Genomic DNA, 72,089 nt, shown 5'->3' with positions numbered 1-72,089 from the left:
GAGTGCTAGGAACAATTGATTTTTGTATGATGAATCTGTATCCTAAAAACTTACTAAACATGTTATTTCTACTGTGTGGTTTTGTTTTTTGTAGTTTCTTTTTTATCTTATATAAGCGTATCGTTTGTAAAGAAAGATAGTTCTATTTATTTCTTGTTCAAACTAGACGTCTTTTATTTAATTTTCTTGCTTATTTAATTCTTTAAAAGTTTCAATGTTGAAGCCCTGGCTGGCATAGCTCAGTGGATTGAGCATGGGCTGCGAACCAAAGTGTCTCAGGTTTGATTCCCAGCCAGGCCACATACCTGAGTTGCAGGCCATGGCCCCCAGCAACCCCACATTGATGTTTCTCTCGCTCTCTCTTTCTCCCTCCCTTCCCTCTCTAAAAATAAATAAATAAAATCTTTAAAAAAAAGTTTCAATGTTGAATATAAGGACCATGCATCCTTTTCTCATTACTAATTTTGGAGGAGGAATAATGACTCTCCCCTAGTAAATGTGATATTAATTATAGCTTTCTCATGGATTCCTTTATTAGGCTGATAGCTGACAGTTTTTATTATAAATAGATGGTGGATTTTGTCAACTTTTTTGTGTAAGTTGAGACAACAACATGGTTTCTGCATTTCAGCGGGTAAATATGATAAATTAAACTAACTGGGTTTCTAATGTATTTTGAAACTAACCAACTGCTAGTTCAAGGCTGGGTACCTTGTGCTTCAGGTTTCTTCAGATAAATTCCCAGAAGTGGAATCACTGGGTCATAAGGCAATTTCATTTTTAATTTTTTTTGTGGTAACTCCATACTGCTTTCCATAGTGGCTGCACCAGTCTGCATCCCCACCAACATTGCAGAAGGGTCTAACTTTGTTGAACGGACTAGAAAAAACAATAAACAGAGCCCAAAGTGAGTAGAAGAGAAATTATAAAGACCGGAGCAGAAATAAATCAAATAGAGTCTAAAAAAATACAAAAGATCAATGAATCCAAGAGCTGGTTCTTTAAAAAGAGAAACAAGATTGACAAACCTTCAACAAAACTTATCAAGAAAAAAACAAACAAACAAAAAAAACAGGACTCAAATAAGTAAAACCAGAAACAAAACAGGAGAAGTAACAACTGAAACCAAAGAAATACAAAGGATTATAGACAAGTGTTGGAAGCAACCTAGGTGCCCATCAGTAAATCAATGGATCAAAAAACTATGGTACATTTACACAATGGAATTCTATGCAGCAGAAAGAAAGGAGCTCCTACCCTTTGCAACAGCATGGATGGAACTGGAGAGCATTATGCTAAGCGAAACAAGCCAGGCAGTGAAAGACAAATACCATATGATCTCACCTTTAACAGGAACCTAATGAACAAAATAAACAAACAAGCAAAATATAACCAAAGACACTGAAATAGAGAATAGGCTGACCATAGGGGAGAGGGGAGGGAATTTCAAGGGGAAAGGGAAAGGGTTTACAGGGAAAAGTATAAGGGACACATGGATAAAAACTATTGGTGGGTTGGAAATGGGAGGGAGGTGGGGAGGGCTGGCAGGATTGGCTGGGATGGGAGTAAAAGACAGAAAACTGTACTTGAACAACAATTAAACAAAAAAGAAAAAAAAGAAATGCAACTGAAAAAAAGAAAACATTACAAACACCTATATGCCAACAAAATGGACAATCTGGACAAAATGGATAAATTCTTAGAAACATACAATCTTCCCATACTAAATCAGAAAGAATCAGAGAATTTGAATGTACAGACAACTAGAGAAATCAAAATTGTTATTTATTTTTAATATAATTCCATTATGGCCAGATAACATATTTTGCATATTACTTTAATTCTTTTAAGTTGATTCTGATTTTTTTATTGCCCACAGTGTTATCTAATCTTTGGAAATATTCTGGGTGTAGGTAAAATGATGCTCACTGCAGTGTTTTGGGTGTGATGGGCAATAAATGTCAATTAGATCAATTTGGTTGATAGCATTTTTCAAATTTGTATCCTCACTGTCTTTTTCTATATTTATTTTATGAAATATTGAGAGAAGGATGTTAAGAAACTATGATTAAACTTGTGGATTGTTTTTGTTTCTTCTTGCAGTTCTAAGACTTTTGCTTCAAAGTTTTGAAAATCTGTTACTACATGTAAAAAGATTACAATGGTTATGTGCTCTTAGTGAACTGATTATTATAGAATCACCTTCTGCCCTGCTAATATTCTTTGTTCTGAAATCTATCAAGACTTCATTATTAATATAATAACTGCAGCCTTCTTTTGACAAGCACTACTATGGTTGATCTTTCTCTACTCTTTTAACTTATTTGTGCCTTTATTTTTAAAATGGATTTCCAGTAGGCAGCATGTAAGCAGATCTTGACATTTTTATCAAATTTGGCAATCTCTGTTAGGGTTATTTATTTACTTATCCATGACCCAAAAAGTATAATTTTTATTCTGTGCAGGAGTATTTCCTTTAATTTTTTTGTAAGTCAGTGATTTGGCTGAATTATTTCAGCTTTCGTATGATTAAAAAAAAGTTGTTTTGCCTTGTTTTGGAAAGATATTTTTACCGACAAAGCTGATTTTTCAGTACTTTTGAAATGTTGATCCACCTTTTTCTCATTTGCTTTGATTCTGACTAGAAATCTGTTGCTATTCTATCTGTGTCACGTTGTATATAAAGAGTCTTTTTAGAAAACTGTACTTGAACAATAATTAAAATAAAATTTAAAAAAGTATTTTTGCAGTTGCTTTTAACATTTTGTCAATATGATGATGATGCACCTTGATGTAGTTTTATTTTTGAACTGCTTGGGCTTTGAAGTTTTCATCAACTTTGAAAAATAATTGTCATTATTTCTCCAAATATTTCATCTGTCCCCTCCCTGTGTATAATTTATATACTTATATATCTATATCTAATCTATATTTATACCTATATCTATACTTATATCTATATGAATTTCTCTTCTTTCTGATTTATTTTGAATGGTTTCTTCATGCGTATTAATCTTTTCTTCTGTGATACCTGTGTGCTATTATTTATAGTCCAATATATTTTTCATTTCATTCAATTTTGTTTTTATGTCTAAATGTTTGATTTGAGTATTTCTTATATCTTTTATGTGCTTACATATTGGAATATAAATGCACTAATTATTTCAGTGTTCATGCTTACTAATTCTAATATCTATGCCAATTTTTGGTTGATTTCAATTGATTTTTCTCATGGATCATATATTCCTGCTTCCTTGTATGCCTCATAGATTTTTATTTGATGCTAGACATTGTTAATTTTACCTTGTTAGGTGCTGGATAATCTTTGCATTCCTATAAAAATTATTAGGCATTCTGGGATTCTCTTCTGTTACTTGGAATCAATTTGGTACTTTGGGTTTTACTTTGATTGGTTCTTAGGCTGGAATAAAGCTCTATTCATTCTAGGGGTAATAATTTTCTGCTGCAGGAGAAGAACTTTGTGTGTGTGCTATAGCCAAGTCCCCTGTGTAATGAGATTTTCCAGTCTGGCTGGTGGAAGCAGGCACTGATTTTATTTTTTATGCCTCCTCAGCAGTGTTACCTCTAATCCCCTTGGATATGTGTTCCCTGACCTTGGGTGGTTTTCCTACACCTGTGCACCAATTAGTGCTCAATCACCAGAATTTATTTTTAATACTAAGGTGTGTAAGGAAAATCTGAAAGGACTTTCTCTGACTTGCTCTTTCCAAAGCCAAATATCAATGAATTGGTTCTCCATCTCCCAGCAACTGTTATGCAGGTACTTGAGAATTGGTGGCATGTAGGAGTGGCATGTCTCCTTCCTCTTGTAGGTGACTGGACCAGAGGACAGAGTCTTAAATCCCAAGTTCATCCATGGGACTTTTTCCGGGCGAGGTAGGTGACTTACACCCCCTATGCTGAGCTGTTTCCAGTCCAAATTAGTCTTCCCAGGAGGAAAAGGGGTCTCCAGTGACTTAATAATTTGAGATTCTAGTAGGGTTTTTCTGTACAGATTCCCTTTTCTATTAAAGCAGTAAGTTATTCCCTGAATAAATAAAATTAATTTCTTAATACCTCATCTGCTTATTTTGTATTTATCTTTCTAGCCTTAATGCACAGGCCAGGACTATCCATACAATGTTGAATAAGAAGAGATGAAAGAGTACATTCTTGCTTTATTCCCAATTAAGTAGGATGCCAGGTGTAGGTTTTTGATTGTTTGCTTGTTTGTGCTATACTTTATCAATTTGAGAGAGATCCCTTCTATTTATAGTCACCTGAGAGTTTTTATCATTAAAGATATGGAAATTTGTAAAATTCTTTTCTTTTTCTTCCATTAAGATGAGTATGTTTCTTCTTGGTTAGTGTGGTTAGTTACATTAACTGATTAATGAATGTTAAGCTATACTTACATTGCTTAATTAAATCTAAACTTGACACAATGTATTATATTTCTTTGTATAGTTGCTTATATTTGTTTCTTGTATTCAATTTGTTAGAGACCACAGTGTCCACTTTATAAAGATATGTTTCTGTATTTTTTATAATAACTTTATTTGGTTGTGATATTTTAATTCTGGTTTTATATAATGAATTGGGGAAAGGTTCTTTCTTTCTTTTCAAATTGAAAAAATAATTTGAGTAACAGTATTATTTCATACTTAAATTTTAATAGTATTAATCAGTGAGTTTATCCAAGTCTAAAGTTTTGTTTGTGGGAAAATTTTTATTACAAATTTAATTATTTTAATACATACACATAGGGTTATTCACATTTTATATTTTATCTTGATTCCTTCTTGGTAATTTATGTCTTTCCAAAAACTCATCTATTTCCCTTAAATTGCCAATTTCACATGAATTTTTCATAATAAATTGTAATTATTATTTCCATAAGAGCTAGAATATTTCTACTTTTATCTTCTTTTTCCTCCTTTATACTTACTTTTGGTTTATTTTATAAACTGTTTTCATCTTAGAAATTTAACAAATTGAGTTTTAGGTCTTTTTTTCTCTTCTAATATAAGCATACAAAGTCATGAAGTCTGTTTAACATTATTTTAATTTCATAGTACAGATTTTCATATATTGTGTTATTTTTTATTCAGTTCAATATATTTTCTAGTTACACATGATTTTTTATTTCTTTGACTCATGGTTACGCAGGGGTTTTATACGTTTATATATTTTGAGATATATTTTTGTTACTTATGTTTAATTTAATTCTCTTGCAGTCAACAAATATTCTCAGTAAGATTTATTTTATTTTTAGACTTAGAGCCTGACAAATGGTCTATCAAATTGAACATTCCCATGCACTTGAATGAAATGCACTTTTGCAACTGTTAATTGCAGTGTTTTATAAATTTCAATTAGATTACATTGATTGATAGTGTTGTGGAAATCATCCATGTACTTATTGATTTTCTGTCTGCTTGTTCCATAACTGGGAGAGGAACATTGAAATTTCTAATAACAATTACGTATTTGGAAAAGAAAATAATGCTGAGAAAAATAGAAAGCAGCAGGAAAATAGGACCAAATGTGAGGTGCTTGACTCCAAATGTGAGGTGCATGAAAGAAGCCGTAGGCCTGAGTGAGCAGGGGCCCAGCAGGGCTGCTGGGAGCAGCACACTGCAGACGTCTCTCCTGTGCAGGTTCACCAGGAGTCGGAGTCAACTCAGTGGCAATAACACACACGTTTGTCAGTGCACCTTTTCTGTTCTATTTGTGCTTCATATAATCTATTTTAGATGCACACATACTATTTAAAATGTTGTCTTCCTGATGAATGTATCATCTTTATAAATTACCCTTCTATTTCCATCATATTTATTGTCCTGAAGTCCACTCTGCCTAATATCAATATTTCTACTTTGTTTTAGGATTAATGTTTGCACAGCATATACTTTGCCACACATTTATTTTTGGATTTCTCTGTGTGTTCATATTTAATGTGCATCTTCTCCACACAGCATATGATGCGGACCCCAGCTCGTGGGGTCCACCACATGTGGATGAGTCACGAGACATTCACATGGACTACTGAGTCCTATGGAAGAAAAGGGCGAGCATGGCTTTTTCTCTCAAGGGAAGCAAAAAGCCTCGGCCTCCACCATGACAGACCTTTATTTTTTTTCTTGGCACATTACCTGATGGTCCTCATTTACTATGCACAGGTTTATTTTAGGTGGTTACCTTTTACAGAAAACAAAGTAGCCAATGCCAGTAATCACATCACAGAAGAGGGACATTTGCAAATGAAAAGGCAAAAAGTGGTGGAACCGGTTACACTCATCCTTGGAAGGTTTAGCATGGATTTTAGGAAGTTACTTTGCGGTAAATGTTTGTTGCCTCTGTGGAGGATACCGGCCAGCAGTATCCATCTTAGCTGCGGATGCTCATTGAAACCTGCTAAAAACATACACAGAGACAACCAGGTCCTGTGGGGGAATAGGAACAGAAGGGCCACTCCTCACATGGGGAGCGCCTTTGGCCACCCTCTCTCCTGAAGGGCACCATGGCCACTCCTGTGGTGAGGAGCGCCCTGTGTCCACACCCAAGCAGATTTTTATTGAGAAAACAGACTTTTATTGTGGATTCACAGTCTGGCAGAAAAGATCAAAAGATGTAAACAACTTACAAAGGTGGGGACAGGACTCCTGCTGAGATTCCGGGCAAGGTTTGGGGTTTTTAACATATGAAAGAGGTTCAGGTTCCAAAAGTTTCCTGCCTGTGCTTTTAAATTCCAAGATAATAACATTCTCCAGCAAACAGATCTCACAGGATCTTGCATATTCTTTGTTCCCAACCTAATTACCCCGGGGGGTCCACTGTTTCTGGTCTGGGCTGTTTTACCCCTGCAGGCCTGAGAAGACAAAGGCAGCCAGGAGACTTGGATTTCTCACATCCAAGAGCAAAGACTGAGGCTCTGACAAAGCCAAAGGGGCAGGGGTTGATGTCGATCACCCCTTCATATCCACAGCCCCTTCTCTCAGGGCATTCCCACGTGATCGCGTTTGTCTTAGATTCATTCTCTTTCTTAGAGAATTGTTACCTGTCATTGACTGTCGATCATGCCAGTGAAATAAGTTTTGTCTCCTTCAGTGGCTCCTGGTCTGGAGGTCTTTCACTCAGCCTAAGTCATGGGGGGTTACAGCTTCCTGAGACCAGGCAGGGCGGTCCCCAACAGCCTCAATTCAGGGTAAGGGAGTTTTAGCAAAAGCAAGTCTCATAGCAGTCTACCTACAATGTAGGTCTGATTCCCCACTGGAGAACCTGTTTGTGGGCGTGGGTCCTGTGCATCTCTAAGTGGGAGCTGGGCCCAAGCCATACAGAATGGTCTCTTATAAACATATATTTAGGTGTTGCTTTTTCATTGCATGATAACCATTGTCTTTTAGTTGGTGTTCAGTCACTAATGCTCTATGCAAGTTTGTGTGTCCTATATTGCTATTTTTTCTGTTGCTGTTTCCTTTCTTTTTTCTGACTTTTTTTTCCTAATTTTTTATTTTGAAATTAGTTTAGACTTACAGGGCTTTTGCAGAGATATCACAAGGGATTCCATGAGCTCTTCACATAGATTTTGGTCATGTTAATCTCTCACATGGTTTGCTTATCAAACTTAAGACATTAACATTGTAGAGTATCACTAACTAAACTACAGATGCTGTTTGGATTTCCTCATATCCACCAATATCCTATCTCTGTTCTAGGACTCAATCTAGGGTCACACATTACTTTTAGTTGCAATTCATCTTTAATTTCCTCCAATATGTGACCACTACTCCATATTTGCTTTTCTTTCAAACCCTTGACACTTTTGAAGAGTAACAGTCAGGTAACTTTTGGAATATATTTCAGTTTGGGTTTGTCTGATTTTTCTCTCACTGTTAGGTGGAGGTAACAGATTATCACTGTCATCATTATTATTATTACTTTTGAGAAGAACACCACAAAGACACTGTGCCCTTTTTGGGCAGTAGTTCAGGGAGTGCACAACATGGTGATGTCCCTTTACTGATGGCATTAATCTTGGTTATGGTGATGTCTTCCTGGTTTCTCCACTCTACAATCACTATTTTTCCTTTATAAATAAGCAATATTTTGAGAAAAAATCTCAATACTTTGCAAATATCAATTTCTCCACAATCTTTTACCAACCAGTTTCAACATCAATTGGCTGATCAGGCTTGCAGTAATTATTCCTATGATGTTCTAATAACAATGTTTATTTTCCTCATTCTTTTTTACATTTATTGATGTTAATTATCTTGTAAGAAAGATGTTTCCCTTCTCTCATATTTATTTGGGGATTTTTTCAGATGTCTTTATGTTATTCACTTTTAGATTAATTATCTTATGATCTCAGAACATATTTTTTTCTTGATTTTATTCATTCAAATATGTTATGAATTGTTTGATACTTTAAAATAAATCATGATCGGTATTGGTGAATGTGTGTGTAAAAAGACTGTGTATTTTACTGTTGTTGGATTGAGGATTCTATAAAATTCATCTGGGTCATGTTGGTTGATGGCGGTATTGAGAAGATTTGTATATACCCTTACTGATATTCTGCCTCATGGTTCGACCAATGACTGAAAGATGAGCTCTCCAAACATAATCGTGAAAATATCTCTACTTCTTTGCTATTCTATAACCTTTTGTACTTTGAAGCTCTGCTGTTAAATATATACACATTTAGCATTCTTGTCTTCTTGGAGAATTGACCCCTTTGTTATTATGTAATGTCCCTGATAATACACATTTCTTTTTCTAAAGACCATATTGTCTGATGACTGTGTAGCTACTCAAACTTTCTTTTAATTAGCAATATAACTATTTTTAAAACCATTTAATTATAACCTATCTCTGTCTTTATATTTAAAGTCCATTTCAGATAGTAGTTAATTGGGTCTTGCACTATTTATTTATTTTTTAATCTGATCTATCTTCTGGCTTTTAACTGCTATGTTTAGATAATTCTATTTAATGTAAGTATTGATATGGTTGAATTAAAAAATTTTTTAATCACCCCTGAGTGTTGGGGATTGCCCTGCCTGGTCTCAGGAAGCTGTAACCCCCTGTGACTTAGGCTGAGTGAGAGACCTCCTGATCAGGAGCCACTGAGACAAAAACTCATTTCCCCGACATGAACGCTGCCTGTCCTGTGCCTAAACCTCCTAAGCTTGATCAGTTAGCCAACGACAGGTAAGATTTTCCATGGAGGGAATCATGTAAGACAGGCATGATCATATGGAGGCCTCTGGGAAGAGACTCGGAGCTGTGGAAATGAAGGGGTGATGGACATCAACCCCTGCCCCCTTGGCTTTGTCAAAGCCTGAGTCCTTGTTCTTAGAAGTGAGTGATCCAAGTCTCCTGGCTGCCTTTGTCTTCTCTGTTAACTCAGGCCTATGGAAATAGTAGGGGCGGTGCAGCCCAGACCAGAAAGGGTGGACCCCCGGGGTAATCAGGCCTGGGACATAGAATATGCAAGATCCTGTGAGATCTGTTTGCTGGAGGATGTTATTAGATTAGAATTTGAAGGCATAGACAGGAAACCAAAACTGCCCTTTGAGTTCTGTTACTCCTTTCAAATATTAAAACTCCAATCTCTGCCCAGAATCACAGCGGGGGTTCTGTCAGCATTTTTGAAAGTCACCTACTTCTTTTGATCTTTTCTGCCAGACTGTGAATCCACAAACTAAGTCTGTATTCTCAATAAAAATCTGCTTGGGAATGGAGACTGCGCACTCTCCACTAGAGAGAGTGGCCCTTCTGTCCCTATTTCCCCACAGGACTTGGTTGTCTCTGTGTATGTTTTTCTCGTGTTTTGATGAGCATCTGCAGCAGAGATGGATGCTGCTGGCCGGTATCCACCACATCTGAGGACATGTTTTCATTGGATTTAGAAAGAGAGTAAGGGAGAGAAAGACATTGATGTGAGACAGAAACATAGATCAGTTGCCTCCTATACACTCCCCAGTGGAGATAGAACCAGCAACCAGGTATATGTCCTCTCCAGGAATCAAATCAGAAATGTTTTGGTTCATGAAATGACAGTTCAACCAACAGAGCCACATAGCCAATGCTAAAATCTTTCAGCTTGCTAGCTGGTTTCTATCTGTTGCTTTTTACTTTTCGGCTTTCTGGCTTTCTATTGGGTTATTCAAGTTTTTTAAAAACAATTTAATTTCTCTGTTGATTTGTATTCATACCATATCTGTGCATAGTCATGCACCATTTCATGATGGAGATAAATTCTGAGAAATGAATCATTAGATGATTTCCTCATTGTGTGAATATCATGGACTGTACTTACAAAAACCTAGATTGTGTAGATTTTTGCACCTTTTGAACCACACTATGCACCTAGGCTATATGGTATACCACTGTCATATATGCAATCTGTCAACTGAAGTGTTATATGGTTCATGAGTATATGTGTATAATATATATGATATGTATAGCTATATATAATATATAACATACATATATGAAATATGCCTGTATTATGTGTATATGTCCTATGTGTGTGCATATATAACATAAATATATGCATGAATATGTTTTTATGCATTTATAGTTTTTACTGGTTGCCTCAGGTTTTATATTATACATCTTTAATCAGAGTACTTCATTCAAAAAATATGCCACTTCACATGTAGTGCAAGGACTTATAAAAGTTTATTCCTAATTTCTCACTCTTATCCTTTCTCTCATACACATTACTTTTCATACACATTACTTTTTTAAAAAAGATTTTAAAAAAATCTTTACTTACTGATTTTTAGAGAGAGGGGAAGAGAGAGAGAAAGAGAGGAAGAGAAACATCAATGTGTGGTTGCCTCTTATGTGCTCCCCACCAGGGACCTAGCCCTCAACCCAAGCATGTGCCCTCACTGGGAATTGAACCAACAACCCTTTGGTTTGTAGGCCAGTGCTCTATCCACTGAGCCACACCAGTCAGGGCTCATGCATATTATTTTTACATAATCTATAGAAACAAATTCCATTGCTAATAACTATTCTTAGTCCTTTATAGATCAATTAAAGTAGAAAAATAAATCTAATTTACCTTCATCTTTACCTTCATCTAGCATTTTCATCTATTATATTGTCTGTGTTGTTTATTTTTTGTGTAAGACTTGATATATTTTTTGATATATTTAGTATATTGATATATTTTTGACATATTACTTGTATCTGGAAAATTGTCTTTAACTTTTCCTATATTCTCAATCTACTGGAAATAAATTGTTTCCTTTGCATTTTTGTCTGCAAAAGTGCTTATTTATTCCTCATTTCCAAAATATGCTTTCACCATTGAATTTCACAGTATGGATTGGCAGAATTTTTTGCTCCTCAGCCTTTAAGCTGCCACTCTATTTTCTTTTGGTATGCATTATTTCTAAAGAGAAGTCACTGTAATGATCACACTTGCTCCTCTGTAGATAGTGTGTTCCTCTACCCTTACCTGGCTTCCTTTAAGATTTCTCTTTGTCTTTTTTTTTTTTCAGAAGATTGATAAGATATGCTTAGAGGCATGTGTTGATCTTTGTTTCTTTTTGCTTTTTATTTGTCTTGCATGGTGTTTTCTGAAATTCTTAAATGTGTGATTTTGTATCTGTCATTAATTTGAGAAATCTATCACCTATTATTTCTTTAAATATTCCTTCTGTCCTATTTACTCTTTTCTATATGGGATTCCAATTACACAAACATTAGGTTTTTTAAATATTGTTCCACATCTATTAATGTTTGCCCTCCTCCAACTCTTTTTCCTCTTTTGTTTCAGTTTGTGTCATTTCCATTGATCTATCTTCATATCCTCTGGTTCTTACATTGGATGGTTTTGTTAAAAGCATTTTTCATCTCTGTTATTTTTTACTTCTAGCATTTTTATTTTATTATCTCTTATAGATTCTATTTCTTTATTGAAATTACCCATCTAATCTTCCATGTTGTCCATCTTTTTGATAAGTTTTTATTGCATTAATTAATAGTCATTGTAATCCCCTGTCTGATGGTACTGGTAAAATCTGTCTTGCATGGCAGATATTAATAGTAAACAGGTTTTGGACCTGAAAGTAGGTACACTTTTTTGCCTGCTAGGCAAGAGTTTCAGTGTATTTAATAATGTGCTGGGCTGGATTTGAAGTTTATTGTTGCTATGGTTACCCTCAGAGCTCTATAGCACTTTAAATCCTTTTAGCAATACCTAATGTTTATATTTGGATTAATTTGGATTTTTTTTGTAGTACCTGCTGCATCCTCAACCTTAAGTATTCCTTTTGCACTCAGAGAGGACCTGTCCTTTGCAAGTGACTTGTAGTCCATGCTTCTTATCCTGAGGGAGTTGGGGAGTGAAAGGGAATGTTGCTGGTCTGACAAAGCCCCATCTTGGCTGTGGGTAGGCATTATGTCTCTAGGTCTTGGAAGGGCAGCTTTTTCAAGTGTATGGTAATCCTGCTTCTCCCTTGGTGAAGTTTTGAATCTGGCACATATTTCTGCCTCTCTCTTACGGATGATTTTTGTTTCTTCCTCTTTTCCTCCAGTTACAATGAGATTTTACCAGTGCTCTTAGACTGGTAGTGTTTTTTGCCCTTCCCCTTAAAAATATTTTCCAGGTTTATCTAGACATAATTGGTATAGTTTAACGTTGGGTAAGGTTAAGGAATACAATGTGATGCTCTGATATACATAAATTACAAAATAATGAGCACAGTAGGGTTAGTTAATACCTCCCTCCCCTCACAAAATTACATCTTGTATGTGTGTTGTGAAAACATTTAAGATTTATTCTCTTAGCAACTTTTGATTATATAATACAGTATTGTCAACTGTAATAATGGTGCTGTGTATCAGATCCCCAGATCTTATTTTGTAAACTGGGGGTTTGTACCCTGTGAGCAACATCTCCCCTTTACCCTAACCCCAGCCTCTGGCATCCACCTCTTTATTCTTTGCTTCCATGAATTTGGCTTTGTCAGAATCCAAACATAAATGAGATCATGCAGTGTTTCCATGTTCCTGTCTGTCTTATTTCACTGAGCATCTTGCCCTCAAGTTCCATCTGTGCTGTTGCTAATGCAAGCTGTCCTTTTTTACATGTCGAATAATATCCCATGTAAATAAAATGTTCCACATATATAAAATCCATTTTTACCCACTTATCCATAGATGAACACTTAAGTTGCTTCCACACCTGGGCTGTTTTGAATAATGCTGTAGTGGACATGGGGGTGGGGTGCAGATATCTCTTCAACATACCGATTTCATTTTCTTTGTATACTTACTCAGAAATTGGATTGCTGGATCATATGGTAATTTGAGTTCTTGTTTTTTTGAGGAATCACTGTATTGTTTTCCACAGTGACTATGCCAATTTACTTTCTTACCAATAGTGAACAAGAATTCCTTTTTCCATATCCTTGCCAACTACTTGTTGCATCCTTTTTTTGATGATAGCCATTCTAACAGGTGTGTGAGATGATTTCTCATTATAGCTTTAATTTGCATTTCCTTGGTGATTACTGATGTTGAAGATCTTTCATGTACCTGTTGTACATTTCTATGTGTTCTTTAAAAAATATTTGACTTCCTCTATCTATTTTTAAAAATAAAATTGTGTTATTTGTTTGTTTATTGTTGAGTTACATGCATTCCTTATATTTCTGGATATTAACCTCTTATCAGAATAATGATTTTCAAATACTTTCTTCAATTTCATCATAATAACAAGAGAAACAGTGGAAAATTCACAAATATGTAGAAATTATACAACATACTTCTAAACAACTAATGGGTAAATAAAGAAATCAAAAAGAAATTTCAAAAAATATTTAAACAAAAATGGAAACAGCATACCTAAAACCTATGAAATGCAGCAAAAGCAGTTTTAAAAGGAAAGTATGTAGTGATAATTGCCTACATAAAGAAAAAAATCTCAACTTGATAACCTAACGTTACACCTCAGTGAACTAAAAAAAGAATAAACTAACCCCAATACCAGTAGAAGAAAGGAAACAACAAAGATCAGAGCAGAAATAAATACAATACCAAAAATAAAAACATTAGAAAATATGGACAAAACTAAAAGTTGTTATTTAAAGGAAAACACATTACATTTACTTTATTTACATTTAAAAAATTTAAAAAGACATGAAAGACTCAAATAAATAAAAGCAGAAACATTACAACTGGTACTACAGGAATAATGAGGATCATAATATAGATTAAGACTTTTGTTTCATGGAGGAAAATTCTTGGAAGGATCTAGGTGGAGTCTCTTTCCCTTCCCAGAGTGTCAGGGCAGCTGTCCCCTGCCCCCAGTTGTCCCTTTAAGGGAGACTACATCAGGATTCTTTCAATAGTTTTTGGTTAGTGCCTTATGGGTTTCATGGGGAAAGAACCCATACAAAATTTGTCATTTTCACCAGATTTGCAGTCCCCAGGGCCCATCCCCTCTCTTGCCAGAGCAGAGCAGCTGAGAGTAGTTCATCAGCTATGCTGGAGGCACACTTCCTACTGGGCCCCACTATGTCTTGCTCAGGTTGGGTCAGTGCCCTGGCTTGTTCCTACCTGCAGGAGCCTGTTTCTCTCTAAATCTTGGGCAAGTTGGTTGCCTTACAACCTCAGAATTGTAGTGTGGTCAAGAAATATATGACCTTGTTTACTATCTGGATTTTTACATTTTAAGTTTGGGAGCAATAGTCTTTCCAACTCTCTAAAGTTGCAGTTGGAAAAAGGAAAGTTTCTGCATTCTTTCAGAGTATTCATCAGTATCCTTTTATGTTCCTGAATCATCTTATTAGTTATACTCTTTTTATTTCTTTAATGGTTGCATTTGTATATAAAATTTATTTTTCAAACTTAGCAGTCTACCTTCTACTACACTAATATATGCAAAATTTTAGAACCTTTTGACATGTTTCCCTTTGCCCTTCATATTTTTATACTATTGTTCAAGATTTGTGTGCATATATTATAAATCTCCAATGCATTGCTGATATTTTGACTATAAGCAGCTTATTTTTTGTTAATTTTTTAAATGAAAACTATGCTCAACATATATTTCTTTTTTCATTATTTCCCATATTTTTTCTTTTTGTAAATACAAGTAACATTTAATATAATATCTTTTAGCCTAACAATTTCAGCTCCTTGTATGCCAGTGAATTTCCTCACTGTGCTTTTATCATACTGTTTGGCTTATATCTGGTAACTCTGAGTTGCTCACAGATCCCATTAAATGAGCTCCTGTCTCTGTCATGTCACATGCCCAGTCTCCATTGGACCATTTTTGCTCAGTGGGACCCTTCCTATGAAAGAAGCTAGTCTTCCCTCACTTTTGATGGAACATGAATCCCAGCCCAAACCCAAGCCGGTCAAAATTACCAAGACTTAATTGGGCCTTTGTATTCACAGACCCAACATATACTACTAGAAGCTTCTTTGATTTTGTCACCTTTCATCAGGGCAGTTGGCAGTCAGGGTTGACATGAATGAACATGATGACAGGGAAACATTCGGCATGTAGTTATGGTAGATTGAGGTGTATTTATTGGGAGCCTGTGACGAGGCAGGCACAAGGCACTGCTGGTGTCCTGGTATGTGAGACCAACATGGTGTCTGACCCTGGAGTTTAGGGTCTAGTATCTAGTTCAAACAAACAAAAGCACTTCAATATCATTCACCAATAAAATTTCACTTTGTTTGGATTAATAATTGTAATTTGCCCTCTATGAAAGTGTCTCTGTTCTTATTGTGAATTAGACTAGCTTTTGGTGTAATCTTCAAAGTCACCTGAAATTTCTTGATAATGTATGCTCAGATAGACTTTTATTTTATTTATTCATTTTAGAGAGAAAAAAGGGATAAAGAGACAAAGAAAAACATCAGCTTGTTCTTCTGCTTATTTATGCATTCATTGGTTGATGCTTGTATATGGCCTGACCAGGGATCAAACCTGCAACATTGGCATATTAGCACAATGATCCAACCTACTTAGCTACCCAGCCAGGGCTTCAAGGAGACTGTTAGTACACTAAACACATCATTGATTCTGAAAGCTTATCTTTAGTTTATCTCCGAAAACAAATAGATAAGAGTGTTACATTACAGAACATCAGGAGACTACAGACTTTATGGGTGTGAAGGAATCCTGAGTGCTATATTAGGAATTCTCTATACACTAGGAAGCATTGTATCCATCATGCTTCTGCTTCCTATCACCCTCTCTGCAGGACACTTATACAGTAAAGCCACCTTCGTTTATTATAAAATCCTCCACTGCCCAGAAGGCCATAATTTGACTGTCTCCCACTGTTACAAGTTAAATGTCACAATGTTAGAAGAGTCAGTGTTCTGTGAAACCAACATAATTTAAATTTTAAATGGTTAAGAGCTTTTTAGTTCTCCCACTATAGACCTAAAATGATTAGACTTTAGAAGAGAGAGGTTTGGGGGGCACTGGAATAGATTAGTCAAGGAACACACATGCATACATGCATAGCCCATGGACACAGACAGCAATGTGGTGAAGGTGGGTGGAGGGGGGTGGCTTCATGGATGGGAGCAAAGGTGGGAGGCAATAGAGGACACCTGCAATAGTATAAACAATAAAAAAATCATTTCAGGATACATGTTTTATTTTTGTCTTTTAAGTAATTTAGCATAAATGCAAAGGGTACACCATTCAACAGGGAGAAATGACAAGTAGCTCAGTCTTATTTTTGAGCAACAAGTACATTTTCCTGCCTCTTTCTTGGATCCTGAAAGCCAAATGTCTTTTTAAGATGCTGCACATAATGGTAAAGCAATAAACTGACAAGTTCGTGGGGAAAATGGGTTATGTTATTGAAATATAAATGTGTGTTTTTATATTTTCTTTGTATATTTTACAATCATCTCCTGGTGGCTTATATATCTCTCTTTCTCCTGATGTTCTGCTGCAGCTTTTCTCTTTCCTCTGCTCACTGACTGGAATCCAGCTGCCTGATATCGATCTGTTGGAAGTCTGTGTCTGAGCAAACTTCATATTACATATTTGTCTTCTCGGAAAAGTGTTCATCAGAATTGGTTTTCTGCTACCAGACCTCTTTTTCTCATTTTGCTAAAGAAGGCATGCTGCAGTTATTGATGAAATTAATTTTTTCCTCTGTCTCTCTAGCCTTCTTTCTTTTCTTTTCCTCCTCTCTGTCTCTCTCTTTCTTTTGGATTCAGGCTAGTAACTACATGGTATAATGCTTTTATTATTTGTAGTTTCCTTGTTTATTCTATTGTAAAATTATTTCTCAAGTAGTGATAAATTCAGACAAGACCTCCTCTCCTTGTTATATAGTTTGCAGTAGTTGTGAAGATAATAATTTTGCTGACCTGTTATCAGAGTGGTAGAATTTGTAAAATATCAATTCCTATATTGTCTTCTATCATTTATGCAAGCTCATGCTTCATTACTTATTCTTTGATTTGATTCCTGGGGATAATCAATTAATAGAACAGTTTCTCTGAAATTAAGTGTGTGACTTTGAAGGTATAGAACAAGCAGAAAAATGCAACATTTTGGTCTAATATAGACAAACCCAGACCTCATAATGTCCCCAAGTAGCTTCTCCATCTCACTTCTTCATTAAAACAACAACAACAGTAACAACAAAAAGGCAGAATGTCTTAAAGGTTAATTCAGGACTGGGGCATGTCACAGGCTCTGGGGTCTTGTGTAATTCTAAGAAAACTCCAGGTAATTGTTCAACAGCTAATAAAGCAAGTTTACTTTACCTGGCTATCTCATTTGATCGGATCTTGTCATTCATCAAGATTAACATTTAGAGTACAATTTAGGGAAGGAGCTGATGAGATATTATAACTAGACTCTCCTATCCGAGACCAAAGTGGTTGATTACTAAGGATTCTACCTGGCTGAGCAAGATGACCTCCAAGTGGAGCTCAAGAAGAAATAACAAAGGAAGGCCTAGGACGCAGCACAGATGGGAACTGGAGGCACAGGCAGTTGGCATGAAGAAGTTATCTCTACGGGAGCTGGGTCCCAAGCACTACCTTGTGAGTTGGGGCACAATTCTCAGGAGGAGCTGACTTCAAGACCAAGAGAACTCTGGGACAGTAGGATGTCCACTGAGCAAGGTCTAGGGCACAAAAACAGTCATGAGAGTTGGGTCAAGGCAGGGACTGGAAATGAGAAACCGAGTGATAGTCATGTAATCAGGTTCAGGCAGAGGATCACAAGGTGGGCCCATTAATGCTGGACTCTGTGTGTGTCTGCAGCTGACAGAGCCTTATGACTTTGAGCTGCACTCGTTTGGTCCTGGAGATAAGATGAGACAATCCAGAGGCCTCATTTTTGGGACAAGTGGCTACATGCAGAGGTTGGCTGCAAGATGGGACCTGCCAGTTTATATCACTGTCCAGGACAGCAAGGTCATCAGTTTCTGTGAGCCCTTATATTAGCACCTTGCCATACCATAAGTAGTTAGCTGATATTTGCTAATTCACTGTGGTGAGGGTGGACACGGGTGATGGTTAGCATGTTTCCTCCAGCCAGGACCTGGAGGTCACTCCTATTGGAAAGAGATGGTGGCAAACTGGCGTCCAGGGAGTCAACACCAGCGGCTCTATAGCCGGGCCTTATGAGTGTGACCCTGGGGCAGAACTGTTTCTTGCTAGGACATGGGCAAGCCTGAGTCCCCTAGTGTCAATTGGAAAAGCTGGCCTATGTTTCAGTCAGGAGGAGACATTCCAGGACTTCTTTTAGTTGTAACCGTTCCAAAGGAAGCTGGTTTAATAAACTTTGATATGGTATTGGTTGCATTATATTGTTCAAACTGGGCAATTTGAGAGACTATGAAATTTTGCCTGAGATAGCAGGTATTGTGTTGACCGAAACATTCATTTGCTTTTTTCCCATAAGATGGCTCTAGTAGTGCTTAGTGGTCTTTAACTTCATTCAAAACCATTTTGTTAGATTGTATTGTGACAGCTGTCATATGAGCATGTCTTAAAAAAAACATCAAAATTGGTGATTTTTTGTGTGTGGACATTTTAATATTGAAGATGGAAGGAAATCCATAACATTTTCAGCATATAATGCTTTATTATTTCAAGAAAGGTAAAAATTCAACTGAAATGCCATTGTGGAGAAGGTGCTATATCTGATTGAAGGTGTCAAAAGTGGCTGCACAGTTTTGTGCAAGAGATTTCTCTCTGGAGGATGCACCATGATCGGGCAGAACAGTTGAAGTTCATAGCAATCAAAGTGAGAATAATCATCATTATACCACTCGAGAAATAGCTGACATGCTCAAAATATCCAAATCAATAAAATTATTGGTGAACATGAATAATGTGCCCTTTACAGAAAAAAATCTAAATGTACTTTTTGGCCAACCCATTAGAAGCAGAGTGCCAGAGAAGAGCACCCAGCATTCGAGACAGCATTCCTCCTTCCCCATCTCCCAGGGCAGGGCGGAGGCCAGCTCCCTATGGGCTTCTGCCAGCCTGGGGCAGAAATCATGCCAGTGCTTGGGCAAATGCAAGAAGCCTGAACGATCCCTCAGACATTTGGGTGTTAAGGGCCAGAATTAGATCATTTGCATTTTATTTTTAAGTTAGAAGACCCAGTGTCTTGCCCCAGTTCTATCAGTAATTGGCATTAGGCCATCCCATTTCTTTCTAAGCATCATTTGCTCATCTGGCCGATGAGAATAGTAACCCTTCCCTGTCTACTCACTCAGTAATTGCTTTTTCTCTGAATCAGATGAAACAAAGCATGTTTACATTTTCAGCAAAGTGAAGGTTGTTGTCAAAGGTAAGTGTCCATTTGTGGGACAGCCCTCATTCTTTGTAGTAAAATCAGGTGAAATAAGTGAAAGCATTTTTTTTCCTCTTGTGTGTCTGCCAGCTCCATGGACAGAATCAGGCAGAGTGTGTTGGATAGGGGAGGCATTGAGGAGAAGATGGGGTGTCAAGGGGAGAAGACAGGTGCTCTCCCTTTGGCTCCTGCGACTGAAGGGGCATGGGAAAGAGGAGACACTGCCAGGACCCCAGACTCACAGACAGGTACCCTTGTCGGTGCCTGTTTTTTTTTATCCCAGCCTGGTGGGAAATCAACACATATCTCAGAAATATCCGTCTCCCTGGGCTGGAGATGGCTGGAAGAGGGATCCTTCCTCCCCTTCACGGTTTGCCGCACGCAGGTCGGGGAGCATGATCAGGAATGCTTGGTCTACACTGGGCCCAGGCGACTTCGAAGAGGAGCGAGGCGCGGGCAGTCATGCTCTTCAAAGGCCAGGACACTATGTTCAAAAATGGAAAAATGAGAGGATAAAAATCCTCTGCCTCCTTTTGTTCTAAAGGTAGAGATATTTGGAAACAAATTTATATTATAATGTCGTGTTAAATATTGTTATTCAAGATGGTCTGTTTTAGTAAAGCACATATGTTTTTTAAAACAGGATTTTTTAGACAGCCAAGTTGTAAAGTGTTCAGTTATTGCTGAGGGAAAAGAACTACTGCATTTAAATATCCAATACACTTTAAAGTCATTATTTTTTAATTGTACAGTTTTATTTATCAGTATAAATGTTCCTTATAAAATTTTTCTTTTTTCCTCTCCATGTGGAAGATAAGCTGGAAGAATCTGTAAGAACTAAAGGTTGGAGAGATCAGGGTCTGCGAGGCAGTCACAGTAACAATAAAAAAGAAACCTTTTAACCCTTGCTAGGTGGCTCAGTTAGTTGGAACATCGTCTCATACACTAAAAGGTTGTTAGTTCGATCTCCAGTCAGAGCACATAAATAGGTTGTGAGTACAACCCCTGGTTGAGTCGTGGACAGGAAGCAACAGATTGATGACTCTCTCACATTGATGTACCTTTTTCTTTCTCTCTCCCCACCCCTCAGGTGAAGATTAAAAAAAATCTCTTAAACTACAGTGCTCATAGCCAGGGTGAGGTTTTTTAATACTAAGCTCTTCTGAAGCCATGGAACTGAAGTTGCAGGAGGTATTTGGTACTGTGATGGGCTGTATGGCAAGTTGGAACAAACAAAAATTAAAAAGAGATGGGATGGGGTAGGGAAAGGTTGGAGAGAGAGCATTGTACTCAAAGCCTGGACTTGAAGCGTTGGACTGTATTATTGATAAGTGGTGACTGAGTTCTTATTACCCAGCAAGCTCTGTTCTTCATCTACATTAATTCATTGGCTTTGCACAACAGCCCAGGTGATATACCTATTATTTGCCTCATGTTTACAGGCAAGAAAGCTGTTGTCCAGTGGGTAGGTTAAATTTCTAAGGTCACAGAATTAGTTCATGGTAAAACTGGAATTAGGAATCCAGAGACCATATTATAACATGAGGGGACATAGATCTAGTTTTATTATATTACTGTTTGTGCTATCACAATTGTCTCAAATTTTCTCCCTTTGTTGCTCTCCACCCAGCACCCTGCCCCATCCTTCAGGCAATCCCTACACTGCTGTCCATGTTCATGGGTCCTGCACGTATGTTCTTTGGCTACTCTATGCCCTATGCTTTACTTACATCCGCATGACTATTCTGTAACAACCAATTTGTACTTCTTTATCCCTTCACCTTTTTCACCTACTCCCCTAACAACCCTCTCATCTGGCAACCATCAAAATGTTCTCTTTATCTATAATTATGTTTCTGTTCTGCTTGCTTGTTTATCTGCTTTTTTTAGATTCAATTGTTGTTAGATATGACTTATTGCCACTTTTTGTTTATATATTTGATCTTCTTTTTCATTTTCTTTTTTTTCTTCTTAAAAAAAGACCCTTTAACATTTCATATAATACTGGCTTGGTGATGATGAACTCCTTTAGATTTTTCTTGTCTGGGAAGCCCTTAATTTGCACTTCCATTCTTAATAATAGCTTTGCTGGGTAGAACAATCTTGGTTGTAGGTCCTTGCTTTTCATCACTTTGATATTTCTTGCCAATACCTTCTAGCCTACAAAATTTCTTTTGAGAAATCAGTTTACATTCTTATAGGGGTTCCTTTGTAGGTAACTAACTGCTTTTCTCTTGCTGCTTTTAAGATTTTCTCTTTGTATTTAACTCCGGCATTTTAATTATGATGTGTCTTGGAGTAGGCCTCTTTGGGCCTCTCTCTTTTTTGGGACTGTCTGTGCTTCCTTCACCAAGCTAGGGAAGTTTTCTGTATTATTTTTTTTCAAAGAGGTTTGCAGTTTCTTTCTTTTTTTTCTCATTCTGGCACCCCTAAGATGCAAATGTTGAACTGCTTGAAGTTGTCCCAGAAGCTTCTTACACTATCCTCATTTTTTGGATTCTTTTTCCTTCTTGCTATTCTGATTGGTTGTTATTTTCTTCCTTATGTTCCAAATCACTGATCTGATTCTCAGCTTCACCCACTCTACTGTTGAGTCCCTGTAAATTGTTCTTTATTTTAGTTAGTGTATCCTTCATTTCTGACTGGATCTTTTTTAAGCTGTTGAGGTCCTCACTAAGTTTCTTGAGCATCTTTATACTAGTGTTTTGAACTCAGTATCTGATAGATTGCTTTTCTTAATTTTTTTCAGTTCCTTTTCTGAAGTTTTGTTCTGTTCTTTTATTTGGGCCATGTTTCTTTGTCTCCACATTTTGGTAATCTCCCTGTGTTTGCTTCTGTGTATTAGGTAAAGCTACTATGTTCCAGGGTTGGCTACCTGATGTAGTAGGTATCCCATAGGGTCCAGTGACAGAGCCTTCCCTATTATGCAAGCTGGGTATTCAAGGTGTACCCTCTATGTGGGCTGCGTACACCCTCCTCTTATAGTTGAGCCTTAATTGCTTTTGGCACATCCAATGTCAACTTCTGACTGTTTTCTGTCCTGAATCACACAGCATAAGCTACAAAGTGATCTGCAGATGGCTGCTACTTGTGCTGAGCTCAGAGGAGCTCAGGCCAGGCCAAGCCATGGACCAAGACTGGCTGCTGCTAGTGCTAGGCCTGTGGCAACTTAGCAAAAGGTATGGGTCTCACTGAAGCCTGATGCTGTTTGTTTGAGAAAATTTAGGACAATCTGAAGCATGGGCTAAGACAAGCCATTTGTATGGAAAAGCTACTGGAAACAGCTTGGGTGAGCCTGAAAGTTGGGTGTGGCTGGGCCTCAGGCAACCAGTGTGGGGTAAACAGTGTGAGCCAGCTGGATGGAGTCTCAGATATGGTGCCACCTGCTGTCTCTGTGGCTCTGTGTGGGGAGGGCTCAGAAAAGGAACAGTGGCCTCTGCCAGTGCTTCTGTCTAGAAGAAAGCTTCCCCCAGCTCTCACCCTGATGCTGGACAATTCAGTTTTTCCTTGTATGTCTCTGGTGCCTTTCAATCTGCTGTCCCCTTGCTGGAGCTCAGAGGGAGTGAGTCCCGGAAATTTGTGCACAAGCTTTTTAAGAGAAACTGCCTAGGATTCCAGCACTTCTGTCTTCCACAGCCTTAATCCCTCTTGGTTTTTACAGCCAGAGATTATGCAGACTTATCTTCCTGGCACTGAAACCCTGGGCTGGGGGGCCTGGTGTGGGGCTGGGACTCCTTGCTGCTGAGCTATCTCTCCCAATTTTTACCTTCACATGGGTGTGGGACCAGCCCATTCCACATCTCTGCCCCTCCTACCAGTCTCAATATGCTTTCTTCTTTAATTCTGTAGTTGTAGGACTTCCATTCAGCTCAATTTCTGACAGTGCTGAATGATGGTTGTTCTATATACAGGGTCCTGTGCCATTAATGCCCCTTTTTATTATAAAATATTTTATTAAAAAATCATAAGCATGTGATTCTGTAACATAACAATATCACACTCAAGCACCCCATATAACATTTTAGGTGACATGTTAAAATTAAAACTATAAACCATTACAACCATATTATTATCCAACTAACCATACTCCAGCAGGGCTTACTTCTGCTAGACCTTGTAGTTTGGTTGTAATTTTGATGTGGTTGTGTGAGAAGGTGAGCTATATTTATCTATGCCATCATCTTGACCAGTGGTCCAAAGACCATATCATTAACCACTATGATATGGCAGAGAGAGAGAGAGAGAGGGAGAGGGAGAGGGAGAGAAAGGGGAGGATGCATTAGATTTGTTGTATTTAAATCTGTCTTTATTTAAATGATACCATCTTTAGATATACCATTGTCAAAATGATCAATGGATACTTACATTAATGAAATGTATTTTTAAAAATAATAAATGAATTAATTTACTTAATCTATTCTAATTGAAATGTCTTTTACTTTAGATTTTTTCCTTTTAAAAAAATTACTGTTGACATTATTACAGATATCCCCCATTTCTCCCCTTTACCGCCCTCCATCCAGCTCCCACCCCTACCCCCCATCTTTACCACGTTGTTTACTGTATCCTTGGGCTATGCATATATGCATATATGTTCTTTGGCTAATTTCTTCCAGTTTCCCCACCACCTCCCCTCTGAGACCTGTAAGTCTGTTCCATGTTTCCATGCCTCTGTTTTATTTTGTTCATCAGTCTATTTTGTTCATTAGATTTTGAAGCAAGTGCTGCTTTTGTGTTCTCCTCTAATATTATATTTACTAATATTTTACTTAGGATTTTCAAATCAATATTTATAAGTGATTTAGTTTACAATTTTCTTTCTTTGCTATGGTTATCAAATTTATATCAATGTTATACTGATTTATAAAATAGTTTAAATATTCTTTCATGTTCCTTGGTTTGCAATGATTTGTATTGCATTGGGACTATCTAATCTAAAGGTTTGATGCAATTAACCCGTGAAACCATCAGAACCTGTATTTTTTTTATGATCTAGAATCTGGATAATTTTCTCTATTAAAATTAGTTGTTTAAATTTCTATCCCATAATTATTTATCCCAGTAAAACTGGGATAAATTCTGAAAACCTGTGTTTTCATAGGAAATTATGCATTTTATATAGATGTATTTATAATTAAATAATTGACTTGTTGGGGAAGCGCAAATAAAAGCTGGTTACCCAGGGCTCCAAGTCCTCATGGCTGTAGCAGACAGCTGGGGAGAGAAACCAAGACAGGCAAGTGGGGCTGAGCAACTCAGCGGGAGGTAGCTCCTTGGAACTCAATCCATAATCAGCACACTTCAACCCACTACAAAATATGCCTAGAAATCTATTCAGGTTCTGCAGATCTTGAAGAAAACTAATATTAACTTAAGAAATTATGCCTCCAAGGCCAGCAAGCCCCCAGGATGTAGGCCCTATGTAGTAGTCCTGCAGATGTACAATTCATAAGCAAGCACGTGCAAGTACTTACAGAAATGGGAAGACATAACTAGAAGCGATATCAACAGAAGAGGGCCAAAATGGAGCTCTTTGACACCTTAATTATTTTTTATGCACAATTAGCAAAGGCTGGTTCCAAAATTAAACCAAATAAATGGGAAGCTAATCTTGATTGGAAATTAGAAGCTTCTAGGAAGAGCACAAAATTATCTTCTCTACAGGAAGTTACTAAGACATTTTTGAGACTGTCTCTAAATTAAGAAAAGCTTTCGAAGCTGCTTAAAGCCAACACCCCACTTTTTTCTCTTCTCCAACTGACCCATTGTACCCTCGACATAACCCTTGTTATGACTTAACTCTCTTTTCCTCCTCCCCCTCCTCTCTCTCTTCTACATCTTCTCTGCCATAGCTTTCCACTGACCTAAGGGACACTCGGGATAGAGAAACAGACTGGTATAGACTAAAATAATAATAATAAAAGAATTCTGGAAGCTCCCTTGAGAGAAAAGCCAGTTTCAGATGGAGGGTACCAGCAGTTTTATATGTTTCTTGGATTAGACTAGAATTAAGAAATCTACCTAACAATGTCCCTGACCCTCTCTTGGACCCTGATGGGTTCACAAGAAAATATGATATAGCTGTTCGAATATGTGATCCTGGCTATTCTGACTTATTCTAATTAATTTACCTACTGGTTTCTGAGAGCAAAGCAACAGTTACTAAATAGGATCTGCTGGAAGTGCCTATAGAAATGTCTGTTTTTATGTAGAAAGCCAGGTCACCTTAAGAAGGTTTGTAGAAAGCTAAAATGGGCCCAGGCTGGTGTGGCTCAGTGGATTGAGTGCTGGCCTGAGAACCAAAGAATCACAGGTTTCATTCCCAGTCAGGGCACATGCCTGGGTTGCAGGCCAGGTCCCCAGTGGGAGCACACGAGAGACAATCACACATTCATGTGTCTCTCTCTTTCTCTCCTCCTTCCCCTTTGTCTAAAAATAAATAAAAATAAAATATTTTTTAAAGAAAGAAAGCTGCAATAGGATTTAGGAAAAGAAAAGAAGCAGAAGCAAGCATAGTGCTGCTCCAAGAGCTGAAAAAGCATTTCCTCTTCTCCTCACTAATTCTTTAAGAGAAATCAAAACTACCATGAGTGAGGAAATTACTAGGCTCATTGTAGATTATCTGTTCTTTTTTTAAATATATTTTATTGATTATGCTATTACAGTTGTCCCATTCCCCCCTTCATTCCCCTCCACCTTGCACACCCTCTCCCACCCACATTCCCCCCCTTTAGTTCATGTACATGTGTCATACGTTCTTTAGCCTCTACATTTTCCATACTATTCTTGCCCTCCCCCTGTCTATTTTCTACCTACCATCTATGCTACTTATTTTCTGTACCTTTTCACCCTCTCTCCTTCTCCCACTCCCCTGTTGATAACCCTCCATGTGATCTCCATTTCTGTGGTTCTGTTCCTGTTCTAGTTGTTTGCTTAGTTGGTTTTAGTTTTTGTTTTAGCTATGGTTGTTAATAATTGTGAGTTTGCTGTCCTTTTACTATACATGTTTTTTTATCTTCTTTTTCTTAGATAAGTCCCTTTAACATTTCATAAAATAAGGGCTTGGTGATGATGAACTCTTTTAACTTGACCTTATCTGAGAAGCATTTATCTGCCCTCCCATGCTAAATGAAAGCTTTGCTGGATAGAGAAATCTTGGATGTAGGTCCTTGCCTTTCATGACTTGGAATACTTCTTTCCAGCCCCTTCTTGCCTTCAAGATTTCTTTTGGGAAATCAGCTGATAGTCTTATCGGAACTCCTTTGTAGGTTACTGTCTCCTTATCTCTTGCTGCTTCTAGGATTCTCTCCTTCATTTTTACCTTGGCTAATGTAATTATGATGTGCCTTGGTATGTTCCTCCTTGGGTCCAACTTCTTTGGGACTCTCTGAGGTTCCTGGACTTCCTGGAAGTCTATTTCCTTTGCCAGAATGGGGAAATTCTCCTTTTTTATTTGTTCAAATAACTTTTCCAGTTGTTGCTCTTCCTCTTCTCCTTCTGGTATCCCTATAATCTGGATATTGGAATGTTTAAAGATGTCCTGGAGGTTCCTAAGACACTTCTCATTTTTTTTGAATTCTTGATTCTTTATTCTTTTCTGATTGGATGTTTCTTTTTTCCTTCTGGTCCACTCCATTGATTTGGATTCCAGTTTCCTTCCCATTACTATTGGTTCCCTGTACATTTTCCTTTATTTCACTTAGTGTAGCCTTCATTTTTTCATCTAATTTGTGACCAAATTCAACCAGTTCTGTGAGCATCCTTATTACCAATGTTTTGAACTGTATATCTGAGAGGTTGGCTATCTCTTCATCACTTAGTTGTATTTTTTCTGGAGCTTTGGTCTGTTCTTTCATTTGGGCCATCTTTTTTGTCTTGATGTGCCTGTTATGTATGAGGAGCAGAGCCTTAGGTGTTCACCAGGGTGGGGCAACCCAGTCACTGGGTTTTGATGCTGTATGTGGGAGAGGGTTCAGAGAGGGAACAATGGTGCTTTCTCCACTCTCTGCTGGATTCTAGTCACTTACCATGCTTCCCACAAGCAAATTGGGCCCTTCTGGTGCTAATTCCCATGTGGGCAGGTTTGTATACAATCCAGGACCATGTAGGTCTCTCCAATGAACTCTCCTGTGGGGCTAGGAGTCTCTCCTGGCACCTCAACCCCCACAGGTGTTTTCAATCAGTGTTTTGAAGCTTTATTTCCCTGCACTGGGACCCTGGATTGTGTGGTCTGTCTTGCTCCCCAGTTTCACGTGGTTTATCTGTGCTCAAATGTGGGACCACCCAGTCCACCAGCCACCTTGTGTGCCATGCCCCTTCACAATCCGCCGCTGCTTTGCCAGGTCCACCAGTGGCTGCCTTGCCATGACCCCTCTCCTTCCGGCTGCCCGACTCCTCCCCTCCTATTGGTCTGGATGAATGTGTCTACTTTCACTCTTTGGTTGTTGGACTTCCATACAGTTCAATTTTCTGTTGGCACTCGTTGTTTTTTGTTTCTAAATTGTCATTGTCCTCATTTTGGTTGTGCAAGTAGGCACAGTGTGTCTACCTACACCTTCATCTAGGCCGGAAGTTTATTGTAAGTCTCCATAGTAGTGTTTTTTACAATGGCTGAGAGTTGGAAACAGCCTAAGTGCTCATCAGTAGGTGAGTGGATTAAAAAAAGCTCCAATACATTTACACAATGGAATACTACTCAGCCATAAAAAGAAGGAAATCTTATCCTTTGTGACAGCATGGATGGACCTGGAAAGCATTATGTTAAATGAAGTAAGCCAGTCAAAGAAAGACAAGTACCAAGTGATTTCACTTATGTGGAGTCCAATGAACAAAATAAACTAATTAACAAAATATAAACACACTCATAGATGCAGAAAACAGACTTGTAGCTGTCAGAGGGGAGGGTGTCAGGAGCTGCGTGAAAAATGTGAATGAATTAAACAAAAAAAAACCCTCATAGACACAGATAACAGTATGTGGTTAGCTGAAAGAAAGGGGGCAGAGAGGTAGGAGAGGGTACAGGGGTAACAAATGGTGATGGAAGGAGACAATACAATATACAGATGATGTATTATAGAATTGTGCAACTGAAACCTGTATAGTTTTATTAATCAGTCAATATCACCCCGATGAATTCAATTTGAAACAGCAAAACATAATTCATTAAGCAAACCCTGACAAAGTGAAAGGAAAAATAAACAAATTGATGATTATATTTCCAAATTGAGACACATTTTCCCAGTAACTGATAGAAAACACAGACATGAAATCAATAGGGATATAGAAACTTACACAAGTCTGTTGCCGATGTGACCTAAATTGACATTTACAGACCACCGTATCACACAACTGCAGAGCACACATTAGTCACAAGGGTACATGTAACCTTCCCCCAAAAGACTACACATTGGATTGCTAAACAAATATCAATGCATGGAAGAGCACCCAAGTCTGAAGAGTCTGTTCTCTATGCACAATAGTGTTAGCTTACAAATAAATCAATGACAGCAATGCATTTTATAATTAACATTTAAAAATTAAATAACACCCTTATAAATAAACTGTGAGTCAAAAGACACACTAAGAAGAAAGTTAGAGAACATTTATTATACATGAAAATGCCATAAACCACCATGTGCGGTTTGCTAAAATAGAAGCTTGTTATTTACGTGCTGAATTAAAAATAAAGCAGTTCAAAATAAATTATCTAATTTCTACCTTAAAAACTTAGAAAAATTAGCTTAAACTAAAATATCTAAAGTGGGGACCCAAGAAATGTGATTTTTCATTGCTATAGTTCCCAGACTGCACAGATAAAGGATCTGAGAGGTCTCCACAATGCCAAGATAAGTACAATCTTAATTTGGCGATCCCATATCAGCTGATGGCAGGGAGAGTCCTCATAAGGAAGATGCAATTTCCATCGCTTTACAGGAATAATTAGCCACGAGCTTATGAAAAGTAGAGAACACAGTGATGCCACTCAGAACAGCACCGGGGAAAGAAAGATAACCTAACATTCCCATCCGATCTGAAGGAGACTTAGTAAACAGCCCAGGCTCATCCAGCACTGCGGGATCAACTCCCGGTGGAACCCCCTGGCCAGCCCCGCCCCTCCTGCTCACAGGACAGTCACAGCTGTGCAGTAAACGTGGTCTGCACACTGTGAACACACTCCTCATTCTTCCAGTGCAGGCCTGCATGCACGAGGCTCAAAATAGCATGTATGAGTTTGAATATCATTTTCATAGATTTAGAATTACTTTAAAACTTTTTTTACATTTTAAAATTTAGTGTGTGATATTGAAGAATACAAAATACATAAGAATAATACCATGGTTACCTTGTGAACTTATCACTCAGCTTAAAAAATAAAACATAGTCTGCTACTTGTCCATAAAAAAAAGACAGAAATCTTATTTTTTGTGACAGCATGCATGGATCTGGAGAACATTATGCAAAGTGAAATAACCCAGGCAGAGAAAGACAAATACCATATGATCTCATTCATATGTGGTATCTAATGAACAAAAGAAAGTAACATAGATACAACGAACAGACTGACAGTTATCAGAGGGGAGGGGTTTGGGGACCTGGGTAAAAAAGGTGAAGGGACTGAACAACACACACACACATACACACACACACACACAGCCCTCACAGATGCAGACAACAGTATGGTGATTAAGAGAAGGAAAGGGGTGGGGGAGGTAGGAGAGAGTAAAAGGGGGATGAATGGTGATAGAAGGTGACTTGGGGTGAAGAACACAATAAAATATGGAGATGATGTATTATAGAAAAAAGTATTGTCATCATAGTTAAATTCCTGATCAAAAACCTTTATATAATTCATCTTCCCCAAAACTAATATCATTCCAAGTCGTGTTACAATGCTATTCGCCACACATAAAAATTCATTTTAAATTTTATAATGAATTCTATTATGTTTTCTGAAACTTGTTTTTTTTTCACTTAGTGTGTTTAGGTATTCATGCATGTGGAAACAAGTAACTATTTTTATTAATTTTTCATAGATTTTTAGTGTCTCATAACATATCAGTTTATTTCTCTAAAGCCAATATAATGTAGTTGTCAATTTTTACTATGTAACGAAGTATCTCAAAATCTCAATTGCTTCCCACAATACAATCATGTGGTGTATAACAATGTTTCAGTCAACAATAGCCCAACAATATACCGTGGTGTTTCATAAGATTACAACAGAGCAGGAAAATCTCTATCGCCTGGCGTAACCACTCTGACGTCACAGCACGACGCGTTGCTTACGCGTGTGCGGTGGTGCTGGTGTATACAAGCCTGCTGTGCTGCTGGCTCTCTAGTGCAGAAAATTACAGCTGTAGGCTGCACCATCTGTGAAAGGACACTTTAGGTTGTTTGCACATGATGAAATTGCCTACGGAGACATTTCTCAGAACTAACCCTGCTGTTAAGTGTATTCATGTTCACTCTCAGTGCAAGACATGCAAGTATGCAAGACAGTTTGTGACTCAACCAATGGAAGCTGGGTTGGCCAGCCTGGCTTCCAGGCCTCTGTTAAGGTACTGGTCTGCCCTCAGGTTGAAGAGGCTGCGCAGACCCGCTTTTCTCAGGAAGGACCACTGGAGTAGAAGAAGCTGAGCCAAATGGTAAAAGCAGAATCAATGGTCTTTATTGACCATTCATGCGCTTCAATTCCAGGGTTCAGAGGGGGTTCAGACCAAGCATCATAGACACAGACAATGGCAAAGTGATGGCCAGAGGGCAGGGGGGATGCTGGGAAGGTGGGGTAAGGGGGAGAAAGTGGGGATATCTGTAATAGTGTAAACAATAAAAATAAACTAAAAAAAGCATGATACATTGCTGCTTTAGTGAGAGAAGTTACAAAGCCACATATGAAAGATGATGTATATATAATTTCAATACAAGTAGTTGAGTAAAGAATCAAGAGCAAAGCTTACCTACAGAGAAATGTCATATGCTGCTCCTGAGGGTGTGAATGAGGTCCACTGAAGAGGAAAGACACTGCTGTCTAGTGATCATAAAGAAGACATGATCTACAAGCAAGCTGTGTGTTCTGAAGTAATATTACAACCTAGAGAAACTCTCACGCTCACACTAGTATTTTTAATAGAAAAACACGTCTATTTATTATTTCAAGTAATCCTCCAAAAAACGCATTTGGGTGGGATTTTAATTCCCAATTTATACATAAGAAAACTGCAGACCCGCTAAGGAATGATAGATTTGGGACCTGAGGGTCAAGGCTTTTGACCCTATAGCTAATAATAACTGACTACCTGCCATATCACCTTAAGAGGGCTATAAGCAAACTCTTCTGTAAAAACTTATTTGAAGGGTAAATCAAGTGACTTTTCCTGGTCCTTAGTTTAAAAATAAAGTCATGCATCACATAATGGCATTTCAGTCAACATGACTACATACAGAATGGTGGTCCCATAAGGTCACAATGAAGAAGGAAATCCACTGTAACTTAGTGACATGGTAGCCACTGAAAGTTACAGTACAGTTCATTACGTGTTGTAGTTGTGTTAGTGTAAACAACTTACTGCCCTGCCAGGTGTATAAAAATATACCCCATGCAGTTGTGCAAAGTATGCGATACCTCACTATGGTAATAAACACTATGTTACTGGTTTATGTATTTACTACTCTATGTATTTGGTACTTTTTATTTTTTAATTACAGTTGACATTCAATATTATATTAGTTTAAGGTGTACAGCACAGTGGTTAGACATCTATATTACTTACAAAGTGCCCACTCTCATAAGACTATTACCCACATGGCACCATACGTACTCATTACATGATTATGGAATTTATTCCCAATGATACTCTTGAAATTCCTGTGGCTATTTTGTAACTGCCAATTTGTACTTCTTAATTCTTTCAACTCTGTAACCCAGGCCCCCAAATCCTATCTTGTCTGGCAGTGATCAGTTTGTTCTCTGTATGTGTAAATATGTTTCTATTTTGTTTGTTCATTTACTTTGTTTTTAAGATTCCACAAATAAGTTAAACAATATGGTATTTGTCTTTCTTTGTCTGATTTGTTTCATTTAGTATAATACCCTGGAGGTCTATCCATGTTGACACAAATTATAAGATTTCCCTTGTTTTTATGAAAGAGTAGTATTCCACTGTATAAATCTTCTTCCTCTTCTTCTCCCCCTTCTTCTTCCTCCTCCTCATTCAAAAACATTTTTTTTTTCATTGCTTTGGGAGAGAGAGCTTTGATGCTTTGGGAAAACATCAAAAAAGAAGCATCAGTTGGTTGCCTCCCATATGAGCCCAGCCCAGGAATTATACATGCTCTGACTGGAAATCAAACCCGCAACCTTTCGGTTATGAGATGATGCTCCAACCAATAGAGCCACACCTGCCAGGGCTACCTCATCTTCTTTATCCAGTCACAAATGGTACAGTTAAAACTCAACTAGGTAATTTTTCAGAAGCTTTTACTCTCTTTCATCCAAAAGCTCTCCCTGGAGTGCTCTACTCCTTTTGGTAAACATGACCCTCTTGTCTCTGGAGAACCTCACATATTCTTGCTAAGGAGGAACGGTACTTTTCTCCTGTCAGAGGAAAGAGCTGTATGGGACCCCAAAGCAATATGTGTTGAGTAATGGATCACAGTGCAACCCTAGCAGAGCCTGTCTCCTCAAACCATCAGAATGTTCTCTTTGACCACATTCTGCCCCAGCTCCCAGACCACAGCTTTCTGCTGTCTTCATGCTGGGTCGAACTGGTAAGACTCTGTTCAGCATTCTCTGGCAGTGTGCCAGGATAGACTCATAAATCCTGGCTTACCAGCCCTGGAATCCTGTCTGATTCAGTGTAAACAGCCAGCACAGTGGAGAATGAGGGCCAGCACCCACGTTTTCAGCACTCCCATCTCTAGTGACTTTGCCCTGGGAGAAAGTTCCTGGAAGAGCAATGCCCTGGAAATGTGAATCACAAAGGTGTCCTTCCAGTGGCGGGGTCTAGTGGGGCAGGCAGGCCTTGGCTCCCTTGAGGGTCTAATGTCCATTTTAAAAACAATCAGGATCACCTGCCAAACCAATAATTGAGCTACAGCTAAGATTCAGAAACTTGATCTTTATCAGACAAACTTTATTCCTGAAATTCAACTAAATTCTTCTTAGGTGAAAAGAAAGAACAAATTTGAGATCAGCCTGGGTTTGTGCCCAAAGAAAGGGAGTTCACAAAGAGAACAAAGTGACTCACCCAGACACTAGACACCCCTCACTAGCTACTTAAAATCCAAAGTAAATACACTTCCCTGGGGGTAAAAACAAGGAGAAAATGACCTTGAGAGTATGTCCAGAGATGGGTTCCGTGTGTTTTTGGTTTAAGGTAGGAGGCAAAAAAGGCATAAAAGCGTACTTGTGGGAACAGTGTTCTCCTAGGAAGCACACTCCTAGGAAATTGGGTGTGCAATAATGCTGACACCCGGTGCTCCTCTGTCAGAGATTGCAGGGACTTTGAGGGGTGGCTTGGAGTAAAGTTAAGAAATGAGATAACCCTACATGGTGTCAGGCCCATTGGAGATACTGAGCGACGGTCTCTTGCAAGACACGTCAAGGAGATCCAGAATCAAGTACCAGTGTGCTTACTCTTCTGACAATGGCTTTGGAACGATCTTCTGGAAGTGACTCATGCCTGAGAGCTGGGCCAGGAGGAGGCAGCTGGGAGTACAATAGGTGATACATGTTATGATGAAGCAGCTCTGATTGTCTGGGTGTTTATCTCCACATACCACCTGGGAGTACAGAATGAGTTAATAGTCACTGATTATTAAGAAAGATAAGCCAGGGCTTAGGAAGTGGAAAAGTTGTATAGAGGTTCAGAGATGCAGTTTATTTTTTAAATAACTGAACTGAGATGTGAGTAATTAGAACAAAAATACACCAGTGCTTTCCAAATTCACAATTACCAAAGAAGCTCTATTAATTTTTAGCTGTACTCCTGAGAATAATGATAAATGCCAGTTTCTCAAGTAATTTACAGTATCCCACAGTCTCATGAGGATATAGGGAGGCAGCTCAGAGCTCTTCTAAGACAATGTGGAGGTGGCAAAAGATTGCCAGGATTAGATTGTTCATAGAATCTTAACCTCAATGCCATGGATGTAAACACTTCCCATTTGGGAAAAAGAGGAAGGTTTATAAAAGGCAGTATGTAGTAACTTAGATGTCTCCATGAGGTCACCAAGTCACCGTAATATTTGAGTAAAAAAATCCCCCCACCCTCTTTTCAGGGGTGCCCAACCCACGGCCTGTAGGCTACATGCAGCCCAAGATGGCTTTGAATACAGCCCAACACAAAATAGTAAATTTACGTAAATTTTGAGATTCTTTTTGTGATTACATGTCACAAGGTATTTAATATGTGGCTCAAGACAACTCTTCTCCCAACTCTAGTGTGGGCCAGAGATGCAAAAAGGTTGGACATCCCTGCTCTATATCAGTCACTGCGCAATTTTGAATGCCCAGCCATCCACACTATGGTGAATTTTCAAGAAACATGTTCCCATGATTTATTTGAATCTCTGGTTTTCTCTTTCTATGGAATGTTTTCTTCCTACAATTTTTCTATTTTAAAAATTTCTTTGCTTATCTCTGAATTCTGACATGCTGAACATGAAATAATAATATCCTCAACATGGAATATAGTTGCTTTCCTCAAAACACAAGTGTATAAGCCAATTACATGCAGAGAATTTTACTGAGGATGTGGGATTCTCAGAGGAGAATTACAATTTAGCTGAACTGTCAATGATGTCTAGACCTGTAGAGAATTTTTATGTTTATTTGAGCCAAACTGGTGACAATTGTTGGGAAGCAAGATTGCAGTGGAGAATGATAGTTTTGTGGCTTATTTTAAATATTAAAATCAAAGGAAGAGTTGTAAGAAGGGTTGCATGACATGTATTGGTGGTAGGTTGAGGGGACAGGGGAAAGCAAAGTGGGAAAATCTCTGGGATTTAATAAAAGTAGAACAAAGATGCACACTTTTCTTTTTTTACATTGGTAGGTACAGAATTGTTAATAATAACACTTGCAGCACATATAAACAATCTGAGGAAGAGGATAACAAAGAGGAATTTGTGGTTTCATGCTCTGTGCTCTGGGGTAAGGCTATACTCTGAGGGGTCTGGAAAATGAGGATTATTCTACCAACCTGAGGGTATGTTGCCATAGATACAAAAAGATAATGGACAAGTTTACCTAAGGTAAAAAGAAAAGGTGAAGAAAGATACAGGCCTTGGATGTGACTGCACGTCATGACTCACTTTTCGTTAGAAATGTTTATATTCAGACCCTCCTATTGAATATGTGGTTACTTTAGGTCTCTGGGTTTGTTGGGCCTGACATGCAGGTCTTCCTTGAGCTTTTCAGGTTCACCTGTGGCCTCTTTTTTTAATCTACACTTTCCCCTTTGGTTAGAAGTCAAACCAAAGCATGCATTGATGACCAATCTTTCATTTAGATAATGTGGTTCCATGGTGCTAGAAAGTCTCATTTCTAGGAAGTCTTTGTGTCATAATTGGTCTTGTTGAAATATACCATTTGATATGGATAGGACAGTAGAAAGTCAAGGCCAAATTTTTCTCAAAAGGTAAAGGTAGGGAAATGGGAGGCAGTCAGAATTTATGGGTCTTTATTGAGGAAAGAAAGAAAGAAAGAAAGAAAGAAAGAAAGAAAGGAAGGAAGGAAGGAAGGAAGGAAGGAAGGAAGGAAGGAAGGAAGGAAGGAAGGAAGGAAGGAAGGAAGGAAGGAAAAAGAAAAAAAAAGAAAAGAAAAGAAAAGAAAAGAACAAAAGAGCTATGGATTATTTCTAACCAGTAAACAATTATAGTCCAAGTTTTGCTTTCCATCTTTTTGTATTTTGCATCTGGCATAACATGTACGTATAGCTTGAAAAAGCACACCGTATACGTCTTTGTTTTCCCAAACTAACCATGAGATGGGTTCCCATTTACTGATATTATTATTATTCATTTTAATATGGCCCATTTACTTCTCATTGGAAGTACTCAAGTGTCACTTATTATTAATCTGATTCCTGCTAGTTGTGCAATTGGGAACTGGAACTTTAAGGTTTAATTGGAGTCAAGGCTGGAAGAATAGAATGGTGCAAATTACAATTACTGTATAAAAATTTCCAGAGACCAGGAGCACAGTACAAATTTCATAAGTAAATTTCCTATGTCTCAGCAGTCATTATAGAGGGCCATATTTTTTTTTAATGGCCACTTCAGCTTCCATCTGAATTAATATAGTTAGTAGTCTTTTTTGGGTAAAGAGATTAGCACATTCTCATAATTACAGTCTAGAATTTATACATAAAATTTCTTTCTCCATATTCCTTTTCCATTAACTTTCTACAACTTACCTTATTCTTCTTAGTTTGTCTTTGTACCCACAGAAACAATGAACTTATGAGAACAAGCTACTTCTTTTTAAATTCTCTCAGAAGTACACACATCCCTTTTCTTTCTTGCGCAAGGATATTATTCTAAATTTCAAAACAGAAACCAAAAAAAAGTATTACTGATAATGCAAAAGTTGTCTTATACCTACCGTCAGCAATTATTAACTGGCTATATAAGAACAAAGTTAGAGAAAAGCAAAAATTTAACTATTGTTATGATTATTAGTAGACAGGTAATGACAATAAAGCAAATGGTTTTTAAGCTCAACATCAGTGTGTAAGTACACAGGCCTTGTCGGTGTCTAGGGATAGCTGGCTCTCTCTGATTTTGGTGGCTTGTCATCCTCAAGAAAGCTTTGATCTCCACTGTAGGCAGAGACAAGTGTCAGAGACAGGGGTAGATGTCCATTTGCAGTTATGCACCTGGTAGAAGTCCTTCTAAGGAAGTTGGAGAAAGCCTTTAAATGGTATATTTTTCAATGGATAAAGTCTCCTGGTTGTAAGTCATGGTCTTTGACCTTTTTTATCTCTTAGGAGCATACTGTGAATCAATTATTAATTTATCAATTTCTTTAAGCTGGTTAATAAATCCCTGATAATAATAAAGAATGTCTCCCATTAGTGAGGTTGGTTTATATGTCCCTTTATTCAGATGTACAGAGTGACCAGTGACTAATGAGGAGACAGGTTATGTTTACCAAAAGGGGTAGAGCACTCTAGGGAAAGCTTTTGGGCAAAAGAGATTAAAAGCTTCTGAAAATTTACCTAGCTGAGTTTTAATTGCACCATTTGTACCTCTCACCAGTCCACAGGACTGGTGTGATAAGCACAACAAAAATGCTATAGAATAAGCCAAATATTACTAATGAATTGCATTATTTGCCTAGTAAAATGAGTCTATCTGTCATTATATAATGAAGAAGGAATTCCCCAATTGGGAATTATTATCTTTTCAATAATAATTTTCCTGCTGGTAAGGCTGTTACTCACCTGCAGGGGAATGCCTCAATGCAGTGTAAAAAAAAACCCACACAAATCATGACTAACACATATTTGCATCTTTGGGATGGTGGCATTTGGGTAAAATCCAATTACCATAACTCTAATGAAACCTAAAGAAAATTAAGAAGACTTGCTGCTTCTACAACATTTCAAAGTTGTGAGCTACACCAAATGCATAGAAACTATTGTTGTAAATGTTGGCCATTTGATCTTTGGCTTAAATTAGAATTAATTCAGCTTGTTGGGCAGATCTTACTCAAATAGGTAAGAATCTTCCATCATGGCCACCAGGGAAGTTACTACATATCCAGCTTAGTCATGTCCCTGTGTATCTTTCAGATCTTTCACATAAATTATTTCTATGAAGAAGTGTTCAATAAGCAAAACTCAGTTATAGATGCCTTCATGTTACTGAACAGCAATTAGGGTTCTGCTGCCCACTTTAGGGTTAGGCAAAAATTCCAGGGGAAAAAAGAGTCTTTATTCAAATGCAGTTTTAAGCCTACCAAGTCATAGCTTTAATTACTTAAGCCTAACAATGAAGGCTAAACTCTAACACCTGAGTTCTAGCTTTTCCCTGTTTTTAGTTATCTTGTTTCTGTAGGGTTAATTTAGAAACTAAAACCAACATAATATACAAAAGCTTCACAATTTTAGAAGAATAACAGGCTTCTGCATCAGAGCCTGTTCCCTTTAGAATACCCAAAGAATAAACCTGCCACCCTCTGCCAGGCCAGCCCCATCCTAGGCTGTGCCTGGAGTTCTTTCCCATTCAAAATATCATCTGTTGGAAAATGCAGGCAGCTGCAGCATCCTCCAGGGAGAAGAGTCTGAGAGCGAGAGTGAGAGTGAGGCTGAAAGCCAGAACTGAGCCTGAGAGTGAGCCAGCTCAGGAGACACAGAACTCTCTCTTTGTATTTCCATTGGCTCTGGAGGTGTTCTCTTCTCAGCCAATCCTGCCCTAAACCACCCACAGTTGCCCTGGCAAACTCCTTTGTTTTCCCTCCACCTCTACTTCTCCCCATTGATCTGAGTTACCTTAATCAGATCTCTCTGTATCATTCTTCCTGCAAAGAAATTAGCAAAGTTGCTGGGTTAAAAACTGTTATGTGGAGTTAATGTTAGGCATGGAGAGCAAGAGTACTTCATAAGCAGCTGGTTGACTGAAAGAAGTGTTGAGTGTGATGAGACTTCAGTAGAGATTCAACAGAATGAGGAACATAAAAAAGTAAAGGAGAGTCCACAATGACTTCTGCTATTTGTCTGCACAGCACATTCCAACATCTGAATTATAAGGGTACCAGAAGTAAAAGAGAAAAAGCAACAACTGGAAAAGTTATTTGAACAAATAAAAAAGGAGAACTTCCCCAATCTGGCAAAGGAAATAGACTTCCAGGAAGTCCAGGAACCTCAGAGAGTCCCAAAGAAGTTGGACCCATGGAGGAACACACCAAGGCACATCATAGTTACATTAGCCAAGGTAAAAATGAAGGAGAGAATCCTAGAAGCAGCAAGAGATAAGGAGACAGTAACCTACAAAGGAGTTCTCATAAGACTATCAGCTGATTTCCCAAAAGAAATCTTGAAGGCAAGAAGGGGCTGGAAAGAAGTATTCCAAGTCATCAAAGGCAAGGACCTACATCCAAGATTGCTCTATCCAGCAAAGCTTTCATTTAGCATGGGAGGGCAGATAAGTGCTTCTCAGATAAGGTCAAGTTAAAGGAGTTCATCATCACCAAGCCCTTATTTTATGAAATGTTAAAGGGACTTATCTAAGAAAAAGAAGATAAAAAATGTGTATAGTAAAATGACAGCAAACTCACAATTATTAACAACCACACCTAAAACAAACAAACAAAAAAAACAAAGCAAACAACTAGAACAGGAACAGAACCACAGAAATGGAGATCATATGGAGGGTTATCAACAGGAGAGTGGGAGGAAGAAAGCAGGGAAAAGGTACAGAGAATAAGTAGCATAGATGGTAGATAGAAAATAGACAGGGGGTGGTAAGAATAGTATGGGAAATGTAGAAGCTAAAGAACTTATAAGTATGACACATGGACATGAACTAAACAGGGGAATGTGGGTGGGAGGCAGGTGCAGGGTGGAGGGGAGTGAGGGGAGAAGAGGGGAAAACTGTAATAACATAATCAATAAAATATAAATTTAAAAAAACACCACTATGAACATAGGGGCACATATATACTTTTGAATTAGTCTTTTGGGGTTTTTGGCTATATCACTAGAAATGGAATTTTGGGGTCATAAGGAAGTTTAATTTTTTAATTTTTTTGGCAACTGCATACTGTGTTCCACAGTGGCTGCACCAATCTGCATTCCCATCAGCAGTGCTCAAGGGTTCCCTTTTTTTAAATTTGTTTATTTATTTTTAAAAAGAGGAGAAGAGAGAAAGAAGGAGAGGGACAGAAACATCAATGTGGCTGCCTCTTGCACACCCCATACTGGAGACCTGACCTACAACCCAGGCCTGTACCCTGACTGGGAACTGAACCAGCAATCCTTTGGTTCACAGGCCTGCACTCAATCCACTGAACCATACCAGCCAGGGCAACTGTTCCATTTTCTTTACATCCTCACCAATACTCAATGTTTGCTGACTTATTGATGATAGCCATTCTGACAGATGTGAGGTGATATTTCATTGTGGTTTTAATTTGCATTTCTCTGATGCTTAGTGATGTTGAACATCTTTTCATATGTATATTGGCCATCTGTATGTCCTCTTTGGAGAAGTGTCTATTCAGGTCCTTTGTTCATTTTTAAATTAGATTGTTTGGGTTTTTTTCCATTTTGTTTTGGATTTATTATTATTTTTTTAGTTTTTTAAGTTCTCTATGAATTCTGGATGTTAACCTCTTCTCAGATATATAATTGATTAATATCTTCTCCCATTCAGTGTGTTGTCGTTTTCATTTTGTTTATGGTTTTCTTTGCTGTGCAAAAGCTTTTTAGTTTGATGTAGTCCAATTTTATTATTATTTTTGTTTCCCTTGTCTGAGGAGATATATTGGAAAAATATTGCTATGAGAGAATGTCTAAGATTTTACTACGTATGTTTTCTTCTAGAATGTTTATGGTTGCAAGTCTAACATTTAACTGCTTAATCCATTTTGAGTTTATTCTTGTGTATGGTGTAAGAAGGTGGTCTAGTTTCATTTTTTTTTGCACTTATCTGTCTAAATTTCCCAGTACTATTTATTGAATAAACTATCTCTACCCCACTGTATGTTTTTGTCTGTTCTGTCAAATACTAATTGAGTATAAAGGCATGGGTTTATTTCTTGGTTCTCTGTTCTTTGCCATTGATCTATCTGTCTTTTTTTTTATCACAGTACCATGCTGTTTTGATTACTATGGTTTGGCATGATAGTTTGATATAAGGTAGTATGATTCCTCCAACTTTGTTCTTCTTTATCAAGATTGTTGTGGTATTTAGGGTCTTTTGGGGTTCTATATAAAATTTTTGGAATATTTGTTCTAGTTCTGTGAAATATACCATTGGTATATTGATAGGAATTGTGTTGGATCTATAAATTGCTTCAGGTAGTAAAGACATTTTAATGATGCTAATTTTCCTATCCATGAACACAGTATATAATTCCATTTATTTGTATCTTTTGAGTACTGATCTTTTATGTACTTGGTTAAATTTATTACTAGGTACTTTATTTTTTTAATCAGTTGTGAATGGGATTGTTTTCTTAGTTTCCCTTTCTGATAGTTCATAATTGGTATTTAAAAATGCAACTGATTCCTGGGTATTTATTTTGTATTCTGCTACTTTACTAAATTAATTTATCATTCTGCAAGTTTTTGGTGGAATATTGAGAGTTCTCTGTATACAGTGTCATGTCACCTGTAAATAATGACAGTTTTACTTCTTTCTTTCCAATTTGGACACGTTTTGTTTCCTCTTCTTGTCTTATTGCTGTGGCTAGAACTTCCAGTTGTTGAGTAAGAATGGAGAAAATAAACATCCTTGTCTTCTTCCTGATTCCTCTTAAGGGAAATGTTTGTAATTTTTGCTCATGCAGTATGATGTTGGCAGTGGGTTTATCTTATATGGTTTTTATTATGTTGAAGTATATTCCCTCTATTTCTACTTTGCTGAAAGTTTTTATCATAAATGGGTGCTGGATTTTGTGAAATGCTTACTCTGCATCTATTGATATAATAATGCAGTGTTTATCTTTCATTTTTATGTGGTATGTCACATTTATTGATTTGTGTATATTGTATCAACCTTGCATCCCCAGAATAAATCCCACCTGATCATAGTGTATGATCTTTTTAATATTTCTGGGTCTAATTAGCTAACATTTTCTTGAGGATTTTAGCATTTATGTTCATCAGGGATATTGGCCTATAATTTTCTTTCTTCGTAGTATCTTTATTTGGTTTGGGGATGTAGGACCCATCTCAATTACACCCTCCACAATTAGACTTCCACTAATGACTCCTGCAGAACATGTGTGTACCTGCCCCTTATATTTGAATAGCTCTTTAGAAGAATTTTATTAACTCCTTGAAAACATTTCATGTATATTTACTGCCAATTTATAGATGAGGGAACTAAAACATTGGAACCTGAGTTGACTAAGGTTGTATATTATTGTGTTAGATTGCCATTCTGTAAAATTTTACCTGGATTTGCCTATCCACCATTTGTATACTTTTCTGCCTTTCCTTTTAGCTTTAAAATTATTTGTGGGTATGAGCTTTACCTTTCCAGTTTTTGAACTTCTCTGAACACTTGGTGCATAGTAAATTATCAATGAATATTTGAGACTTAAATTAAGTATATGTTAATAGATGTGTGTGTGCATGTGTGTGTACGTGTGATGTAAGAAAGGAGCAGTGTGCCGAGCAAGCTCGGGAGGGTGGGCAAGAAGAAAGAGAGCTTTAGGCTTAAGGGATATTTTAGGTAACACAGTGCCATTATTTTTTCATGCTAGGCATTGGTAGTTGAAACTAGCCTCCAGGGCTGTTTTTCCCCCAAATTCATCCTGATTCGTCTTTTATTTCCTCATTGATGGTGACCGTGTGCCACCCACTGACTCATCTCTATCTTTAACTCACCACTGCATGCAACCCTTTCTTCTTGTTAACCTGCTTGAATGCTAACATAGCCTTCAATACTATGGAACCTTTGCTGATGCACATGATGACAGTGATGTCATGCTCTCCTCAGCAACAAGCAATCTGCTTTGTCAAACTTCTAAGTAAAGGTACATTAGAAGGACTATGTGTGTGTTACTGAAAACACATACAACTGCCCATGCACATCCACTCGTAGTTGTTTTTTTTCCCCAAAAGATATCAATAGTAAAATTCCACTGCAGTATCAGTGAGGGGAGTCCTACATGATGAAGTAGTTTCCATGGAAATGATTTTAGCATGCTTTGCAAAAATAACTTGTACTACACATGACAAAAAGTGAAATAATTGTTTGAATTCTACATGATCTCATGTTCCTGCAAATTTACCTTCTGGTTATTTGGGATATGGCTTGGGCAGGAGCAGGAATTTAGAAAATATTCCAAATACGTTCTGTTGCAAAGGCAAGAAATCTGCATGTCTGGCAATTGGCTCCTGTCATTTATTTGTTCTTCTGGCCAGAGACCCCAGGGCTGTAAGCTCTCTGGGACTGGAAACTATATCTTGAGAATCACAAAGGTATTTTTTTTGGTACTTGCAAGGCATTGCATGTATAACTGCTTTAAATACAGCAACCTTAAATGTGAGGCAAGTGTTATTAATTATTTGCTATAGTTTAAAAAAGTTAGGCTCAGGTTAATTGTGTGATTTAGCCAAGGTATCTCAGACAATAAATACAGAAGTTAGGAGTCAAACCCAGGTCAACACCATGCTTTATTGACTCAGGGCCTCGCACAATGCATGCTTCTTTCTAGATGTTCAGATGAATAGATAGATTCCAGGATAAATGAGTGAAGATAGAAAGTTGTTACAGAAAGGACAGGATTGTTATTGTCAAGTTTCTATTTAAGCCTGGGATCAGGGGGCATGTTGTGAGGCTCACACTATTGACCTATTAAACACTCATTCTGTTAGAAGGAGGTATGGGGGTCTTGCTGACTAAATTGCTTAACCAAATCTTTCCATCACCTTCCCAGGACATTAGTTGATTATTCTCCCTAGAAGGGAGAATAATCCCCTTAGGTCAGCAGAAGTGAATCACTCAGCCTCAAATCAGGAGTGCATCTAAGGATAGATTTTGTTTTCTCCTAGAAGCTCACTATAACAGCCCTGGATTCTCTACTACTGTCCCTGATTTAACCCAACCCCACTTTCTGGCTCTAATTCAGCCTTAGCCAGGTGAAAGATATTTCTTAACATGTAAGATGGTTTAGTAAATAGCTACATAACAGAAGTGGTGAATGGACTTTTAAATACAAGACCTGAAGGACTTAATGCAAAGAAAATTTTTGGCAAGTGTGTGCTCCTCCTGGGACATGAGAATGAAAAAATAAAAAATAATAAAAAATTTCAAAAGGCAATGTCCCCTTTGCTTTGTTTAGATGCTGATAAGAATTTTTTCATGGTCTTTCAATGGAATTACTGTGCTCCAAGATGCTGAAAAGACCCACCGCCAAGTGGACATGGTCTTCCCCAATTTAGATATACAGGGCTCTGTGTATATCTGTGTACCCTTCAGCCACAGGATATGGAATTTATGTTCCTCATGGGGTCAGAGCCAAGGCTCCAGTCACTAATGGTGGGAAACTGGGGGAAAGACATTGTACCCACCTGTAAGATCACTGGGTGACCCTTTTTCTCTAGCTGTTCACTGTGACTCCTGTCATTAGTTCTCACCCAAGATACTCCAGAGGGGAATGGGAACAGAAAACAGAGAGAGTGCTGATTTTTTCAGGGCAGATACATGGCTCAGAAAGAGCCCTGCTTCTTTCCTGCTTCTTGAGAGAACGGTACATGGGGAAGCATTAGGATGTGGAGCATGTAGCTTGGGTCCCAGTGTGGTTACTCTTTCATTTCAGGGATGGCCGCTGGTTTATGGGTACTCCTGGAGAGAGAAATTGAATGATCATTTCTGATACTTCACATGTAAAAATCAAGGAATATTTTTACCTATGCTATGCGCAAAGTTCTGGTGAGGTTTTTTGTTTGTTTGGTTGGTTGGTTTTTTGGTAATCAAGTCCCTGCCTTCAAGTTTTATAACCTATGTGATAGATGGACATTAAAAAAATTGAATATTTTTCAAGAAAGAATAAATAGGTGGATTTGGAATGAAATTAAGTTCTTCAAGCTATTCTAAAGCCATGTCTTCATTTCAAAAATTTTATTTTATTTTAGAAATCCAAATTCCTATATTTGACCTATTTCTGGTTTTCATGGACCTCAAGGAAACCTGTCCATGGAACTGAAGAACATTCTCTGGTCCACCAGGATTAATTATTTATATCATATCCTGCTTTTTCTTCGTACACCCTGTTAATAAAATATGTTCACAGACATTCTACCTGTCTCTTGGCCCTGCCAATTACAGACAATGGGGCTGGATGTTCCAGCTGCCTGAGTCAAGTCTTATGCTCTGTGGCTGAGGGACACACTTCTCAAGACATGTACCTCTCAACTGATCATGCATACATCTACTCTAAGCCTCCGTGTGCCTGGGTGGTACGTTTTTCCTGACGGCCTATAGCACAGCCTCTCATAGGACATGCTGGATGTCAGAGCAAGGTAGGTGGGACTTTTATTCCTAGAAGACTTTATGTCATTTCTTATATTAATTTTAGATCTAGTTCTAGACAAAGAATTGTGCTTTGGGATAAAACAGTTCTCTATTTCTGTCCGTTGTATTTTATATGTAAGTTGAACTCTGAATGACTTTCAGAGAGTCTTAGGAACAACTGTCTCTCTTGGAGCAGTACAGAGGTCACTGGAAAACAGAGAAAGTGCAGAAATGATCAGGCCTAATGTGAACTCTGGGGAAAGTGGCTGGCCTAGAGAGAGCACTGTCTTTCCACTGTGGCTACATTCTAGACCAGAGCTAAGGAAAGGAGTAATTTCCTAATGTTTTATTTTTGCCACAGATTTGTTTTTCTTGTGAATTTGTCTTTATTGAGATATAGGGGACAGATCACTGGGTGGTTCTACCCTACCAGGCTATTGTCCATTCTGATCTTCCTCGGATAGCTTTTGGGGCTTTTTTTATCCTTACTTGCTGAGATAGTGTTTAAGTGCCAGAATACCTTTGAATCACTGGTCTTGAAATTAAAAGTCTTCAATTTTCACACTCATTCTTAGCAAAATAAGTCAACAAGGAATAAAAGCTGGCCATACTTCCTGTAGGAGTCAGGGCATATGCACATTAGCAAGAATGGGGAGAAGGTGGCCTTGCAATGGCCCTGCATAAACATGAACTAAATCAGTGTATTCTGGAGGCTTTCAGCAGGAGTCCGTATAGAGGACAAGCATCTTCCTGGCTTTCAAAGGTCCTGTGTTAAGCACTTCCCAACACTACCAATTCCTGACCAGGAACATTTGTTCAGTGGGTTCCGGCAATGTTCATTGTTATTCCATGGCAGGAGATCCAGGCTCCTAAGATGAATTAAGACAGGTGGGGGTCAAGGCATTTAAGTGAATAAAACAGCTCACATTTGGAATGTGAATGAGACCCTCACCCTTATTTCAGGACAATTTGGATTTTTTTTTTACATTTGCAGGTTTATTGTCAAGAACTTCTGCAAAACCTGGCATTCAAAATGAACAGGACTGGAAGTGACCAGCACAGGCTGATGTTCAGAGAACAGGAAGGAGAGAGGCAGATGAACAAAGATGAACTCAGGAGGATGTGAGACTGTATAGGGTATGAAGTGATGGAGCAGGTGGAATAAAAACTAAAGATGAGGTCTCTTGCTGCAGCGACAGGAGTAGGAGGCAGGACCTCAATTCAGCAGCCAAAGCTAAGGATTATTTTAAGAAAATGACAGACAAACCAAACATGGAAGAAATCACCAGCTTCGATAAGGCCAAGCTGAAGAAGACGGAGGCACAGAAGGACACCCTGCCGACCAAATAGACCATTGATTAGAAGTGAAGTGAAATTTCTTAAGAACCTGGGAGATTCCCCACCCCTGATATCTTTGGGAACCTGGGAGATTCCCCACCCCTGATATCTTTGGGACCCCAGTTATGATGTAGAGAAAAAGCTACCTGCAAAATGGACACAAGGGACACACTGCACTGTGAACCCAGACATTCCACACCCATGCCATTGGCCATGGGCCTCTGAGGGGAACTGCCGTTCGAACTGCCAATTTTTCTGGTTTGCCCTGGGATATTGTAAAAATTATTTGTGTAATTAATAAAAATAAAACACACCTCATGACAAAAAATAAATAAGAAAAACTAAAGATGAGAATGGGGAAGACAGTAAGTGGAAGAACACAAAAGGAAAAATTAAAAGTGAAAAAAGAAAGGGAGGAAAGATTAAAAAAACTCTATGAGTGTTCAGGGAGTGGAGGGGAAGTAGGGAGAAAAAGGGGACCAAGAGCCGATTCCAAGAAAAGAAGAAAAAAAAAACATAATGAAAGAAAAACAAAACTCTGTACAAGAGTTGAAGATTAAAAGAATTACTGAGAACCTGGCTGGTATGGCTCAGTGGATTGAGTGCTGGCCTGCAAACCAAAGAGTCACCTGTTCAATTCCCAGTCAGGGCACATGCCTGGGTTGCAGGACAGGTCACCAGTAGGGGGCACGTGAGAGGCAACCATGCATTAGTGTTTCTCTCCTTCTTTCTCCCTCCCTTCCTCTCTCTAAAAATAAAAACAAATAAAATATACTTTAAAAAATACAAGAATTAGTGAGGGAGTCTGAAAAAAAGAAAGGGAAATGAGTATAAAAACAGAGCGAAAGGGAGTCATATCTGGGAGCTGAATAGAGAAAAAGCAGCTAATGCTTGAGAGAGACCTCAGTTGGGAGGGATGGAGGAATGTTGTTTGAGCCAGAGAGAACTGGACTCTTCCCTTTCTCTGATGCCCTCACATCTCTCTCATCTCTGAAACCCTGTGGCTGAGTTGGATGATGAGGTGAAAATAAGTGGAAATTTCTCCTACTTCTGGACCAGTGTCAGGCCCAGCCCTGGTGCTTCAGGCCAGGTGGCCAGACCATAATGTGATTAACAAACCCAGAGGCCGATTTTTGAACTTGATGTATCTCTGACATAGGGTTCACCCAGGGACAAGAAAGCAGCACCTGCATGAAAGTGGTTTTGGCCTCTTCCATTTGATGGTTCTAAGCCTACCTTGTTGAGATGAGAGTTCCTTCTGGTAGGCTGAGGTGCTGAGCCTGACACTCTGGCTTAGACGTGAACCTGAGCAAGCAAGGATACCCTTTCTGGGCAGGGGCTCACTTTGGTTTCCTCCCTTAGCCTACATTTTAGGGCTAAATGCTCAGCACTGGAGGGAGATGTTGGCTAAAGCACTAATATTGTTTTCAGAGCCAGGGCTCATGATAGGGACAGGAGCCTGAGGAGAAGGTTTTCAAGGGGAAAGGAAGTGAGAAAATGTGTTCTGAGCAGAACATTTTTATACCAGCATGTCCAGATCTGAAAGGAAACTGGGAGTTGGCATTAATCCCTTGTGCATCAACAGACAGGCTTGTGAATAAGAAGGCATGATTATCTCCTCAGACACCTGTCTAGAAGTCACTGGAGGTGGCTCTCACTGTCTTTCTGCTTCCTGAGGAAGGTTGCCGTCTGACAATGTAAAGTGACAGGGCCAGCTCCTCCTGTCTGAACAAGAGATCTTCAGGCTAGGGTAGCAAACTCCAAAGGTCATCAGATCCAGTCTGCTGTCATGAACTGGAACCCACATCCTTGGGCTGGTTCAGACAGGAGAGGAAGCTAGTGGGAAAGCTTCCTATCAGAAAGGAAAACCTTTCTACTGAATACCCATCAAGCCATTTTTATCCCTGTGAAGTAGTAATCTTGGTTATAACTACAGAGATACACACATTATGGGAAACTCAGAGATCAATTCTCTCTGGATTTGTTATTTGAAAACCAGTGTTTGAATTCAAGCCCTTCTTTATACCCATGGGAATGCTTTGATTAAGTACCCTAATCTCTTGGAGCCTCAGTTTCTTCACATAGACAGTGGTGGTGGTGATGCACAGTTTGTAAGCTCAGTGTAGAAATTAAGGGCAATATAAAGCCAGTGTCAACATCCTTCTGGTACATAATTGGTGACAATACATAAAAGCTTTTTATCATTGCTGTTTATAAAGAACCAGATGGGCTATACAGCATTTCATGGAAGTCTCATTTCAGTTAGCTCAGACAATCAGGAAGAAATAATTCCTTTATTAAGAAGTATTTTCTGGATTATGCTGTATGTATATGTACCCCACCCTCCACACACAACAGTTGCTCACTCTCTGCATCCTAACATGCAGCAGGCAGGTCCTAAGGAAATTGTAGAGGGAGGAGAGGCCCTTGGTAATAGGCTGCTTCTCCTGCAATAGTGGGAGGCTTTATCTTCCCACTCCCTTTCCACTTGAGTGAATAAAATTAAATCAATAGAATTCAGCAGATTAAGAAAAGTAGAGTCATCCCACAGCTTCATTACCTTGTAAGAGATAATGGCAACTCCAAGTCCCAGAGGGCAATTACCAAACTATAACACATCACTCGTGAGCAAACCACACACATCCACCCCCTTCCTGAGCTGCTGCTGCTGCCTTCCCTCAATGCGAAACCTGCTCCAGTCAGAGAGTGCCTCTCAGCCCCCGGGGTGCAGAGAGCCTCTATTCTCGGGGGGCCAGCGGCTGTGTACCCATGAGCAGGCACAGCGGCTCTCCCAGCCATAGAGAATGAGCACTCGCTTAGTGAACAGATGTATGCCAAGCATCTGAACCTAAAATGAGATATTACCTTTGCAAAAAATGTCATTTATTCTCTTACTGATGCAAACTACAATAAGGGCTGGGATGCAGCTGTGCATCACAAGTGACCTAATACAGGATGTTGCTGGCCACTGGGGCTATTGCCACCTATATTCATGCTCCTTACAGATGGACTTCTGTCCCTCAGACAGATGTCCTCCACATGGCTGAATGCCATCTTGTCCTTGGACATGTCTCACTATGTGTGAGGACCACAATAAAAATATATCACCAGTAAGAAACTGAGGCTGGCTGGCTTATGTCTGAAGTTAAAAAAGTAAATAAGAAAGGTCCCCGACCTGTCCAGCTTAGGTCACTGCTCTGCCTTTAGACCAATGACTGCAACTGTGTTCAGGGAGGCTACCAATAAAAACATATAGCAGCTTTTTTTGCAAACCACATTGTTGGAATAATGGGAAAATAATGGAAATAATATCTATGTTGACAGTGCTGTGATTTTTCAGCAGCAGATCTAATGAAGATAGTGGTCCTCATAGCTAAATGGAATTTTCTGTTTTCTCTGCCCTCTCTCTGTCACCATTGCAATAATAGAAACTCTGTGCTCACACAGGTTTGATGTTGGGTGAGTTGGAATGAAAGGGACAATAATTGACTCACTGATTGAAGAGATGACTACTCTAACTTTCAAAGCTCATTTTCCTCTATATAAACTTTAAGGATTGAGGTTCAGGATCTCATTCAAATCATTATATACTGTTATAAATATCTTCAGTGCATACTTTTCTCCTGTGCCTTCCTGATTCATTTCCTTGGATGTTTACTAAAGTACATCAAATTCATTATGTTAAAAGCTAAATTAATTAGTCTTTAATGACAACTCCCTTTACTGTGCCCTAACATTGAATGTGTTTTCAATACAATGACGTGAACCTGAAGCATGCCAGTTACCTCTGACTTTTCCTTTAGCTCCCCTATTCAATTTATTACCAACACACTTATTAATTAAATACTTCTTAAAGATATCAATTTCTCTATGCCTTTAAGAAAATTTCAGTCCAAGTATAACCATCTCCTGCTAAAACTGCTGAAATGGCCCTCTATTTGGTCTAGAGTCCAACACTCTCATCTGCAGCAAAAGTAACCTGTTCGAAACTTAAATGCAATGATTTTGTCCACATTGTTAAAATCTGGCTTTGGTGGCTCCCATTACTTCAAACATGAAGCTAAAAAATGTTTCATGTCAACTGTGAAGCAGGTAGAAGTGAAGATGGAGACACATATAGATTCAACTACAGTGAGTCCTGCATAACTCCCCATGAGAATTTCAGCACCAAAACCAGTTAAAAAAAACAAAAGCACTTTTTTAATATCAGAAGTTTTGATCTTTGGGCATTTGACCCTCTAATCAATACTGCAGAAAATACTTAAAGCATGTTTACTGGTTTATTGTAAGAACAATGGATCCTCAAAAACTGACAAAACACTGAGAAGACTTCAATCATAGAAATTAGTGAGATTTCCAGAATTAAATAAAAAATAATTCAGGGACCTAGAATAAACTGGCCTATAACACAATATATTTCTATATGTATGGAGGTTGTATACATGCATGAGAATATTGAGAAGTATTTAAAGATAATGAGTAACTCATGCAAACATCAAGCCCCCTAAAAATAATATTGCTGTTAAATTTGCTCAGATAAGCAAACACTAATTATTTAACAAGGTGTTAGCATAGGTGTTAAAATATGGACTCGGGATCCAGAGTACCCAGGTCAAACCCTGGCTCTGCTACCATTTACTGCTGAATTCTGGAAAGTTACTGAACTTACTTGTGTCTTGGTTTCCTTAATTATGAGAGGGATGATAATAACAGTGCCTTCCCAATCAGAGCTATTGGGAGAGTTGGTTAAATTATGTGCACAAAGCATTTTAAAACAGTACGTGGTACATAATAAGCACTTAAAATGTGTAGTAAACAGAATAATGCCCTTTTAAAAGTCATCCCATTACCTAATTTCTGGAGTACATGAATATGTTACCTTATAGTGGAGGAACTTTGTAGATGAAATTACAAATAAGTACCTTGAGATGGAGAGATGTGAAGTAATGCATTTAAAGTACACAATAAGCCCTGTCCCATGTGGTTCAGTTTGTTGGGCTATGTCCTAAAAAGCAAAAGGTCACTGGTTCAATTCCTGATCAGGGCACATGCCTGGGCTGCTGGTTCGGTCCCTGGTTGGGATGTGTGCCAGAAACAGTATATCAATGTTTCCCTCTCACATTGATGTTTCTCTCCCTCCCTTCCCCTTTCTCTAAAAATAAATTTAAAAAATATTTTAAAAAGTAAATGAAAAAATAAAATAGACAATGAAAGCTTTCTTTTTTAAGTATATTTTATTGATTATGCTATTGCAGTTTCCCCATTTTTTCCCCTTTATCCCCTCTTGCACTGCACTCCCCAACCCTCCAGCATTCCCTGCCTTAATTCATGTCCATGGGTTGTACATTAAGTTCTTTGACTTCTCAGTTTCCTATGCCATTCTTAACCTCTCCCTGTCTGTTTATGTCTATCAATTATCCTTCTTATTCCCTGACCATGCCCCACTCCATTCTTCCCCTCCCCTCTGAAAACCCTTCATGAGATCTCCATTTTTCTGGTTTTGTTCCTGTTCTAGTTCTTAGTTTTTGTTTTTGTTTTAGGTTCAGTTGTTAATAATTGTGAGTTTGTTGTCATTTTATTGTTCATACTTTTGATCTTTTTCTCAGATAAGTCCCTTTAACATTTCATATAGTAAAGACTTGGTGATGATGAACTTGTTTAACTTGACCTTATCTGGGAAGCACTTTATCTGCCCTTCCATTCTAAATGAAAGCTTTGCTGATAGAGTCATCTTGGAGGTAGGTTCTTGCCTTTTATGACTTCAAATACTTCTTTCCAGCCCCTTCTTGCCTGCAAGATTTCTCTTGAGAAATCTTCTTATAGTCTAATGAGCACTCTTTTGTAGGTTACTGTCTCCTTTTCTCTTGCTGCTTTTAAGATTCTCTCTTTATCTTTAATCTTGGGTAACTTAATGATGATGTGCCTTGGTATGTTCCTCTTTGGGACTCTCGGGGCTTCCTGGACTTCCTGGAAGTCTATTTCCTTCACTAGATTGAGGAAGTTTTCCTTCATTATTTGTTCAAATAAGTTTTCAAATTCTTGCTCTTGTTCTTCTCCTTCTGGCACCCCTATGATTTGGATGTTAGAGCACTTACTGTTGTCCCATAGGTTACTAAGCCTCCCCTCATTTTTTTGAATTCTTGTTTCTTCATTTTGTTCCAGTTGGATATTTATTTCTTCCTTTTGTTCCAAATCATTGATTTGAGTATTGGTTTCCTTCCCTTCACTGTTGGGTTCCTGTATATTTTGCTTTATCTCACTTTGGGTAGCCTTCATTTCTTCCTTCATTTTCTGATTGAGTTCAGTAAGTTCTGTGAGCATCCTGATTACCAGTGTTTTGAACTCTGCATCAGATAGGTTGTCTATCTCCTCATCGCTTAGCTCTTTTTCTGGAGTTTCCATCTGTTCTTTTATTTGGGCCATATTTGTTTGTCTCACTGCACTTGTTACATTGTAACGGGGTGGGGCCTTAGATATCACCAGGGTGGGGCAACCCTCTTTGCTGCATTGTGGCACTGTCTGTAGGGGAGGGGTCAGAGGAGGAACAATGCCACACTCACTCTATTCTAGCCCCACTTTCCAGTGAATTCTCCTGTGAAACTGGGAGTTTCTCCCACCACAGCAACTCCCACAGTTTTTACAGCTAGCTTTGAGTCTTTAGTTTCCCATTCAGCCAGCCCTGCCATGCCCGTGCAGTCCGCCGCTTCACTGCTTGTCCCCTCTGTACGGCTGCCCATCTCCCATCTCTGTCCCTCCCACCTGTCTGCGTGAATGTTTCTGTAACTCCTTGGCTGTTGGAGTTCCATGCAGTTTGATTTTTTGGCACTTCTGGTTGTTTATTGTTTTTAAATTGGTTGTTATCCTTCTTTTGGTTGTGTGAGGAAGTAAAGCATTTCTACGTATGCCTCCATCTTGGCCAGAACTCTCCACAATGAGAGCTTTCAAGCCCGGAATGGCAAAACACTTTCAGGTATGCTGCTGCTCCCCCATCAACAATTGATTGCAGCCTCCTTTTCCCCCACCTCACCTACACTGAGTGAAGACACAGACACTACATGTTTCTCCACTCATCCCTCTAGGCAGCCAACACCAACCAATTGTTACTAGAACACAAAAGCAAACTGTTTTTTTCGTTCCTGAGTTTGCTATAGCTAAAAGGCATTTCACACTGAAAGGAAGGAACAGCATGGGCCACGCCATAAAGGCCCAGCCGAAAGGCAGCCTGAGGAGAACAGTCAGGAATTAGGGGTAGACTAAGTTTCTAGTGGGAAGTCATATGGGGCAAGCCATAATAGATAGTGATAATAATAGATAAATAGCATTTGTTTTATGCACATTATAAAAGGGCACTAAATATTTTAATTCAAACAACTCTATAATGATTTCTGTAACAGATAGAAAACTAAGCTATCGAACAATAAGGCTGACAGCTGTCAGGGAGAGGGAGGTTGAAGGACTGGAGGTGGAGGGATTGAGAAAAAAAGAAATAAAAAGAGAAAAAAAAACTCATGGACCCAGACAGCAGTGTGATGATTGCTGGGTGTAGGGAGTTGGTGCGAGGTCAAGGAGGGTGAAGAGGGGATAAATGGTGATGGAGGGAGACTTAACTTGGGGTGATGAATACACAATGCCATATACAGTGATGAGTTTTGGAAGTGTGCACCTGAAACCTGTATCATTTGTTAACCAGTGTCACCCCAGTAAATTTAATAAAATGAACAAAAAAGAAGTATCATGTTCAAGGACGCATGCCAGGTAAGCAGTAGAACTGATGGATTTGGGATTCAAATCTGGGCAATTTTGCTCTAGAACCTGCACCTTAGCTTTCCCTTTACAATGGGAATACACACAGGTTCATTGAATATTTTGAATGACAGAACCTATTCTATAAGCAATGGGTAATTATAAAAAGATTTTTTAATAATATGTGATCATGTTAAAACTGTGTTTCTGGAAGACTAATCTGGCACCAACATGCAGATAGATTTAGTGGACCACAAGAAGGAGAGAACAACTAAAAGGAGATTCTCAATGCAGAGAATAGACAAGAAGAAAAATTTGGGAGGAGTTGTTATTATTAGAGTTGGAAGAGGTGGCTAAGCCATTTAGCTGAGAATCTCCTTAGAAAGTTATCATGTGAAGTTTTTTATTTTTATTTTTAATTAAATTTTTAAATTTATAATTTATATTCAATATTATTTGGTACTGGTTTTAAGTCTGGTTTCAATCTGTTTGCTGTATCTGAGTGTTTCCATTTTGAAACACTCCAATTTTTGTTCATTAGACTCCATATATAAGTAAAATCATATAGTATTTGTCTTTCTCTGACTGACTTATTTTATTTAGCATAATGCTCTGCAGATCCATCCATGCTGTCACAAAGGGTATGATTTCATTGTTTTTCTTTTGGTTAATATTCCATTGTGTAAATGTACTACTGCTTGTTCATCCACTTGTCTACTGATGGACACTTGAGTTGCTTCCAAATTTTGGTGATTGTAAATAACGTTGCAATGAACGTAGAGGTGCATATATTCTTTAAAATTAATGTTTTAGGTTTCTTCAGATATACATATTTCTATATACATATTTCTCTATATATTCTATATGTATATTTCTATCTATTGTTTGGATGGATACACACACACACACACACACAAATGGAATTGCTGTATCATAAAGCAGTTCAATTTTTTTTTTTAATTTTTGAGGATCCCCCATACTGTTTTCCACAGAGTCTATGCCAATATTCATTCCCACCAACTGTGCCAAGGGTCCCTTTTCTCCACATCCTTGGCAGCACCTGTTTGTTCATTTATTGATAATAGCCATTAACAGGTGTGAAGTGCTATCTTATGGTGATTGTAATTTGCATTTCCCTGACAATTAGTAACACTGAGCATCTTTTCATAGGTCTATTGGCCATCAGTATGTTGGCTTTGGAGAAGTGTCTATTCACGTCTTTTGCTCATTTTTTAATTGGATAGTTTGTTTTTTGTTGTTGAGTTGTATGAGTTCTTTACAAATTTTGGATATTAACCATTTATCAGATATATAATTGGTGGATATGTTCTCCCATTCAGTGGGTTGTCTTTTTCATTTTGTTGATGGTTTCCTTTGTTGTGTAAAAGTTTTTTGTTTAGTTTAATTTAGTTTAGTTTGACTTAATTTGAATTTATTTCTTTAGTTTGATTTAGTTCACATTTGTTTGTTTTGTTCTTTTGTTTTCCTTGCCTGAGGAGAAATACCAGAAAAAATATTACTAAAAGAAATGTCTAAGATTTTAATGTCTATGCTTTCTTCTAGGATTTTTATGATTTTGGGCCTTACATTTAAATCTTTATTCTATTTTTAGTTTATTCTTGTATATGGTGAAAGAAGGTAGTTTTATTTTATGTTTTGCATATATCTGTCCAATTTTGCCAATGTCATTTATTGAATAGATCATCTTTACCACATTATATGTCATAGTCTCCTTTGTTGAGTGTCAATTGACTATATATGCATGGGTTTCTTTCTGGGCTCTATTCCACTCCATTGATTTATGTGTCTGTTTTTAGGAGCATGCTATTTTGTTGACTATGGCCTTGTAGTACAGTTTCATATTAGGTAGGGTGATTCCCCCAACTTTGTTCTTCTTTCCCAAGATCTTATTGGCAATTTGGGATCTTTTGTGGTTTCATGTATGTTTTTGATTATTTGACCTAGTTCTGTGATATACACAATTGATATCATGATAGAAATTGCATTGAACACAATTGGTATCATGATAGGAATTGCATTGAACTATAAATATGGTATGAACATTTTAACAATGTCAATTCCTTTTTATCCATGAGTATGGTATATGCTTCCATTTATTTGTATCTTCTTTAATTTCTTTCTTCAGTGTCTTAAATTTTCTGAGTGTAGGTCTTTTACCTGTTTGGCTGAATTTATTCCTTGGTGTTGTTTTTTTTGGAGAAATTGAAAAAAAATGTTTTTCAATTTCTCTTTATGCTAGCTTCTTATTGGTGTATAAAAAGGTGACTAATTTCTGAATATTTATTTCTAAATTTATTTATCAGTTCTAGTAATTTTCTGGTGAAATCTTCAGGGTTCTCTCTATAAATACAGGATCATGTCATCTGCAAATTATGAGTTTTACTTCTTCCTTTCTACTTTAGGTGCCTATAATTTCTTCTTGTCTGGATGCTGTAGCTAGGACTTCCATAACCATGTTGAATAAAAGTGGTGAAAGTGGACATCTCTGTATTATTTCTGATCTTATAGGGAATGTTTATATTTTTTCCCCATTGAGTATGATGTCAGCTGTATGTTTGTGATATATGGCCTTTATTATGTTGAGATATGTTCCCTCTATTCCAGCTTGGCTGGGAGATATTTTAATCATAAATACATGCTGAATTTTGTTCAAAGCTTATTCTGTATCTATTAATATGATCACATTATTTTTATCATTAATTGTGTTTATGTGGGTCTCACATTAAATGAGTCACAAATATCCTAGTAACCTTGCATCCTAGGAATAAATCCCACTTGATAATGGTGGATTTGTTTTGCTAATACAGTATTTTGTTGAGTATTTTGCATTTATGTTTTTCAGAGATATTGGCCTATAATTTGCATTTTTTGGTAGTGTGTTTATCTGCTTTTACAATTAGAATAATGATGACCTCATAAAGTGAGTTTCAGAGTCTTTCTTCCTCTTAAATTTTTTAGAATAGTTTGGGAAAAACAGGTGTTAGTTCTTTGAGTATTTGGTAAAATTCGCCTGTGAAACTATCTGGTCTAGGACTTTTTTGTTGAAAGTTTATTGATTATTAGTTTGCTTTAATTTTAGTAGTTTTAATCTGCCTGTTCTCATTTCATGTTTCTTTTTCATTCAGTTTTGGGAGATCATTTCTAGGGATTTATTCATGTCTGCCAGATTGTTCAATTTTTTGATGTATAGTTGTTTATAATAATTTCTTATAATTCTTTGTATTTCAGTTGTTACTACTTTTCTTTCATTTCTGATTTTATTTATTTGGATCCTTTATCTTTTTTTTCCTGATGGGCCTGGTTAAAGTTTTGTCAATCTTGTTTATCTTTTCAAAAAAAATAGCTATTGGTTTCATTGGTCTTTTATATTTTTTCCTTTTGGACTCTATTATGCTTATTTCTGCACTGATCTTATTATTCCCTTTCTTCTCCTCAGTTTGGATTTTGTTCCCTGTTCTATTTCTAATCCTTTAAGTATCAGGATATATGTTTTCTTTAAGATATTTCTTGTTTCTTGAGGTAGGCCTATAATGCTAAAAATTTTCTTCTTAGGACTGTTTTTGCTGTGTCCCATAGATTTTGGTTTGTTTTGCTCTCATTCTCATTTGTTTCAAGGTATTGTTTGACTTCTTCCTTGATCTCACATTAATCCATTCATTGCTTAGTCACATGTTACTGAGCCTCCATGTCTTTGTGTGTTTTTTTAGTTTTTTTATTCACATTGATTTCTAGTCTCATACCATTATGGTCAGAGAAAGTGCTAGATATGATTTTAATCTTCTTAAATTTATTGAGACTTGTTTTGTGTCTTAAAATGTAGTCTATTCTAAAAAATAAGATTCCATGTACACTTGAACAGAATGTAAATTCTGCTGCTTTTGGGTGAAATACTCTGAAGATGTCAATTAAATTCATCTGATCTAGTGTGTTACTTAAGGCCACTGATTCTTTGTTGAGTTTCTCTCTGGAAGATCTATCCACTGATGTCAATGGGATGTTAAAATCCCCTACTATAACTGTGTTACTGTCAATCTCTCCTCTTATGTCAATCATGTTTGCTTTATATATTTAGGTACTCCTGTGTTGGATTAGGAAATGCTTCCAAAGATTATGCCCTTTATTACTATGTAATGTTCCTATTTGTTTCCTATTTTAGCCTTTGTTTTAAAGTTTACTATGTCAGATATAAGTATTGGTACCCCAGCTTTTTAAAAAATTCTATTTTCATGAAATATTTTTGTTTCCATGGATATACTTTTAGAATGTTTGTATTTTTTGTTCTGAGGTGGGTCTCTTGTAGACAGCATATATATGGGTCTTATTTCCTTACTTATTCAGTACCCTATGTCTTTTTATTAGAGCATTTAAGCAATTTACATATGAAGTGACTATTGGTAGGTATATATTGACTGATTGCCATTTTATTCTCTATAAGTCTGGTCCTCTTTAATTTTTCTTTCTTCTTCTTAGAAAAGGCCCTTTAACATTTCTAGTAATCCTGGTGTGGTAGTAATGAACTCTTTTACTTTTTTTTGTCTGGAAAACTCTTTATTTCTCCTTCAATTTTAAATAAGTGCCTTGCAGGATACAATTGTTTTAGTTGTAGGTTCTTGCTTTTCATCACTTTAAACATTTTGTGCCCTATCTCTTCTGGCCTGAAATGTTTTTCTTGCAAAATCTGATGACACCTTTATGGGATCTCCCTTGTAGGTAATTAATTGCCTTTCTCTTGCTGCTTTAAGATTTTCTCTTTGTCTTTAAACTTTTCCTTTTTAATTATGATGTGTCTTGGTGTGGGCATCTTCAGGTTTATCTTATTTTGGACTCTGTGCTTCCTGAACTTGCATGTCTTTTTCCTCCATCAGGTTAGGGAAGTTTTCAATCATTATTTTTTAAATTCATTGCTCGTGCTCTCTCTTCTCCTTCTGCTAGCCCTATGATATAAATGTTGTTATACTTAATGTTGTCTCAAGGATCCCTTAAACTATCCTGTTTGTAAAAACAAAAATTTTTTGCCGCTTGATTATGTGTTTTCTGCTACCTTTCTTTCTAAATCACTAACTTGATACTCTGCTTTATCTAACCTACTATTTATTCTTTCTAGTGCATTTTTAACTTCAGATATTATATTCTTCATTTATGACTTTTTAAATATAGTTTTATGTTCTTTGTCATGCTGTTGAATTTCTCACTAAGTTCCTTGAGCATCCTTATAATCATTCTTTTGAACTCTATATCTGGCAGTTTGCTTGACTCCAATTTATTTAGCTTTCTTTTTCTGGATATTTCTCTTGTTCTTTCACTTGGGGAACACTTCTTTGTCTCCCTATTTTGGCTACCTCTTGTGTTCATCTCTGTGAATATCTTCCAGTCTTGGTAGGGTGGCCTTAGATAGTATGTGTCCTGTGTGACACAGTGGCACAGTCCCCTTGATCACCTGAACTGGGTACTCCAGGAACATTCCTGTATGGGTTATGTGAGCCCTCCTCTTATATTTGAGTTTTAATTGCTATTGGCCTACTTGTGCATGGGTTCAACCTTCAGGCTGGATGACTGTGATGATTGACCTTGACCACAATGTACAAGCTCCTGTACAGTTGCAGACCACACAAAGCTAAATTTGCCTCAACAGAATCTGATGCCTTCCAAGATGTCTCTTTGGATACACCACTTGTGAAGCTCATTGGATCCTACTCTGATGTTGTATAGTGGGTATGTTGTTTTGGAGCCTCTTGAAAAGGACTCTGGTGCATGTCAACATCAGATGATGCCTGTGACTAGTCCTTGGCAATCTGTTTGAAGCTACAAGGTGATCAACAGTTTGTGACTTCCTTTGCTGGGCCTGGGTATGCAGGGGAATGACTAAGCTGTGTACCAAGGCCAATTTCCACCAGCACAGAGCCCTGGATCAGGTTAGCAAAAGGCCTAAGCATCACAAGATCTGCCTCCACCTGCCTCTGCTTACTGCCTGCCTGTTAGATTCAGTCACTGAAAGAGCATCTAGTATTATTCTAGTTGAATCACTCTAGTTTTGACATAGGCTCTCAGTGAGTTATTAGGTAGGGGTGAGTGGCATTTACCAGAGAGATATAGGTTCCAACTCAGTGCCCATGCTGAGCCTGAGGCCACTCATCAAAAGTCCTAGTGTATACCAAGGCTAACTGCCACCCACCAGTTACACGCAGACTTTTTTGTTGGGGTGAGATCTCAGGGGGTCATCAGGGTGTGGCCAGCAGATCTTACCAGACCAAAATAGAACAAGATTTGGCCATGTGAAGTGAGGGCTCTGCACAGGTTGGGTGTGCAAGGAAAAATGACCCTTGGTCTAGGGCCAAACAACTTAGTCTGCTTGAATTCTGTCTGAACTTCCTAGAGAGCAAGAGCCCAATGGCAGGCCCTTCAGATGTGAGGGGGAGGTTGAGAGAGTACAGCTAGTGCATCTTCTGTACGGGGGAGGCACTGGTCAGGCTCATGAAAAGTTGGGGAGAATTAACACCACCTCAGCCACACAGCTCAGTCACTAACATCCCCTGAGAGTCTGCCTGGAACTTTACAACCTGTGCCCAGACAGCTGACACTACCCCAGAATGTGACCTATGGAGGGTGGAGCAAAAGGGAGTTGAGAGAGTGAAGATATTATATCCCCCCAGGCTGATGCCATATGGAGGGGACTGCTTCACCCAAGAAAGGTGGTGTCCACGTTGTTGGAGGACTCAGCATAAGGATCTTAGCAGCTGTTCCTTTAGCTTTCTCCCCAGAGCCACAAACCCCAGTTTCTTCTCACTTTAGTCATGCCTGCCCTCTGTCTGCCAGAGCCAAGGGTAAGTGGCTGCTAATGAGATTTTGTGCACTGGCCCTTTAAGAGAGCACCTGGCTCTCCAGCAGATTCATGTCTCTCCCTGGCAGACAAAATCCCTACTGATTTTCACAGCCAGATATTATGTGGGCAGTTCTTCCCAGATCTGGTGCTCTGGGCATGGGAGCCTCTCATCAGGTTGAGCTCCCAATGTTCTTAGGGGAGGACCTTCACAATTAGGATATTACTCCACATTCTCAGCCACTGCCCCTGGGAGCAGGACCAGTCTTGTTCATGTCTCCATCCTTCCTACCAGTCTCAATATGGCTTCTGTAAATCCTTGGCTATAGGACTTCTGTTCAGTTTGTCTTCAATTGGTTATGCATGTTGATTATTCTACATTTTAGTTATAATTTCAGTTTGGTCCTGAGAGGTGAGTATAGCTTCCACCTACTCTGTCCCCATCTTGGATCCTCCAAAAACAGTGAAATTTTGAATTAAGCACTGGGAAAATCAATTTATGCAGCTATAAATGCCCAATGTGGGTGGCTGAGTGGGTTGCTTTAATAGTTTCTAAATTGAGTAATGCCATGTCAGAGAAGGGAAGGTAAAGACACTGTAGCCATAGAATTTATCTATAGTGTCTTCTTCAGGATGTAGATATATTTGTATTAACTTTATGCTCTTAACCACAAGAAATTAGATAATCAAAGAGAAAAAGTAACTAAAAAATTAGTAATAGTTTCCTAGTGCAGATTACCACAATGTCAAGAGGATCAGGTATTCTAAGATGATTTACTTCAGTAGCCACCCTCTCTGTATGGATGGCTACTATAGACAAGGCCAGCAGGCCAGTGAGATCCATAATTTAAACAATGATAGCTATAGTGTTCCAAGACAGACAAAATTTTGGATGACTAGACTGGGATACAATCTAGTTTTTTTAAAGAATATTTTTCTAAGATAAAGAAGTATTCACTCTGTTACTAAGTCTATTTGAAGAATTAACCTCCCTCTGTAATATCATAACACTAAAACTTCAAATATCTGCTTTCCCAGTAATACTTACTTCTTTTAAGATACAATATGTTAGACATTGGAAAAGCAGTAGGAAGGGTATCATCTTGGATTTACAAGTTGTGAAACGCACTTAAAATCACTTAATGGCCCCTGAACCTCAGTTTCTTAATTTCTAAAACAGGCACAATTATCTGTGTCATGCTATTGGAAGATGAAATGGATACCAGGCTGTGTAAGTGTTTGGTAAACCATAGAGTTCCTACACAAATGTCAGTGCTGTTGTCGTTGTTGTTGTCATTGCCTCCAGAAGCCTCACATAGAGACTCCTTCCTTTTTCTCTCCCACAAGCTAAATCTCAGGGCACTGATCTCTCTACTGCAGTCTTTTTCACCCCCAAACCAAGAACATTAGCTATTGGGCCAGTGGGTTATTTGGGGTCTTGGGACCACTAAGTGCCTCATCTCCTGGAGATCAGTCATAAAAGGCACCAGTAACAAAAGCAGTCTATCTGAGAACTGAATGTAGTTTGATGTCATATGGCTTCAATTTCACTAGTAGAGGCATCTGCTACAAATATTTATTAATGTTCTATTATGTGCCTAACATAAAATTCATAGATCATTATTTAAAAAGTAGTAGTACAATAGGAGAAGGAGGAAGAAGAGGAGGAGGAGGAAGAAGAGGAGGAGGAGGAAGAAAGAAAGAAAGAAAGAAAGAAAGAAAGAAAGAAAGAAAGAAAGAAAGAAAACAAATGGCCAGTCAGCAAATCTCTACCTAGCCTGTACTTTCTAATTGCTTCTAATACATATGGCCAACCTTAGGTCAGTTTACACAGAATAGCTTTAGCTGAGTTTTGGGTATTAGTATTATTTAAAGTACTTCCTGGTGAATCTGATATGCATCCAGTGCTAAAACTATTGTGTTAGACTCTTCTTTGGGCACAATCAGTTATAAATCATTATTTTTGTCCATAAGTAATTTACCTTCTAATTGAAGACAACATAATTTATGCACATAGGATCATTAACTTCATAGGACAGCAGATGTCACATGCAGAGAGCTGTCTCTAAATATAAATAGTAAGGAGATACAAACCAAACATGAGTTCAGGAAAGAAGGCTTGAGGGAAAAGTTGAGACTTGTAATGAGAGGGAGGGAACACAGAGTTTGAACTTAAATCAGATGGAGGGGCATCCTTGATGAGGGAACCCACGTGAGTAAATCCATTAAAGTTATACCCATAAGGTGTAAGTGAGAACAGACCCTCAAGCCCACATTTGATGTGAGAAATAGAAGGTAGTTCAGTGACTTGAAGGTGTTTTCTTTGCTGATGGGGATCTAAAGGGATGAGAGGGTCCCATTATTCAAACGTAGATGAATTTTTGGCCTCTCTTCCTGCTCATAGGTTTTCTCAGGAGGACTGTGTGGTTGACTAATGCCAACCCTCTCTTCCCTTGGGTAAGTGAGAGCAAAGAAGAGATAAGCAAAGGGTAGAACTGAGGACTCAACCACACTTGTCACTGGGCAGGGACCTCTAAAGGAGCATGGGATAGAGTGGGGCCCACTGTTTTTACAAATAAAACAGTTAGCCACTGTGGGCCCTGAAACCTTTAAATAGTTCACCTGCTTGTCTTTGAACTTGCTATACTTTCTTTAGCATGGTGGTTCTTAAACTGGAGGGCCATAAGGCACATCTCTGAGCCCTACTTTCAGGGTTTCTGGTTGATACTTCTGGGAACTTCGATATATAACAAGTTTCTAAATAATACCAATGCTGTGGTCTGAATCCACACTTTGAAAATCACTGAGCCCGCATTTCATGTTGTGTTCTGTGTTAGTATTTAGTAAAGGTCCTTATGAAAGTATACATCTCAGCTGTTCATAAGGGAAAGAAGAACAAAAATGTTTGCTTACACCTAGATAACCCAGAGCTAGAAAGGTGATGATATACCCCTAGGGAATGGCATAATGATGACTACAACACCCAACATAGGAGAATTCCAGGGGTAAAGAGATCTGGGTCAGAGTGGCATCACACCCTGGGGAATTTGGTGCTTTGCCTCAGTTATGGAAATGCTTTACTCCCATGTGCCAGGGAATCCAGGGTGTTGGTTTGGGTACAGAATCCTGGTTGGGGAGTAGGAGGTGAATCCAAGAAAAATAGACTGAGACACTGAAAATTTCTGGACATAAAATTAAAAGTCATAGATTTGAATAAATAAGTCATAGATTCATGACTTTGAATAAAAGTCATGTCTACTACTTGTCAGTAGTGTGTTTTTAATCTTGTAATTTGTTCCCTTTGAGCCTTAGTTTCAAATATGTGCAATAAGCAGTATGATGATAGTAACGATTATGACAAATGCACATTGGCTATGCAAACAAAAGCACAAGAGACTATGCATCCTGGAGCATATTTTGTGTCTCCTCCAAATGTCACGACCTCACCAGCCTGCAGTGATCATGTGATGCTGCAGATGGCTCGTCAAAACAGGAGAAAAACATACACAGAGACAACCAGGTCCTGTGGGGAAGTAGAGATGGAACGGCCACTCTCTCTAGTGGGGAGCATCCTGTTTCTATTCCCAAGCAGGTTTTTTTTTTTAAAGATTTTATTTATTTATTTTTAGAGAGGGAAGAGAGAGAGAGAGAGAGAGAGAGAGAGAGAGAGAACATCAATGTGCGGTTGCTGGGGGTTCTGGCCTGCAACCCAGGAATGTACCCTGGCTGGGAATCGAACCTGGGACACTTTGGTTCCCAGCCTGCACTCAATCCACTGAGCTACTCCAGCCAGGGCTTTATTCCCAAGCAGGTTTTTATTAAGAATACAGACTTAGTTTGTTAATTCACAGTCTGGCAGAAAAGATCAAAAGAAATAGGTGACTTTCAAAGATGCTGACAGAACCCCCTGGGATTCTGGGCAAAGTTTGAAGTTTTATCATTTGAAAGGACTACAAGGCTCAAAGGGCTAGTCTTGGTTTCCTGTCTATGCCTTCAAATTCTAATCTAATCATCCTCCAGCAAACAGATCTCACAGGATCTTGCATATTCTATGTCCCAGGCCTGATTACCCCGGGGATCCGCCGTCTCTGGTCTGGACTGCACTGCCCCTGCTATTTCCGCAGGCCCAAGTTGGGAAGAGGAGACAAAGGCAGCCAGGAGACTTGGATTTCTCACATCTAAGAACAAGGACTCAGGCTTTGACAAAGCCAAAGGGGCAGGGGTTGATGTCCATCACCCCTTCATTTCCATAGCTCCAAGTCTCTTCCCTGAGGCCTCCTCGTGATCATGCCTGTCTTAGATGATTCCCTCCATGGGAAATCTTACCCATCATTGGCTAACTGATCAAGCCTAGGAGTCCAGGCACAGAACAGGCAGCGTTCATGCCAGGGGAATAAGTTTTGTCTCCTTAGTGGCTCCTGGTCCAGAGGTCTTTCACTCAGCCTAAGTCATGGGGGGTTACAGCTTCCTGAGACCGGGCAGGGTGGTCCCCAACATCCAAAAATCAGTGTTCTGAACCTACCTTTGAGGGCATTCTGTCCTTGGTGTCAGGAGATCCAGCAGCAACAAACTGTTTTGCCTATTCTCTTAGTAATGGTTAAATCCTCTCAGATATTCATGGTGAAGTATGAGAAGTTCAACGTGGTTGGCATAGTAGGAGAAGGTTATTCAGGAACTGGTGAAGGTGGAAAGAAGAGGGAGAATGGCAGAGGAAAGGCTTCATAGAGTAGGTCATCCTGGGGATAAGTGTTGATGAGTGAATGATAGTTTGCCAGGCAGTGAAAAGAGGAAGATCACCCTGCACCGAGAGAACATCATCTATAAATGCATTGATATTGAAACAGGAAGTCATGATCAGTAAATGTCCAATAATTGTGTGAAACCACACGGCATGCATTTGCTGGGCTAAAGGAAGAGGGTCAGTGTGAGTTGGTCAAGGACTTCGTGTGCCCTGCAGGAGAGTCAGAAGGTGTTGAGCTGAGCGTAGAGTGTTGGCCTTTATCCAAGCAAGTGACATCCTGGTCATGGCAGCCTGACACCTATCTACAACCAAATGATGGTTTTGCCTTTTAGCTGAACTTTAATACCTTTTTTTTGTTTTTGTCTTTTGGAAGCCAGGGATGATCTCTTCTATTTTGGAAAAGTTAGGTCTCTCTTTGCGGTTTTAAAGTCCCTGCATCTGAACTGAACCCAATGTATCAATCATGTGAATACCTGCAGGTCAAGAACAGGGCTGGGAACAATAGGGAAAGGGAATGTAATCAGGGAAGCCCCTCTTCTATGATGTCATGGAAGTGAGGAGGGAAAATATATATATGTTGGACTCTAGACATATTCCAAGCCCTGAGTTAATGTTTCATACCTATTTTATTTAGTATGCACAACTCTAAATCAGTATTATAATTCCTTTATTATATATAAACAAGGAGAGTAAGGTTCAGAGATGATAGATAACCTGACAAAGCCACAACTGAGTAAATGAATATTACAAAGGGGAAACCCAAACTCATCTCTTCATCTTCACTTTGCTCCATAACAACAAAAGAAGGCAAAGACTGTCACATAATAATGAAGTCTTTCAGGGTCTGTAAGGGGAAGGGAAGTAAAAAATGCTTGTGGGAAATGAGGTGACAGTGATTCACAGCACTGTTGGCCAGGCCCCATGTGGGCCACTTCCCTGCTAGCCTCTTCACTGTCCCTCTGGTTCTGGCCTAACCCTGAAATAAATCCTATGCATTTGAGACAGAGATATTAAAGCACTTAGCCTTGAGCCTGACCTAGAGCAAAAGCTCAGTAACCACTAGCTATTTTATTTTATTTTATTCTATTTTATTTTAATTATTCTGTGATAGTTTGCCAACTACATATCCTATTGGTGAAGTTCCTCTTCAAGTCTCTATCCATCTTATTGTAATTGAATCATTTGTTCTCTTAATATTGAGGGGTTTTTTAAAGAGTTTATTTATTTTTAGAGAGGGGGGAAGGCAGGGAGGAAGAGAGGGAGAGAAACATCAATATGTGGTTGCCTGTCATACACCCCCCACTGGGGACCTGGCTCACAACCCAGGCATGTGCCCTGACTGGGAATGGAACTGGCGACCCTTTGGTTTGCAGGCTGGCACTGAATCCACTGAGCCACACCAGCCATGTCTTAATGTTGAGTATGAATGTTCTTTCTGGATATAAGTCTTCTGTCATTCAAATCACAAGTAACTTGAAAATTTTTATCCCAATTTTTAGAGCAAAAGTTTATTCTTTTCATTCTCTTATGAGTGTCTTTTATAGAGCAAAAGTTTAAAATTTTGTTGTAGTCCATATTTTCTTTTGTAAATCATGCTTTTGGTCTCATGTCCAACCCTAGGTCATGAAGATTTTCTCCTATCTTTTCCTTTTTAAAGTTTTGTGCTTTACATTTAGATCTGTGATCCATTTTGAGTTAACATTTGTTTAAGATGTGAGGTTTATATCAAGGTTTATTTTTTTCTTGCATATGGATATTCATTCAGTTTTCTATTTATTGAAATAGCTATTCTTTTGTGTTTGAATTGCCTTTGTACCTTTATTCAAAATCATTTGGCCATAATTGTGTGGATGTATTTCTGGCCTCTATTTTCCTATTGACCTATCATTTGCAACATCCTTGTCTATTCCTTGCCAATACTACATTGTCTTTGTAATTGTCACTCTATAGTTAAGTCATAAAATTGGGTAGTGTTAATTTTTCAACTTTATTCTTCTTTTTCTTTTCTTTTTTAAAAACCTTCTCATTGAATTTACTGAGGTGACATTGATTAATAAAATTATATAGGTTTCAGGTGTATGAGTCTATGACACATCATCTGCATATTATATTGTGTGTTCACCACCCCAAGTCTCCTACCATCACCATTTATCACCCTTTACCCTCTTCACCCTTCTCCCACCCCCCTTTCCATACTGTTGTCAGTGTCTATGAGGTTTCTTTTCTTGGCTTAATCCCTTCACTTTTTTCACCCAGCCCCAGAGCCCACCTCCCCTCTAATAGCTGTCAGTCTGTTTTCTGCATTTATGAGTCTGTTTCTATTTAGTTTGTTAGTTTATTTTGTTTATTAGATCCCACATATGAGTGAAATTTTATAGTACTTGTCTCTCTCTGACTGACTGTCTTCATTTAGCATAATGCTCTCCAGGCCTATACATGCTGTCACAAAGGATAAGATTTCCTTCTTTTTTTATGGTCAAGTAGTGTTCTATTGTGTAAATGCACCACAGCTTTTTATCCACTCATACTCTTATATTAGTTTAAATGAGTGCAATCCAGGCCGTGGCTTATCCCTACTTCAACCCCTTCTATTACTTTCCATCTTCACTCATCATAGTTCCTCATTTCTTGCCTTTCCCACCTTCCTGCCTCCCTCCCCTTTTGTGAGGCTCAGTTACCACACTTCGCCCACCTGCCAAGCTTCCTCACCTCCATGACTTAATTTTGTGCCCCTTAGTCTGTGAACTGAATTGTTCTCTTATTCACCTGACTGGCTTCTCAGCCACCTCATCTCCATGCATATGTGATTTCTCATGGAAGCCTTCCCTGACTCCTAGCCTTGTATAGCTCATTCTATGGATTTGTGTTTCCTTTCATCCTAACACCCTCCATAGTTTACAGTGACCATTTGTCTATTTCCCCAAGATACAGAGAGATCCCTTACCAGGAACCATGTCTTATACACCTTTAATCAACAGTGCCTAACACCCAGATGAAGATCCACTGTGGAAGCTTAGAAACTGCTGCAGAGGGAAAGAATGTGTCCCTCCAGCTGGAACTTGCTCTCCTTCCTCCCTCTCTGCCTCTGAGGAGCCCTTCTCCCACTCACCAGTTCTTTAGGAGAGGTTCATTTTTCATATCTTCCATTCGGCTCTCCTTGTACCCTCTTTTCCAATGAGGAATCATCCCCTCTCTTCCCTGAGTTTCCGCTCCTGATCCCTTAGCTCTGCAGCATTATGTCCTGGCGTTACTGCAAAGTGCTGCTCCATACTGCACTGGGAGCATCTGAAGAGCAGGTGCTGGCTTATTTGTCTTTGTGCACACATCCCAGAGCCAGGCAGGTAATGGGAACTTGGTGAATGTTTTCTGATTAATTAACTGTATAAATAGAAGAGCGTCTGCCCTGGTAGCCAATGTATATGCCACTGTAAGTGTAAGAACAAAGAAAAGCCACATTTTCTTGTTCAGAATTAGGACAAAATAGACCTTAATGTCTGCATTTTCATTACCATAACATTAGCTTTTAATAATACTAACTTACAAAAGAGTCACAGAAAGACACGAATGTCAGTTATTCCAATTGTCACATTGCCTTTCACAGGAAAACACTTTGAGCAAATGCTAATGAGAGACTAGGCAATCATGAGTAATGCAGCATTATATTAGGGTGTTGTAATAGGAGGTACACTAATTTTATTGTAGTCACCTCCTCAAGGGGGAGGTGAGGCTCACAAAAATTCAGATAGGTTGTCCTCAGTAAGACATGAGAAGGAGTTCCCTAGCAAGAAGACCTCTTCTCTGGAAAGTGCTATATACTAAATAAGTTAAATATGTTTATGTAACTGTGCTGGCCTGCTCAAAAGATGCTGGCATGGTAGAAGAACTTTTGAGACTTCTGTCCCCCAAAACTGAAGACCTGCTTCCTCTCAGTGCTCCTTTGAGTCCATAGTGGCTGATGTAGCTGAGCCCGGGCAGCATCTAAGGAATGGGAGAACTCCCTACTACCTGTAACTCCTGCTTTTCACCGTATTTGTTACAAATAAAGTTCTGTTGCTTTCAAGTTATTGCATTTAGAGTCTGCTAATTATAATAGCTTAGCCAGCCTTAACACACATCAACAATAATTGCTTTGTGTCTTAACCACATACTGCATTTCAATGTTATATGACTGAGTTGTGCATATGTGTGATGGTTGTACCTAAATTCTAAGGCCTTTACTAGCAGGACCACAATATTTGTTCCAATATTTAGGTAAGTATTTATATTGTTCTCTCATTTATTTTTGGAAACACTTGTGTATGTTTGGTTTTTCATTTTCAGTTCACCCTTTTCAGGTCCCAATGTCATGTATGCAACATTTAACAAGTCCCTTCTTTCTGGGTCAGCTATGAATTCTCTATTTCTATAGACCTTCAGAGGTTATACTTGCCATCCAAGCTTCTCATGTACCACACTTCTCCTTAGTTTTCCAGGCATTCAGTCCAAATTTTGGAAATAACAAGTGTTAGGAGAAAATCATTACTAATTGTTATCTCTGAATATCTGCTTCTTTTTTCCCCCTCTCTCTAGGAGTCTGGCCCCTCAATTTGTTTCTGACTTAAAATTCTCTGATGTTTCCAAATGTTTCCCCCCTTTTATTTTCGTAGTCTTTTCTAGTCATTCTTAACAGGTGGATTGTTCTGCTAATACTTGCCTACTGTTACCAGAGCAGCATTTTGTATCTTCTAGTCTAAAATATAGGAAATCATAGGTATTTTGGCATCATAAAGATAATATGATAAAAATTTATTTTATGAATTTGCCTGGCTCGTGTGGCTCGGTGGACTGAGCACTGGCCAGCAAACCAAAGGGTCACCAGTTTGATTTCCAGTCTAGGGCACATGCTTGGGTTGTGGGCCAGGTCCCCAGTGGGGTTGTGTGAGAAGCAATCACACATTGATGTTTCTCTCCCTTTCTCCCTCCCTTCCCCTCTCTAAAAATAAATAATTAAAATCTTTTAAAAAATAAATATTAAAAATGAGAAAAAGCTTTTTGTCTTTAAGTATCAAAAAATCTGTCAAGCCCTGATGACTGATTCAAGTTTTCCAAATTTTAAATTTTCACTTTAAGGCTGGAATTTCTCATTAGCAACACATAGCATCAATTGTTTTCCTTGAAATTTCATTCATTCTTAGAAAAAATATTCATTCCACAAAAAAGACAGCTTGGTCAGATTGCAATTCTGACACTTTGCACCCCTGATTGTTGTCAAGGCAACCATTATGCCCCAACACACCTCAAAACACCTGTGAGAGACTCAACCACAGTATACAACTTAATAAAATTAACACATTTTACCTTCATCAAGTAAGTTTGGAGGAATTCTGGCTTGTTTGTTTATGGTGAGTTTGTGGCACAGAGAA

The 72,089-nt window shown here is 38.3% G+C and overlaps 1 protein-coding gene across 1 annotated transcript; it reads left to right on the top strand.

Moving 5' to 3' along the window:
• The first annotated feature begins 23,365 nt into the window (after window positions 1-23,365).
• On the top strand, window positions 23,366-47,444 carry LOC114509078 (thymosin beta-10-like). The gene is given in 4 exon segments (XM_036014211.1): window positions 23,366-23,371; window positions 35,069-35,073; window positions 40,645-40,653; window positions 47,207-47,444. A coding segment is annotated over 1 exon segment (129 nt). The 5' UTR covers window positions 23,366-23,371; window positions 35,069-35,073; window positions 40,645-40,653; window positions 47,207-47,281; the 3' UTR covers window positions 47,411-47,444.
• Window positions 47,445-72,089: the final 24,645 nt, after the last annotated feature.

This window comes from Phyllostomus discolor, chromosome 13 (genome assembly GCF_004126475.2).
Source record: "Phyllostomus discolor isolate MPI-MPIP mPhyDis1 chromosome 13, mPhyDis1.pri.v3, whole genome shotgun sequence".
Lineage (NCBI taxonomy): Eukaryota > Metazoa > Chordata > Mammalia > Chiroptera > Phyllostomidae > Phyllostomus > Phyllostomus discolor.
This window is presented reverse-complemented; position numbering and strand designations above follow the sequence as displayed.